The following is a 72,089-nucleotide window of genomic DNA, read 5'->3' as shown; positions in this document are numbered from 1 at the left end:
TATTCTGATCTTGTACCTTGCTATTCTGATACTCTGTTGCCGAACACCGGCTCGTCCTTAGACTCTGCTTCTGCCTCTTGATCTTGTACCTCGATATTTCTGATACCCTGTTGCCGAACTCTGCCTGTACCTAGACTCCGCCTCTGCCTTCTGAATCTGTACTTTATCTGTCCGTGTGTTACGATCTGGCTTGTCTGACCTCGAGTACCAACCTCACTATTGGAGCCGGTCCCCTGTCCTGTTAGTGACACTTTCTCCTGAGTGTCACTTTCAGACTTACCTTCCTACTCGCAGCCTGACTCCTCCCGCCTTGGAGAGTTCAGGTCTTCAGAAGGAAGCCGTGCAGTACTCCCCACTGCACTGAGGCTCAGTCCTCTTAGTGTTACTGTTACACCAAACACTACTCCTAAAATTGCGGAAGTCAGATCTGTGGCCAGAGAACCGTTCTGGAACGGGCATGCGTATGTCTGCGCTGGCAGGGTATGTCGGTCATTTGGGTGGTAGTCGACCGCTTCAGTAAAATGGCCCATTTTGTGCCCTTGAAAGGACTCCCCTCGGCCCAGGAATTGGCCGACTTGTTTATCACACATATTTTCCGGCTACACGGCATTCCGGAAAACATAGTGTCGGATCGGGGAGTCCAGTTCGTTTCTAGATTTTGGAGGGCATTTTGCCAACAAATGGGCATGAAGCTGTCGTTTTCATCGGGCTACCACCCACAGACCAATGGTCAAATGGAGAGAACCAATCAGTCTTTAGAGCAATTTTTGAGGTGCTATGTTGCAGAGGCGCAGAACGACTGGGTCAAATTTCTGCCTTTCGCGGAGTTCGCGCAAAATAATTTGAGAAGTTCTTCCACCGGATTTTCTCCGTTCCAGGTAGTGTCTGGAAGATTGCCCAAATTTTCACCATTGCCAGTGGCCTCCACCCCGTTTCCAGCTCTGGAGGCCTGGCAAAAGTCTTTTAAAAACATTTGGCGCACGGTGAGAGATAGTTTGCAAAAGGCGTTTTTGAATCAGAAGGGTCAAGCTGATAAAAGACGTTCGGTGGAGTGGAGCTTCCAGCCAGGAGACTTGGTGTGGGTATCCACACGTCATTTGACCCTGAAACAGCCCTCAGACAAATTGGGCCCCAAGTTTGTCGGTCCGTTTCCGATAGTGAAAAAGATTAACAACGTTACCTATACCGTTGATCTTCCCGCCAGCATGCGTGGGGTAAGATCATTTCACGTATCCCTGCTCAAACCTGCAGTCCATATGGGCCCTACTCCTCCTCCTCCTCCTGTCCTGGTAGATTGTCAACCTGAGTTCGAAATTGAGAAAATTTTGGACTCACGCATTGTCCAGAACTCGGTACAGTATCTGGTACACTGGAAGGGGTATGGCATTGAGGAGAGACAATGGGTACCGGGGACTCGCATGCATGCGGATGAATTGAGGAAAGAGTTTCATGCCTTACACCCCGAGAAACCTGGTAGGAGTTGTCCGGAGTCCACTCCTCGGGGGGGGTGTACTGTGATGAAACACGGAAAAGCCGCTGCCTCTCAAGGTGAGGCGGCTGTTTCCGCGTCCAGCATGGCGTCACAACGCGGAAAAAACGCCGCATGCCGCATAGGCAGAGCGGCGGAATCCGCATTGGTAACGGCGGAATCCGCATTGGAGGCGGCTCCCGCACTCGGTTCACTGGATACATTGCAAAACAGTACTGGTGTGGCTGGGACTGATAGTCCACCTAGATTCAGAGTGACGCGCGCGCGCACAGAGGCAGAGCTTAAATAACAGCGTGAAGGGAGTCAGCTGACCAGGCGGGTCAGCTGACAATTTCCACTACTCTCATTGGTCCAGCAATTAGGGAGGTCCTGGAGAGGTCCTTGTGTATATATACTGCTGGCTGTTCACTTGCTCTTTGTCTGGCGTTGCGAACACATACGTGGGAGCACTCAGACCCGTAGTCAGATCCTTAAGTGTGCCGGGACCAGCTGGAGCTGTAATCCTACACTTAGCTAGATTCTGTTGATAGCTTAAAGTACTAGTTTGATTGTGATTATCTGTTATGACCTTCTGCCTGCCTGACCATCCTCTTGTATTCTGATCTTGTACCTTGCTATTCTGATACTCTGTTGCCGAACACCGGCTCGTCCTTAGACTCTGATTCTGCCTCTTGATCTTGTACCTCGATATTTCTGATACCCTGTTGCCGAACTCTGCCTGTACCTAGACTCCGCCTCTGCCTTCTGAATCTGTACTTTATCTGTCCGTGTGTTACGATCTGGCTTGTCTGACCTCGAGAACCAACCTCACTATTGGAGGCGGTTCCCCGTCCTGTTAGTGACACTTTCTCCTGAGTGTCACTCTCAGACTTACCTTCCTACTCGCAGCCTGACTTCTCCCGCCTTGGAGAGTTCAGGTCTTTGGAAGGAAGCCGTGCAGTACTCCCCACTGCACTGAGGCTCAGTCCTCTTAGTGTTACTGATACACCAAACACTACACTCTACTCAAGTACAGAGGTTAGCTGGTATATCGAATTATCGGTGATACTGCAGATCACTTATAATCTGGTATACATCTGTATTCCCAGTGATACTGCAGATCACCGGTAATCAGATCCTCTCTGTGCTCCACTGTTCGTTACACCTGTTATGTTTCATGAGGGGCTAGAATTCCAGGATAGTGTAAATACCCCCCAAATGACCCCATTTTGGAAAGAAGACATCCCAAATTATTCACTCAGAGGCATAGTGAGTTCATAGAAGATATTATTTTTTGTCACAAGTTAGCGGAAAATGACAGTTTGTGACAAGAAAAAAAAAAAAAAAAGTTTCCATTTCTGCTAACTTGTGACAAAAAAAAAATGAAATCTGCCACGGACTCACCATGCCCCTCTCTGAATACCTTGAAGTGTCTACTTTCCAAAATGGGGTCATTTGTGGGGTGTGTTTACTTTCCTCGCATTTTGGGGGGTGCTAATTTGTAAGCACCCCTGTAAAGCCTAAAGGTGCTCATTGGACTTTGGGCCCCTTAGCGCAGTTAGGCTGCAAAAAAGTGCCACACTTGTGATATTGCCGTACTCAGGAGAAGTAGTATAATGTGTTTTGGGGTGTATTTTTACACATACCCATGCTGGGTGGGAGAAATATCTCTGTAAATGACAATTGTTTGATTTTTTTTTTTTACACACAATTGTCCATTTACAGAGAGATTTCTCCCACCTAGCATGGGTATGTGTAAAAATACACCCCAAAACACATTATACTACTTCTCCTGAGTACGGCGATACCACATGTGTGACACTTTTTTGCAGCCTAGGTGCGCTAAGGGGCCCAACGTCCTATTCACAGGTCATTTTGAGGCATTTGTTTTCTAGACTACTCCTCACGGTTTAGGGCCCCTAAAATGCCAGGGCAGTATAGGAACCCTACAAGTGACCCCATTTTAGAAAGAAGACACCCCAAGGTATTCCGTTAGGTGTATGGTGAGTTCATAGAAGATTTTATTTTTTGTCACAAGTTAGTGAAAAATGACACTTTGTGAAAAAAAAAAAAATCAATTTCCGCTTACTTTTGACAAAAAATAAAATCTTCTATGAACTCGTCATACACCTAACAGAATACCTTGGGGTGTCTTTTTTCTAAAATGGGGTCACTTGTGGGGTTCCTATACCGCCCTGGCATTTTACGGGCCCAAAACCGTGAGTAGTCTGGAAACCAAATGTCTCAAAATGACTGTTCAGGGGTATAAGCATCTGCAAATTTTGATGACATGTGGTCTATGAGGGGGCGAATTTTGTGGAACCGGTCATAAGCAGGGTGGCCTTTTAGATGACAGGTTGTATTGGGCCTGATCTGATGGATAGGAGTGCTAGGGGGGGTGACAGGAGGTGATTGATGGGTGTCTCAGGGGGTGGTTAGAGGGGAAAACAGATGCAATCAATGCACTGGGGAGGTGATCGGAAGTGGGTCTGAGGGGGATCTGAGGGTTTGGCCGAGTGAGCTCACATGGGGCAAATTAGGGCCTGATCTGATGGGTAGGTGTGCTAGGGGGTGACAGGAGGTGATTGATGGGTGTCTCAAGGTGTGATTAGAGGGGGGAATAGATGCAAGCACTGCACTGGCGAGGTGATCAGGGCTGGGGTCTGAGGGCGTTCTGAGGGTGTGGGCGGGTGATTGAGTGCCCTAGGGGCAGATAGGGGTCTAATCTGATGGGTAGCAGTGACAGGGGGTGATTGATGGGTAATTAGTGGGTGTTTACATCTGTTCTCTACCCTAAACAATGCACTTGGGAGGTGATCTGACGTCGGATCTGCGGGCGATCTATTGGTGTGGGTGGGTGATCAGATTGCCCGCAAGGGGCAGGTTAGGGGCTGATTGATGGGTGGCAGTGACAGGGGGTGATTGATGGGTGGCAGTGACAGGGGGCGATTGATGCGTGATTGACAGGTGATCAGTGGGTTATTACAGGGAAGAACAGATGTAAATAATGCACTGGTGAATTGATAAGGGGGGGTCTGAGGGCAATCTGAGCGTGTAGGTGGGTGATTTGGTGCCTGCAAGGGGCAGATTAGGGTCTGATCTGATGGGTAACAGTGACAGGTGGTGATAGGGGGTAATTGATGGGTGATTGATGGGTAATTAGTGGGTGTTTAGGGTAGAGAACAGATGTAAACAATGCACTTGGGAGGTGATCTGTGGTCAGATCTGCGGGCGATCTATTGGTGTGGATGGGTGATCAGATTGCCTGCAAGGGGCAGGTTAGGGGCTGATTAATGGGTGGCAGTGACAGGGGGTGATTGATGGGTGATTGACAGGTGATCAGTGGGTTATTACAGGGGGGATAGAGGCATACAGTACACAGGGGGGGGGGGGTCTGGGGAGAATCTGAGGGGTGGGGGGTGATCAGGAGGGAGCAGGGGGCAGTTTAGGGAATAAAAAGAAAGTGTCGACAAATAGTGACAGGGAGTGATTGATGGGTGATTAGGGGGGTGATTGGGTGCAAACAGGGGTCTGGGGGGGTGGGCAGGGGGGGGTCTGAGGGGTGCTGTGGGCGATCAGGGGGCAGGGGGGGGGGAATCAGTGTGCTTGGGTGCAGACTAGGGTGGCTGCAGCCTGCCCTGGTGGTCCTTTGGACACTGGGACCACCAGGGCAGGAGGCAGCCTGTATAATAGGCTTTGTATACATTACAAAGCCTATTATACGCATGGATCGGCGGAGATTTGTATTCCTCCGCCCGCCGCCGCTGCTAAGTGGCCGGCGAGCTGGAGGCTAAATCCCCGGCCATCGATCCCCGGCGGAGGATCGCGTCACGGATGACACGATCGCTCCGCCCATGCCCGTACAAGGACCGCCGCCTCTGTGCATGCGGCGGTCCTTGCGGGATCCACTTTCCGGCCGCCCCCCCCTTTGCAGTGGGCGGTCGGCAAGTGGTTAACATTCACACTGCAGGTGGAAAAGGTATGTGAACCCCTAGACTAATGACATCTACAAAAGCTAATTGAAGTGAGGTGCAGTCCAATCAATTAAATGACATTGGAGGTGTTTGTTACATCTGCCCTGCCCTATAAAAAAACACTAGTTTTGGGTTTGCTTTTCTCAAGAAGTATTGCCTGATGTGAATGATGCCTCGCACAAAAGAGCTCTCAGAAGACCTACGATTAAAGAGACTCTGAAGTCTCCTGAAAATGAGGTTTTTACTTTAAAAACCTCATTAACATTATTGCCCCTCTTAAAACGCCGCAGAACCGCGGCTGAAAACCCCTTCAATCACCCCAAACTCACGGGGGTATATCGCGGGCTCCTTCCGCATAGAGGCAGCGCAGCTCTGCCTCTATGCGCGTCAATCAGCCCGGATCGCCGCCTCCCTCCCGATAAATAGCGATAAGCGTATCTTTTTACTGCGGCGCCATTTTATGCATAGGCGCCATTCACTGAACCGGCCGACGCTGCTGTTTGATTGCCTGCACACGTGGAATGCCGTCCTGATTGGCTGTTAGGCGGAATCAGCCTGTGGAACTTTTACTTGCTGGACAAGGGATTACTTGTGACATGCAAACCGGACTTTGCCTGTTCTCCACCAGGCACAATCAGCTGCGAAGGGTAGTAGCAGCATCAATGGATATCTCCGTGCTGGAGCGATGTGGGTGAGAGCTTTCCTGCATGACCTTTATGTCCCAACAATTGCTCAGCTTGTCAGCTTCCCCCGCTCCTTACTCTGGACCAATGTGCTTACTATTAAGCGTTACAGCTCTGCCTGTGAACATGATCTGCTCAGTGTGATCCTAGTAACCTCTGTCTCTCATCTACTCTGACCATGCAGACTTTATATTTTTGGTTCCCTAAGGAAACAATAAGGAATCTGTGAAGACCTTTTTTGCTCCGCTTTTTCCTGATATGACCCCCTTTTTTTCCGGCTCAAGTGCAGTATGTGACAACAGTGTGGTCTGGGTGATTACAGTGGCCACTGTACTTTACTATAGCAGCCATTATTATGTCAGCAGCATTGATAGGCTGACGCTTTTGCACACTGCTTTTATTGCATTTTTTGCACTAATTTTGCATGCATAGAAATTACATTTTATCTCACCATTATTCCCGAGTTTTGTACTAATAAAGTTATTGACTATATACAGTGCTTTAAACCATTGTGGTTTCTCTTTTTTTATATGCTTTACCTGCAGTTGCACGGTTTCCTCAATTTAGGACTCTAGCTTGGCTACTTTCTAATTGGAAATCAGTGTCGGGATAATTTCATAGGCTGGTTCTCTTTTTTTGTTGATGCAATATTGTCATATATGTAGGAAATCACCTGTAATAATGGAACGTCTGTTTTGGAGTTGCCGATAGAGAGGCTTTGGTCGGGAGTTATAAAGATTATTAAAAAACAAAACACAGGCTCACTTATTGAAGAAACAATCCATAATAAGCACAAGCAACTACTAATACTTATGCTACTATGCAAGAAGGGAAATAGCACTGAAATGGAGAGCTAACACCTCTCCAGGGCTGTTTCTTGGGCAAATCAGCAAGTAGAAGAAGGAGGGCCCAGGCAGAAGGACATAACCACTAGGGAGCTGGTGACGTGCGGTGCAGCCAAATGGAAGAAAAAAAAAGAAGATTACCAATGTGATCACCTTCCTTGACTCCTCCTGGTCTGGCTGCATCAGACATCAAGTCATCATCCCGTCACCACCGTGTGATGACACCTGATGTCCTGTAGTGGTCCTGCAGACAGTGCGCGGCGCCCATGGAGGAGGTAGCTTTTTGGCTCTCTTCACCTGTGTTTTTTCCTGGTCCCTGCTTCCTCCTGGATGAGTGGCTGGTCACTAGTAAGTAGGCACATCTTCTTGTGACCTATGGCTGTGTGACTGTCCCTAAAGAGTAAGGGTTTGTGAGTTCATGGGGGTGGGGAGGAGGGGGCACAGTTTTTACTGCCCTCGCCCTGAGTGCAATTTATCCTAGAAACTGCCTTGCACCTCTCCTTCCCTTAATACTTGGAAAGAGACAGTAAATCAGGCACTACCCATGTATAAGATCACCTATGCTAATATAAAATATTGGCATTGTGGATTTCAGACAAAACACAGCTGCATTGCTGCAATGAAACACAAGTGGAGTGTTGGACAGGGAGGTCAGACTGAACCACCCATCTGCCCTCCTTTTCTTTATGCTCTTCCTCTATACTACCCCTTTACTTTGTTTATTAGGTACTGGACACCCATATACATGGTGAAACTCAGGCAATATAAGGATGTGATACGGATCTGCTTATATTTGTTGTAAGATTCCATAAAGTATGTTTAACAGAGGATGTCCAATATTTTAGTACACCTACTTCTCAGTGCCAAGTGTAGCGGTGTAACCAGTTATTGTATATACCGTATTTGCCACTGTATAGGACACTTTTTCTCCCCCAAAAATGGGGAGCAAAAGTCCCTGCATCTTATACGGCAAAAGCAGAGAATCCCGACTTATGAACACCTGTTGATACGACCCACCGCCACATCGAGAACTCCCTGCATTGTCCCCCCTTCTGTCCCGTGTGTCAGCTTTCCCATATCTCTGTGCCCCCCCTCCCCCCCTCTGTGTCTCTTGCTCCCCCTGTATAGTGAAGTGTAGCAGCAGCTAATCCTGCAGCTCCCATGGGGATTGCTGCCCTTTTCTCTTCCCCTAGTGAACGGCTTCTGCTGAAGACACGACCAGCACAAGCCATTCACTAGAGGGAGAAGAAAAAGAGGTGATCATTACCTGTGGGAGCTGCTGGATTACACTTCACTACTTCTACAGGGAGAGCAGGAGACACGGGGGGAGGGATGCGGAGACACAGGGAGCGGGGACAAAGCGGACACACAGCAGACAGAAGCAGCGTCGGACTGACCCACCGAACTACCGACGTAAAATTCGGTAGGCCCCCTTTAAGTGCTGTGACGTCATTAGTCACATGACCAGAGGGCCCCCCTCTCTCCTATCCCGGCAGCTGGGCCTGCACCAGTGAGATTACAGCCAGGCAAATTGACAAGCCAGCTGTTGTGCTTGGAAAACGAACGCACCTCTCTGCATGGAAACTCGGAGTGCAAGTATTCAGCCTGTCCCTCTCCTGTTACCCTGAGCGCTGATTGGCTGAGAGTGCCCCCCTGACACACGCTCCGCCCACCCTCTGTGCTCTCTCGTTTCCATAGTTGAGGCGGCAGATTTGAGCTGCGGTTATCATCAATCTCAGGTTAGCTGTTCATGTGAAACATCCCCCTCCTCTCAAACAGCACACTGGTGTCTTCAGCCTGGTCAGACAGCTTATCTCCTGCATTCCATCTTCTCTCCTGGTAAGGGGGGGGGGGGGGGGGGAGCTGAGGGGGCAGGGGCCCTTCATGTTCAATTTCTTCAGGGGCCCATTAAGAATGGTGATTAGTACTAGTAAGAAGGTGACACGGGAGGAAACATATTGGGGAAGAACATCTACAAGACGCTCCTGGAACAGACAGTGTATACATTTTTTCCCCCCTGGTATTTGCCCTCTAAACCTAGGTGCATCTTATATTCTGGAGCCTCTTTTGTGGCAGAAAATACGGTACCTATTTGTATTGTTTGAACTGCTCTTAAATTCATTTCTTAAAAATGATGTGACTTAGGCAAAAATGATACCAAAAATAGCACAGTAGACTGGCAATTTACATTTTTAAAATGTGATAGCAATATAGCATTCTCCATATTCCTCTACATCACACAATTTTTCATCAGTGATTTAAACACTTTTATGAATTCTCTTTTATGACTATAGGTACCATACGCTCTCAGCCAATAAACATATAAATAGCAGTACAACTACCCTTATCGAAATCTAAAAGCAAAATAAAAAATGTATCAAAAAAATGAAATATTTGACATCTCAGAACTCCCAAACTGCTTATTTCCTGTAATAAAGCAAGGCTATGGCCTAGAGACAACAGCGACCTTTAATAAACTGCAATGAAATGACTTGCTGTCTGAACTAGTGGATAAATGTTACAGCTAAACTGATTAAATGCATTTTATATTTGCCCAGTTTACAAAGAGCATTGGATTGGACTGGATTAATTGTATTTTTTATATGTTCCCAGTAAGAGCATTTCATCCTGTATGCATATCAGCTTGCACATGAACCCTTCACAGCACCTGAGGCTGGCGGAGGGATGGATGTGCAAAGTGAACCTGTCAGGCTCCTAAGAAGGGAGTTTAGTCAACCAGGAGGAGCTTGCTTACAGGTAGAGAATACTGGATAATCAGCTATATTGTAGAAGCAGGCCTTCTGTATGTTCAGTAATAGGAAGGCTAAGGGAGCCAAAGCAGGTAATTTGGGTGCTGGCAGCACTTTGCCAGTCTATGGGGTACCCATTTTACCAATGTTATCTGTGGCTAGGACAGCGGCCAGGTGGTAATTTTGTCACCACTGGCCCCCCGATAATCATAGTAATTAGGCAATGGGGATATCAGTAAAAGCAGGGGCGTTGCTAGGATCTTAAAGGATCTGGGGCAGAGAGAGAGAGACAGACTTTTTTTGCACCAGTGGGTATTTTGCTGGGTTTAGGGCTTGCAACACTTGTACAGTCAATCTAAGCCCAACTATGCTAGAGCCAAATTTATCGTGAGAGCATTTGTATGAACGCTGCTGAGAGTCATGCTGGGATGAGTGTTTACTGGCTACTGTGTAATATAGTGTGCATTGGAATGTAATGATGGAGGTGAAGATACACTATGTGTAATTAATTTCTTCCTCCAGTCAGCCACTAAAATTGAAAAATCCATAAAATTAGGTGATACTAAGCACTTATCTCATTACAACAAAAAGCTTGTGTTACCATTTACTAGTTATTATTATTATTTGATTTATATAGCGCCAACATATTACGCAGCACTGTACAATAAATAGGATTACAGACAATGATAACAGGGGTGACAGAACAATACAGGTAACAGAGCATAGATACAACAATACAGGTAATAGCAATAAGATACACAACACAATGCAGATAGGAGTACAATGCCAGATCATAAACTGGAGTAGTAGTGGTAAAAAATTACCAGTTCCAAATTCTGGGTACAGTGCACACAGTCAAGTGTGATACACAAGGGGAGAGGGCCCTGCCAAAGGCTTATAACCTAGAGGGAGGGGTTGGTGACACAAAAGGAGGGGGTGCAGCAAGAAGTTATTGGCAGAAAGGATTAGGGTAGTGTTGAGTTGATGTAGGCCTCCTTGAAGAAGTGAGTTTTGAGTGCTTTTTTTTAAGGTGTTGAAGGTGGGAGCGAGCCTGATGGGCAGTGGGAGAGAGTTCCACAGGATAGGGGCAGCTCTAGTGAAGTCCTGCAGTCTGGCATGGGAGTGTACCACATCAACAGAATTGATACTTAGAATAAGCATCTAATTGAACATCTCTACTCTTTAGTGCTCTCTGACTTGCATGCAAATTTTGTGCAAACTGTATGCCGTCTGGAATTAATCCAATAAAATGCATTGTTGATTTTGATTTGATCAGTTTCAAGCGGCCTACATTTTGCATTTAACCTGTTTGTTGTATGTAGAATTTACGTCTAAAAATGCCATTTTCTTTCCTTTCGGTTAAGTTTCAACCCCTACTTAGTCTATTAACCCATTTTAAACCCCTGTAATACCTGCACGTATATATACAACTTTTATAATTGCCACCTGTAGCGATCTGTTGGCTGACAGTTTGGGGCTCCAATGCTCTATGGATGCATTGCTTTGTCGTTGCTTAGTGATGCATCTGCTGCCCCCAAACTGTCGCCCTAGCAATCGCACCCGACCAGCAGGCTGGGGATAATGGTCTGCCACAAGCCCGGCTAGTACGAAAATAAGGCATATGTGGTATAATTTTTATCGGGAAGGGCTAAAGAATATATTTGTGTGGATTTTATAACTGTGAGAGCTGCCATGTGAAAATTAGGAATGGTGAAAACTGAAGGAAAAGTGTATTTTCTGCATTTACAGTGGTTTGCAAAAGTATTCGGCCCCATTGAAGTTTTCCACATTTTGTCATATTACTGCCACAAACATGAATCAATTTTATTGGAATTCGACGTGAAAGACCAATACAAAGTGGTGTACATGTGAGAAGTGGATCGAAAAATATACATCATTCCAAACATTTAAAAAAAAATAACTGCAAAGTGGGGTGTGCGTAATTATTCGGCCCCCTGAGTCAATACTTTGTAGAACCACCTTTTGCTGCAATTACAGCTGCCAGTCTTTTAGGGTATGTCTCTACCAGCATTGCATCTAGAGACGGAAATCCTTGCCCATTTGCAAAACAGCTTCAGCTCAGTCAGATTAGATGGCAGTTTGGCAGCAGTTTTCAGATCTTGCCACAGATTTTCGTTTGGATTTATTTATTTATTTATTGTATTTATAAAGCGCCAACATATTACGCAGCGCTTTGACTGGGCCATTCTAACACACGGATATGTTTTGTTTTAAACCATTCCATTGTTGTCCTGGCTTTATGTTTAGGGTCGTTGAGACTGGGGCGGAGGTTCACCTTCCAGCAGGACAAGTCTTTTGCAGACTCCAAGAGGTTTTCTTCCAAGATTGCCCTGTATTTGGCTCCATCCATCTTCCCATAAACTCTGACCAGCTTCCCTGTCCCTGCTGAAGAGATGCACCCCCAGAGTATGATGCTGCCACCACCACCATATTTGACAGTGGGGATGGTGTGTTCAGAGTGATGTGCAGTGTTAGTTTTCCGCCACACATAGCGTTTTGCATTTTGGCCAAAAATTTCGTTCCATTTTGGTCTCATCCGGCCAGAGCACCTTCTTCCACATGTTTGCAGTTTGCCACAAGCCATGTGGGGGACACAGCAAACGGGACTTCTTATGCTTTTCTGTTAACAATGCCTTTCTTCTTGCCACTCTTCCATAAAGGCCAACTTTGTACAGTGCACGACTAATAGTTGTCCTATGGACAGATTCCCCCACCTGAGCTGTAATTCTTTGCAGCTCATCCAGAGTCACCATGGGCAACTTGACTGCATTTCTGATCAGCGCTCTCCTTGTTTGGCCTGTGAGTTTAGGTGGACGGCCTTGTCTTGGTAGGTTTACAGTTGTGCCATACTCCTTCCATTTCTGAATGATCGCTTGAACAGTGCTCCGTGGGACGTTCAAGGCTTTGGAAATCTTTTTGTAGCCTAAGCCTGCTTTAAATTTCTCAATAACTTTATCCCTGACTTGTCTGGTGTGTTCTTAGACAACCTCTGAGGCCATCACAGAGCAGCTGTATTTGTACTGACATTAGATTACACACAGGTGCACTCTATTTAGTCATTAGCACTCATCAGGCAATGTCTATGGGCAACTGACTGCACTCAGACCAAAGGGGGCTGAATAATTACGCATACCCCACTTTGCAGTTATTTATTTGTAAAAAAAAATGTTTGGCAGCATGTATGATTTTCGTTCCACTTCTCACATGTACACCACTTTGTATTAGTCTTTCATGTGGAATTCCAATAAAATTGATTCATGTTTGTGGCAGTAATATGACAAAATGTGGAAAACTTTAAGGGGGCCGAATACGTTTGCAAACCACTGTATATCCAATTTTTTCTTACAAAATGTCTATAAAAATGATTGAAAAAGATAACACCCATAGAAAGCCAAGATTGTCCTGAAAAATAAAAACCTTAAAATTATTAGGTAATTATAAGTCATGAAAAAAATCATAACTCTTTTAAGGACTTTTACCTCCTGGACGTAATAGCTACGTCCAGGAGGCCATGTGCGCTCCTGCATGCTCCCGGCCGCAGATCGTTAGCCCAGGAATCAATGAATCGGGCCATGGTGCCCGAACACTGATTCCTCTCCCCCGCAGAAAAAGTGACAGCTTCTCTCAGAAGCCTTGCTTTTTCTGCCTCCTACATCCCCCTACGTCCCTCTAAGCGTACATGTTACGCTTAAAGAGACTCTGAAGCGAGAATAAATCTCGCTTCAGAGCTCATAGTTAGCAGGGGCATGTGTGCCCCTGCTAAAACGCCGCTATTGCGCGGCTAAACGGGGGTCCCTTACCTTCAAAATCCCCTCCGTACAGCGGGGGAGCGCTTCCGCATTGGGGCAGGGCTAACCACCGCAGCCCTGCCCCATGCGCGTCTGTCAGTGCGTATCTCCGCTTCTCCCCTGTCCCTCTCAGTCTTCCTTCACTGAGAGGGGCGGGGGAGAGGCGGCGATGCGCCGCTGATAGACGCGCTGTGAGGTAGGGCTGCAGCCGTTAGCCCTGCCTCCAGCAGCAGCAAAATCTACGACCAATTTGGTCGTTGATTTTGTGGGGGGGCTTTGGGGGTGAAGGGACCCCCGTTTAGCCGCGGGATAGCAGCATTTTAGCAGGGGCACACGTGCCCCTGCTGAATATAAGCACTGAAGCGAGATTTATTCTCGCTTCAGTGTCTCTTTAAAGTGACTTCATGTAAATAAACCTAAGGTTGCCATCATGTGGCCAAAAAGTAAAACTACATCTACATTAAAAAATAAAATAAACATATTTACATTAAAAAAAATTACTATTTACATCCCACCCTCCCAAAAATAGCCAAATAAAATCTTTAATAAAAAAAGAATTACAATAAAAAAACAAATATTTACCTAAGGGTCTAAACCTCTATGTAAAGATGAAATATTTCTATTTTTTTTTTATTATTATAAGCTTGTAAATAGTGATGGATGCAAAACGGAAAAAATGCACTTTTATTTCCAAACAAAATATTGTCGCCATACATTGTGATAGGGACATAATTTAAACAGTGTAATAACCGGGACAAATACAATATGTAATAATCCGAACATTTGTATAGCTCTTTTCTCCTGTTGGACTCAAAGCGCTCAAGAGCTGCAGCCACTGGGACGCGCTCAGGAGGCCACCCTGCAGTGTTGGTTTTAATTATAGAGGGATGTATTATTTCAAAGCTATAATGGCCAAAAACTGAGAAATAATGAATTTTTTCCATTTTTTTCTTAGTCTTACTGTTAAAATGCATTTACAGTAAGGTAGCTCTTAGCAAAATGTACCACCCAAAGAAAGCCTAATTGGTGGCGGAAAAGACAAGATGTAGATCAGTTCATTGTGATAAGTAGTGATAAAGTTATAGGCTAATGAATGGGAGGTGAACATTGCTCGGATGCATAAAATGAAAATGACTGAGGGCTGAAGTGGTTAAAGACTCAGCTGAAGTGTCAACATTGTCAGGAACATAAAAAAACCCTGAAAAGATAGCTAGTTAATGTGCATGGAAAACAGAAAAAAATACAAATTCATTGTCAAAGTGACATTCACATTTTTATAAAGTTAATATAGCTTAGTTACATTTTTTAATCTTATTTAGATTATAGACTACCTACTATTTGCAATAGCGGCTACAGGGCCCAGAAGCATTTGGGTCACAGTCCTTTCATAACATGCAGTTTTCTTGTAGTTGCAATATCGGGTACGGGCCCCAGAAGCATTTGGGTGCCCAGTCTGTCCATCACCTGCAGTTTCCTAGTAGTTGCAATTGCAGCTATGGGCCCAGAAGCTTTGTGTTCCCCAGTCTGTCCATAACCTGCAGTTTTGCTGTATCTACCCCAGCTTATGACTGCCACCAAGGCCGGATTTAGGCCAAGGCCAGCCTAGGCCATGGTCTGGGGCACCAAAGCAGCAGGCTGAACTTATGCATGTGCAAGCTTGCAAATGCTGCAACGCAGGGAGATCAGACAGGCACGCCCCTGACCGCAGAGGTGCAGCGGCCACCATGCTCTCTGTGTACGTTTGCATTGTGCCGGGCAGCTATGGACTTGGGCAGCATTGGAGATAGAGGGAAGCTTTGGCACTGGACACTAGCTGAGAAATGAGTGACACTGATAGCTGCTGCAGTGTGAAGGGCGAGCTGGCTACTTATACTGAAAGGGGAGGGGGGGGGGGGGAGTGGTCCTTTCTCCTGGGTCCACCTTTCTACGAGCTCCTCTATGCTTACACTCTTTAGTTTTGTACCTACTGTGGGATCTACTGTATGTATCGGCAGAAACTGTATGTATCTACTGTATATCTATTGTACCTACTGTATGCTAAATGTTACTGTACCATCACCGACCCTGTATGTACTTGGCGAAATAAATTCTGATTCTGATTCTGAGTGGGAAAAGAGGGATTAAGGGAGTCATCTGACTACCTATACTGGGGTGAAAGGGTGGAGGGGTCATCTGGCTACCTATACTGGAGGGGGTCATCAGATTACCTATACTAGAGGGAAGGGGGAGGAGTCATCTGGCTACCTATACTAGAGGGAAGGGGGGAGGGGTCATCTGGCTACCTATACTGAAGGGGGGGTGGCTGGTGACAGTGACCTTGGGCATTAAAAAGTACAAATCCGGCCCTGACTGCCACATCAAACAAGCACTGGAACCCAGTGAGTGGTAATGTGTTATCTTATTAATGCAGAGTCACATTTTCACACAGATAAGTATTTATGGAAATATGTGGGTATGAGAAAACTCACTTTTGCCAAATGCATTGAAGCCTATGGGCATGCGAAAACAGATTTTTGCAGATGAGAATATGTGTGAAAATATATGGATATGAATGTGAAAACACATTTTTACAAAATGCATTGACGTGAATGGGCATGAGACAACCCATTGTAAGTTCTTATTTTCTAGAAATTGTTTCTTGTGAAAATCTATAATAACTTGGCAAAAATATAGATCCAGGCAAAAAATACATTTCAAAGTGAAAATTACTAAAAATGTCGAGCTCATGCCCATCACAAGACCCTGAAGGGAAGAGATCACTACCATATTTCTAATTGTGCATTGTATGTTGTGAGTATAAACACACACACTAAGCATCTGAAAACAGAGATACAGTACTTAACTTATATTCATGAGAATTGTGCCATTGCTATAAGGTGTACAGGGCTTTGGAAGCACTTGGGGACAACTGCTTCCAGGCCTGCTGGCGAGTCCCCCAAGGCACATGTCTATTCAAACAGGGGACAGCAATGGAACAGATCTTTATTCTGAAAGATCTGACAAGTTTTGGCCTAGTCTATCTCCTCATGGGGGATTCTCAGTATTTCCTTTATTTTTACAAAAGCACTTCCTGGAAAGGTTCTATACAAAGCGGATGACCATCCTCCATACTTGCTTTCACACTATTCTGACAGTGTGACTGAGCAACTGTCAAATGAAAATAAAGAAAACCCTGAGAATCCCCCATGAAGAGATGGACTAGTCTAAACCCTGCCAGATCTGTGAAGCTGTGAGATCTCTGCGAGCTACTGTAAGTGACACTTAACCAGATAAACTTATATGGGAATACATGGTGACATTTGTAATGTTTTATTTATTTGGTCTTGTACTTCAAAATATTTTTTTTTTATGATTAAGACTTCAAATGCCATATAATGCTTTTTAATTTGTGACATCACAGCTTGTAATTGCTTGCGCAGTCATAAAGGCAGCACACTGCAAACACGGTATAAGAGCCTCTTACAACATTGTGCCCTATATATACACTGCTATACAGTCTTCTACAGTGCAGTCAGGCAAGGCAAGAATGACTCTCACACAATGCCACAGGGCATAAATCCGCCCCTTTTCCTAACCGATTGCAGTGTTGTGTTATATCTAGCCCTGTGCCTAGATGATCTCTGTTGTATCAGTCATGGAAACAAATGTCTTGTTGCTGCCTGAGGCTGAACACACTACTCATGCCTCAGCTCCAGATCTAAAAAAAAAAAAAAAAAAAGTATGGTAGTTTATTTCTACATACTGATACAAGCAATGCCATAGCGAAGCCCATCTTAAATTGAACCAGAGACGAAGTACCCTCATGTTTTTTTTACCATATATATCAGTGGGAACATTAGAGAAAACATCTACCCTGCTCTCGGTTTCATTCTTCACTGCTCAGCCTGCTTGTTATCAGCCCTGATATAATCCCCGGACTGAGCATTCAGTCTGGCTTTGCTCAGGAATCATTATAGCCGAGTCATTATAGCAGAGCCAGAAGGGGGCAGGCTTGGGCTTGAAAAGACATCAGAGAAGACAGACTCAGCTATAATGATTCCTGAGCAAAGCCAGACTGAATGCTCAGTCAGGGATTTTATCAGGGCTGATAAACAGGCTGAGCAGTAAAGGATGAAAGCCATTTATGGGCAATCACATCATAAGCAAGCCAAGCAGTTGGGCCATCATCACCTGGTAGTGAGGGCTTTAACCACTTAAGGACCAGGGGATTTTTGGCAGATCTGTGCTGCGTGGGCTCTCCACGTTTGAGGCAGGGTGATCAGACGTCCCCCTTTTTTCCCCACTATCAGGATGTCCTGCTGGGGGGTCTGATCGCCGCCGGCTATGTGTGACAAGCGGGGGGGGGGGGGCTCCTCAAAGCCCCCCTCCGCAGCGCTATTCACCCCTCCCTCTCCTTCCTTCGCTCTCCTCCTCAGTGTGGGCGGCACAGGACGGCAATCCACCCTGTACCACCTCTAATAGGCTTTAGCCTATCAGGCGGCGGTCCCCGGCCAATCAGAGGCCGGGGATCGCCGATCTCCTTTACGGCACTGCTGTGACAGCAGCACCGTATGATGTAAACACAGGGGATTTCTTCCCCGCGTGTTTACATTTTGCCTGCAAGCCACGATCGGAGGCTCGCAGGCTGTTCACGGAGACACCCTCCGTGAACTGACATGGAAAATCCATGGAAACACCACTTCGACCTGCCGATGTCTATCGGCGTTAGGCGGTCATTAAGTGGTTTAAATAGCTGGCCTTGGTGTGGCATTCTCATGTGTTTAACCTTTTGGCAGCCCCGCCCAAGTTATCTCACATCGGGTAACTCAGGGCAATGTTGCCGCGGCTCGGTATTCTTGTGCTGCATTCCCAGTGTGCCAGCCAAAATGCAGCGTAGTGAGGAAGTGCTTTAATATTCACCTGATCCGGATACAGGATCAGGTTCCCTCTTCCACCATGGAGTGGCGCTGTATGTCAACATCATCCTCCTGGTTCACGTCACAGCACATGATCCGATCCGATCAGGACCTGAAGGAGGATGTCTGCATAAAAGGCAACTCCATGGTGAAAGAGGTGAATCAAATCAGGGTCCTGATCAGGTAAATATCAAAGCTCTCCCTGCTGAATTTAGGCTGGGAGTGGCAGCACTGCAGCATACTTTAAAAACAAAACAAAAAAACGGAAAAAGTGAAAGTACCACCATTTCCAAAAAATTGTTGAGCTAGAAACAAGTCATACATAGAGATGCCCCCGGCTCTCCACTCCCTGCGGTGGCAAGGACTGCAGGGGTAACTCTTATACCCATGTATGCCACTTTAAATGTGTTCTACATTTCGATGGAGTGAGCAGCACCAAAATGGTAATAAAAGGAATTTGGAGTTTCATTTAGCATTTCATAGGTGCCTGTGTTTCCTCTGGGTAGATTTTCCTTCAAGTCTTATCCTTAGTATTTATAAAGTCATAGAAGTTCTATCAAACCTGTTGGTTCTAGACACAGGCAAAACGCAATTGCCCAGAGGCGGCTGTCTGACCACCCAGGTCTGCTACCAAGTGAACAGTGGTGCTTGCAGAGTGTTTGAAGAGCGTCCTGGCCGGACAGATAAATTTGCTTCGCTGCAGTCTGTGCGCTTCCTCCTTCATCCTCACGGGCACCACTCCTCCCTTCATGACCCAGCAGCATGTTACGAGAGTACATACATGCCATAAACACAATAAGATCAATAGTTTTGTTCCACCCCACAATATAGCTATACAGCATTTTCCACCACACAAAAAGCACGGGGATTTATATGAACAAATTCTCTGTTTATTCTTCAGTCGGTAATGTCTTCAGAGTTGCGGACTGTGCGTATGGACATTAATACAGGATTCCAAATCGCATAAAAGACTGACACGCGCTTCACATATTCTGTATACAGGGAAAAAGAAATGATGATGATATCCTCTCAGGTGTGCCACAACACCTACATAGACTTTATACTAGTAAAAAGGATATATGTAGCAAAAGACTGAAGAAACTTGAAGAGTGTATATGCAAAAATACAAAAAAATTTTATTGAAGACAACACTTGTGCAAAAATATGTATAAAAAGTATCCATCAGGGAACATTTTCCATAGCAGAGAATGGCAAAAATGCATCAGTTGTTAACATCAAGATTAGTGCAGTTGTGCAAATTGAGGCGACAACGTCGACTTGTTTCGGGATAGACCCTTCATCAGGCCTCCAAAAATAGAGACAAATCTGTATAGTTAACACATGTTCTTAATAAACATCTGGACAACATCAAGCCAGGATTAACCACTCATCCAATTTTCAGACACAGGAACCGCACAAGGCAGGAGCTGGAGAGGAATGGCCTCTCCAGCTCCTGCCTTGTGCGGTTCCTGTGTCTGAAAATTGGATGAGAAGGTTAATCCTGGCTTGATGTTGTCCAGATGTTTATTAAGAACATGTGTTAACTATACAGATTTGTCTCTATTTTTGGAGGCCTGATGAAGGGTCTATCCCGAAACAAGTCGACGTTGTCGCCTCAATTTGCACAACTGCACTAATCTTGATGTTAACAACTGATGCATTTTTGCCATTCTCTGCTATGGAAAATGTTCCCTGATGGATACTTTTTATACATATTTTTGACACGCGCTTCACAGCCAAAGAGACGCTTCCTCAGAGGCACACTGTATACAAACATCAGTTGTAGATAACATGCAATATATAACTGCAATCTGGGCTCAGAAAAGAGTAGACAATCAACGCCGATCCCATGTGCGGTATGTGCGTCCATGGACTGAAAGGTTCCTTTCAGTCCATGGACGGGCACACCGCACATGGAATCGGTGTTGATTGTCTACTCTTTTCTGAGTTGCATATGAACTACAACTAATGTTTGTATACAGTGTGCCTCTGAGGAAGCGGCTCCTTGCCCGTGAAACACGTGTCAGGCAGTCTTTTATATGATTTGGAATCCTGTATTGATGTCCATACGGACAGTCCGCAACTCTGAAGACATTACTGATTGAAGAATAAACAGAGAATGTGTTCATATAAAACCCCGTGCTTTTTGTGTGGTGGAAATTGCAGTACATTCATGTCGCTGAGTCACTGAGTAAAGGTGCCCTCAGAAGGATGAAAACAGAAGCAATGATTAAAGGTGTGCTGGTCAAACAGCTGTGTCTGATGCCAAATGCTAGTCAGGGGCCCCGGGGGACTACCATTTACTTGAGGTAGACCTGGAGGGGTAATCAGCCAGCTCTAGTGCCCCTTGTGCCCTTGTAATTCTTGCCCAGGTCCCCATTTTGGTTACAACCAGCCCTGCCCTGCAATTATGGTTCCTGGCTGTATCACTCTTCGAGAGATCTAGCCACAACCTCAGAGGACTGGAAGCCAGATACGTTTTTCCAGATAGGCCTTCAAACAGTCATAAATGGCCACCAAAAAGATTCCATAGTAAGCAAAAATATTTTTCCCCTGAGGTTACGTTTTAAATAGGTTTTGCAGTGAATATTAGTTTTCATAGTCTTACTCTTTTTTTTTTTTTTTTTAAATTAAAAACACACTGCAAGAAAAGTCTTGTTTAGTAAATATAGAATGTGTATTTTTCTCCAGTACATATTTTATTGGCTTTCTCCAACTCCCTTGGTCTCTTATTCCTGCCATAGGCTCTAAATTCCATCTGCTAAGAATTTTCAGGGGTGTAAATGGCTTGGCTCAGCCTGTGTGAGGAAGGAACAATGAGAGGTGACAACAATGGCACGAGTAGGCTGAATATAGTATGTGCAATTCTTGCTCTTGGCTTCAGAAGTCTCAGCTGCTGTCAGCATGCTCTAAAAGCACATGGTCTCCTGTAGTGACACAAACAGTCTAATTAACCATAGGCAGCGCTCTATCGATACGGTATCATCACCATACATACGCTGTGCGCCTACATGTTTCCACAGAATGCTGGGTAATTTAGTCAAGCTGTATGAGGCATTCCAGCTAATGTGGTAATTAAGTGAATGCAGCATATTGAATTCACTGCTAGCTTATACAGCCCGGTTCATTTCATTAGTGTCAGTGATGCCAAGACACATGAAAATAGCAGAAAAACAAGATTCATGCTGGCTGTATTAAATGGATACAATTTATCTCTGGTACTGTATAAGACTGAAAAAAGCAGGTATATATAATACAAGGGCTCTAGACTTTGTTTTATGGCTACTATTCATTTATTGAGAGTATTATTTGGTGGGCTGCAGATTATCCTATCAGGTGACAGATGTCAAGGTCGCTGAAGATCCGGCCAAGCCCTGGAGAGCTGGAAGGTAAATCACGCAGGGAGTTGTATTGTCTGTTTTTGTTAGATGTGTCACATTCTATGCGCCTGCAAAATATCATGCAGATCTTCCAAACTGGAGGCTTTCGTATGTCAATAACGTATTAGGAAAACTTACAGCTCTACAATTTTCAGAGCAGTGTGACCTTTTATGATCAGAGTCAAGTCACCAAGGAAATGCTGCAACCAGCATGAGTTCTGTTTGTAGCAATCTGGCTGAATATACTACTACTGTATATTATATAGTACTATGTATGGCAAATATTGTACTGTGTAGCACCATCTACCTTCAGTATCTTTAATATGGTGGTACGAATGTTAAGATAGCAAGTGCTCACTGTATGTAAGGCCAGACATATGTTCTCTTCACTGTGAGGGCCCTTTCACACTGAGGCAGTGCGCAGTAGCATAACAATTGGGGGTGCAGAGGTTGCAACCGCACCGGGGCCCTTGTGCCAGAGGGGCGCCGAAGGGCCCTCCCTCAACTGCAGTATTAGCGCTTTATTGGTCATGTGCTGGTAATGATCACTTCTATAGATACTTTGAACAGTAGGGATCATTAACAAACTGTTCCCCATCCCCTGCTTGCACCTCTGACACTGGGGTTGTTCTTGGCAGGATTTGGTATGCTGCATACAGTGGTGCAGCTAAGGAGCTGTGGGCCCCGTTGCAAGGTACGGCACACCAAAACCTGCCAATGGCAACTACAGTGTCAGAGGTGCAAGAAGGGGATGGGGAACAGTTTGTTAATGATTACCACTATTCAAAGTATCTGTAGAAGTCATTATTATGAGCACAGGACCAATAGAGAGCTAATACTATAGTTGAGGGAGGGCCCCTCTGGCCCAAGGCCCCCGATGCAGTCGCAACCTCTGCAACCCCTATTGCTACGCCCCTGGCAGCATAAATTATGTATAGAATGTATAGAATGATTAGGGGGGCCCATAGCTCCTTAGCTATGCCACTGGTAAATTTACCGCACCCCACCACAGATGCTAATCTATGGGGGAGTTCACACTCCCCACGTTGCGGTATGCTGCACCGGAAGTGCCCTGACGCGCTTCAATACCTATGTTACCATGCGGCTCCTGCAGCAATCTGCGTTGGGCCGTAAATCATGTAAGTCTATGGTAACGTACAAACCTGCTGCAATTATCTGCATTGTGCATGCGCGGAAGTGTATTTTACAAATACGCTTCAGAGCACATCATTGATTGCTGAATAAGAAGTGATAGTCACTTCGTGCTTGGCCAGATGCCAGACGGGGAATACCGCATAGTAACGCAGTATTCCCTGAAGGCCGGTTTCTGGCAGTGCGGCTGCCCCACCGCCAATGTGCAGTGTGAATTTTCTGAAGTCCACAAACAATGGAAAATGCTGGAAAAGGTAAGTGAGAACCTGGACCAGATTTCTTTAAAGAGAACCCGAGGTGGGATTTAATTATGTTACTGGGGCACAGAGGCTGGTTGTGCACACTAAGACCAGCCTCCATTGCCCCATGGTGTGCATCCAGGACCCCCCTGCGCACCGCTATACCCCCCGCAGTGCTGGCGACACGCAGCGTGTCGCCAGCACAATGTTTACCTATGCGCTGTCTGTCAGTGCCGCTCCCCCGCCTCCCTCGCATCGGCGCTACCCGCCCGTGTCCCTTCCCTCTCGCTGATAGGAGGAAAGTGACGCGGGCGGGTTGCACCGATGCGGAGAAGGCGGGGGAGCGGCGCTGACAGACAGTGCATAGGTAAACATTGTGCTGGCGACGCGCTGCGTGTTGCCAGCACTGCAGGGGGTATAGCGGCGCGCAGGGGGGTCCTGGAGGCACACCATGGGGCAACGGAGGCTGGTCTTAGTGTGCACAACCAGCTTCTGTGCCCCAGTAACATAATTAAATCCCACCTCGGGTTCTCTTTAAAGGAATATTATTAAAGTATCTCAAATTTCTGGAAGCAGCATTAATCAATATGGCAATATGAGTCAGAACGAACACAGCATATGCTTCTGCTGTGCAGTGTGTCTTTTTTTAATATACCTTGCAGACAGCGTCCCCTGAACAAACTGACGGCGACGGGTTATTGGGGCAGACCATTATGCTAGAGGTGATGCCTCTTGCCGAGTGCAGCTGTGGACTATACTGTTTTATGCTCCCCAACATCAGTGCAAGTTATCCAGCATGTTACTATGAGGAGGGAGAGACAACAGCTCTCCCTCCCTCTCACTCCAAGTCTGCCCGGCCAATAACACCATGCTTACTTGTCCCCTTCTGCTTGCGTGTGAAGAGAATCTTCAGAAGTTTCCCTTCACACTAGTGAAGCCCGGTTCATGAGGGATTGGCTCATTTGAGCCGGTTCTTTCCAGTGAGTCGAGTGATCCGACTCATCACACTGAACCGAATCAGTTCAGTGAATGAGAAAGACACTGAACCGAATCAGTCCAGTGGATGAGAAAGGATTCCTTTCTCATCCACTGGACTGATTCGGTTCAGTGTCTTTCTCATTCACTGAACTGATTCGGTTCAGTGTGATGAGTCGGATCACTCGACTCACAGGAAAGAACCGGCTCAAATGAGCCAATCCCTCATGAACCGGGCTTCACTAGTGTGAAGGGAAACTTCTGACGATTCTCTTCACACGCAAGCAGAAGGGGACAAGTAAGCATGGTGTTATTGGCCGGGCAGACTTGGAGTGAGAGGGAGGGAGAGCTGTTGTCTCTCCCTCCTCATAGTAACATGCTGGATAACTTGCACTGATGTTGGGGAGCATAAAACAGTATAGTCCACAGCTGCACTCGGCAAGAGGCATCACCTCTAGCATAATGGTCTGCCCCAATAACCCGTCGCCGTCAGTTTGTTCAGGGGACGCTGTCTGCAAGGTATATTAAAAAAAGACACACTGCACAGCAGAAGCATATGCTGTGTTCGTTCTGACTCATATTGCCATATTGATTAATGCTGCTTCCAGAAATTTGAGATACTTAAATAGTATTCCTTTAACCAGTTCAGGATCACAGGTTTTTTCGCCTTCAGGACCAGAGCAATTTCATTCGACAATAACTTTATTGCTACTTATCACACTGACATGATCTATATATTATTTTTTGCAGGACAAACTAGGCTTTCTCTGGGCAGTACTTTTTGCTAACCAATAATTTATTTATATGTATTTTGCAAGGAAGAAGTAGAAAAAAAAAGAAAAAAAAATCACCATTCTCAGCTTTCAGCCATTGTAGTTTAAAAATAAATGTGCTATTGATGATGAAACAGACACATTTTATTTGCTAATTTGTCCCGGTTATTACAACGTTTAAATTGTGTCCTTAGTACAAAGTATGGCGATAATATTTTATTTGGAAATAAAGGTGTCTATTTTTCTGTTTAGTGTTTTTTATATTATAATAATTATTCCAAGACTTTAATTACAAAATCCACAGTAATGACATACATATTAAATTCCCTAAGGTAACCATTTATATATATATATATATATATATATATATATATATATATATATATATATATATATATATATATATATATATATATATATATATATATATATATATATATATATATATATATATTTTTTTTTTTTTTTTTTTTTTTTAATGGTGTATTTTTTTTTTTTTACAAGTGTTTTATTTTGGTAACTATGGGGTGGGGAGGAAGAGGTTAAAATATATTTAAAAAAACCTATTTAATCACCCTATGGGTTAGTGTATTAGACTGTTTTTGGATGTATTTTTACTTTTTGGCCACAAGATGGCGCTATGGAGTTCTTTCTTCTGTAAATCTAACACGGAACGGAATTTTGTTTCTTGGGGGGATTTTTGTTAAACAACACTGTGAGTCATCGCAGACTCAGTGATCGGGGATGGAAGCATTCCCCGATCATGGAGGGAGAGGACAGCGGCGATTGCGGACGGGAGTAGTGCGGCGATCGTGGCGGCGACGGTAAACAAACATACTGCAGACGCTTATCTACTGCAGGGGCGTAGATAAGCGTCTGCAGAATCCGGAAGTGGATAAAGGTGGCCATTTACTGGTTGATATTTTCCATCAGTATACTGCCAATTCGATCATATGATCTAATCTACTAGAAATCTATGACGCCAATCGAATCTGGCTAAAATCAAATTGTTCAATCGTGCTGGAAGTAAATGTATTGTTCGATCGGCGGTATGTCGGGAGGACATCACTGGTGGCATCCGGTTTTGGCATGACTGATGCATTATCAGAGCTTACACTCACCCGTCCACCGTCACTTTCACCTGTGTCCTATCTCAACTGCTGGCACTTAACCAGGGGCATAACTAGAAATCACTGGGCCCCCCTTGCAAAACTTTGGGTGGGCCCCCCCACCCCCCAGCTGTCGTTGCTGGAGGGGGGGAGCGCTGATGGTAGTGGGGGTGGAGTCTTTCCTCCCTCACCGCTGCTTTTTGTGCCTGCTATTCCCACTTCCTGCACTGTTCCCGCTACTGCCCCTAAAAATGGCCCTGAAGGGCTCCAGAGCCAGGCCCTGCCTTTAGGCTTCTCCCCCTAGGGGCCCCCCTGCAGCTGAATCCCTTGCAGGGGCTATTGTTACGCCCCTGTACTTAACCCTGCTGCTTCTCTCCTGGGGCGCCTGAGTTACGTGACAAAAACTAGAGGCCGAATAGAGTCCTCAGGGGTGGGCAAACTTTTTGACTCCAGGGCCACATGGGGTTCTCAAGTTTTACTGTGGGGTCCAGACCAGAACAGGAGTGCGGCGCGCAAAGAAATGACTGTGGCCATGACAGGATGTGGGCAGAGCGACTGTAATGTACTAGTGTAACACAGACAGTGGGCCCAAGTTTTTTCCCAAACCACAGGCAAAGTGACCCTAAAGGTAATTAGACAATGCCCCCCACCCATAAACAGCAGATGGCAGCAGCCAGACTTCTTTGGCATCAAACAATAAACGCCTAGGGACAACAAGCAGGCAGACTCCCTCAGACAACAGCACATAATGCTGGTTTACCAGAAAATACACAATGCGTCAGCATTTCACCAGAAAGTACATGTAATGTTGCAGCATTTTCCCAGAAAATACACATAATGAGCCAATATCTTACCAGAAAATACACGTAATGCACATTTTACAAAAATATACATAATAGGACAACGTTTACCAGAAAATACAAATTGTGCAGCATTTCCCCAGAAAATACATGCAATGTGGCAGCGTTAACCCAAAAATACACACATTTTGCAGCATTTCCCTGAAAATACATATAATGTGGTTGTGTTTCACCAAAATACACACAATTCCCCCCCCCCTTATAAAAGGCAGGATTCCTCTTTTATGCCCCCCCCACCCCCATTAGTACCTTCAGAACTCCCGCGCTGACATGAAGAATAGGGCTATGGGAAAATGGTGCCCGAAACCCAGCACTGGAAACACAAATAGACTAGAGTGCAGGGGTTTGGATGCCATTTTCCCGTAGCCCCGCTCTGCCTGCTGGAACAGGACTCCCCTGGAACTGGTGGGCCAGTTCACCTCTTGGGGGGGGGGGGGGAGAACACCATCGGGCCCTGCATCAGAGGTCCGAATGAAATGGCCACGAGGGCCGTAGTTTGCCCACCCCTGCTCTACCTAAATAGGGCCTGATGCACTAAGTAGTGATATTATTGCCATGCAGAGGCAGCCCACGGCAATATAACTGGTACTACCGCAGCAGTGTACCACGCCTTCTGCTGTTAGCACCACCTGCTATTTCTGCACGCAGCATTATTACCACTTGTTAGTGCATCAGGCCCATAGTTACATAGGTTTAAAAAAAATACACGCATCCATTGAGTTAAACCATAAAAGAGGTACAACACTAGTCTGCACTGTCACATTTCTAAGTTTGATCCAGAGGTGTTTGGCCCGCAGCATTTAGTCATGGGACAGGCGCCCTGGGAGAGAAGAGACAGGAAAAAGTGCCAATGGGGACGAGAAGATGAAAGAGGAAGTGCCAGCAGACAGGTGAGGGCACCTACACTTTGCACGACTCGGGGAGGGAGGGAGGGGGGGGGGGGGCTGGACCTAGATGGTTACACCCAACAGGCATTTACTCAAATTTCATGCTAAAATTTGTGTACAGTATGTGGAGGGATTTGATCAGCTCCCTCTCTGATCAGATAATGATCTGAAAGGGACCAGTGTCTGGCCACCTTACGTGTTCATTATATGGTGACAAAAAAAAGGCTGAACCTATTGCCTGGGTTATATCAGAATATAGCAAGAATTGCTGAAAGTTTATTAGATTTTTGGCCATGTCACATAGGCAAATTAATCAGCTCTGCAACTGGCATCATAGTAAGACGTTATTGTAAGCATTTACTAGTGTGTAATGGCACCCCTCCATTAGCTGAGATCTGCACAAGATTCTGTCACTTTACTCAATCTTCCAGAGATCAGTTGACTCTAGAAGCCAGTCAGTAGGTACCCAATCAATTTCAAAAATGTGATTGGATAAGGGGCGGCCATACAGATAAGTTTTTTTCCATCAATACCATCGATTTGATAACTATGACTGATTGGCCGCATGCTGTATTGGTTTCTGGCAGATTTGATCAATCGATCCTGATGGAAGATATTGACGACAGCGGGTCAAGAGCCACAGCAGATCGACAGCCAATAGTGTTGCACTGGGTCATTTGTTGCAATGCTGCAGTTCAATAGATTTAAGACTATTTTTTTTTTTTTATAGATTTCTTACTGAAATCAATCAATTAAAAGTGTTCCTAATGTGTGTCTCAGACCAGATAAATCCCTGCCAGATTTGATGCGACAAGGCTCTATCTGATGGTAGAATCTGGTGACCATCTATATGTGTATGGCCACCTTTAGGAGATCGGGCCATTCGAAGTCTCAAGGCACAGCCAAAATCAATGCAAGCTCCTGATCCCTCAGGCAATATTGCAGAACTGAGGCTGACAGATACGTTCCTAGCAATCGGGCTAACGACTGTTGCTATGCGGGGAGTTGGAGGGACTATGGAGCGGCGTGGGAGTGGCGGCGGTGTAAGTGGGGAATAATCCTTTCGGCCGTGGCTCTGCCAGGTCATATTGCTGGCCGAGTGGATCGAGAGGGGCATGCAGATGTTGGATTCTCGGTAGAGGCAGTCGTTATCAGACACGTTTCATCTGCAGTGTGTATGGAACTTGAAGGTACCCATACACACATAGATTTCTGCACAATGTAGCAAACAGATCAATCCCTCTGATCTGAAGGACAGGGATCGATTCCATCCATACACTGCACACATATCTTCAATAGACTTCACTATTAACCTCCTCAGCAGTAAGCCCGAGCTCGGGCTAAGCCGCCGCGGTGAATAGCTCAGGCCCTGGTGGGCCGATTTGCTCACTTTTTACTTTGTGCTAGCTGCGTGTTTGTTCTGATCGCCACCGCTCCACACCGATTCGCCTCTACACGCCGCGTTAGAGGGCCCCCCTCAGACCCCTTGCACAGCCTGGCCAATCACCGCCAGGCTGCTCTATGGGGTGGATCAGGACTCCCTCTGACGCCATGACGTGGATGATGTCATCCTGATCATTGCCATGGCGACGGGGAAAGCCAAACAGGAAATCCCGTTCTGAACGTGATTTCCTGTTTGCTCTGATCGCCGGAGGTGTGGGGAGATGCCGCTGCACAGCGGCTATCATGTAGCTAGCGCTAGGCTGCTGCTGCCCCCTGGCAGTTTTAATAGACTGCCAGGGAGGTTAAACTTATTGAAAATCTATCGAATTGCAGTGTTGCACAATCGGCCACTGACCTACTGCCACTCTCCTACCACGTCCAACTGACTGAAAATTACGATTGGATAGAAAATCTCAATACATTTTTGGTCCAAAATCAATTGAAATTACAATCAAATGTGACAGGTTATAGATTTCCGGAACATTTGACCAGAGTAATATGGGAGCCCGGATCTGCCAGGAAAAATTGTTGTATGTATGGCCTGCTTAAATGGTGCCTACAAAAGGGAAAAAAATAAGATTTGGTTTGAGCTAGCGACTAGATTATTCTGTCTCTGGTCAAACTAATAACTGAAGTTTCTTATTCTTTTCCCATATATTACCTTTTAAACTTGAAACTTTACACAGTAATTCAGATTAGTCAATTTTCTTTATAATATCGGTTATATTCCTGTGATCAGTCTTATTTAATGTCCCATTTTATAAGGAAACGTGGCACTTCTTTCCCAGAAATGTTATTATGAAGTGACTTTGGATGTGTGCTTCATGATGACATGATTGGACGTGCTGATTTGTTCAGTGTAGCGGTAAATGTCCATACGATAAAGTCTCCGGGGAGTGGCTGGACCTGCTGTCCACAGCCTGATGGTGCAATATGGCTGCTCCAGCTGGAGCCACACAAGAAAAGAAGAGATGTAACTACTACTATGACTGTGTTATGATGCAGATAACTTATCTCACAAAAGAAAATACAAAAAAACATTTACAATAATGTTAGAGGTGTACTCAATTCTATCTTTTCATGGGGCAACACTGTAGATATGACAATTTGATGCAATGTAAAGTAGGCAGTGTACGGTGTGTATAACAGTGTAGATTTGCTGTACCACCAAAATAACAAAACACAGCCGTTAATGTCTAAACCACTGGCAAGAAAAGTGAGTACGCCCCTCAGAATGTCAAGATCAAGTGTCAATATTTTGTGTCCAGAATTAATTTTCCTGCCCTGCCTTAGGCCCAGTTTCCACTACTAAAGTGATGCGAATGCGGCAACCTAGCTGCATCGCATCACTTCCGCCGCCGCCCGCGTCACTTCCGCATCTCCCGATGCAGAAGTGAATTGAAGAGATAGATCAGTAGATACAGAAAGCGCTGGGCACCAGGACGTCTGCTACCAGTGAAAATTTATTGGACAGATACAGGTACAGGATTGTGCAAAGGGAGGGGTAGGTCTAACAGCCGTTTCACAGATAACCCGCTTCTTCAGATCTATCTGATATATCTATCTATCTATCAAGTTTGTCACCAGGGGCGTCGCTAGCCCTATTTTGGGGGGGGGCACGTGCCCCCAATCTGTCCTGGGGTGCCACGGATCTCCTCCCCAGGGGTGCCTGGCACTGCCCACTGTCCACTCCTGGCCGCCGCTGTCCCCTCCTGGCCGCCGCTGCCTCCCCGGCCGCCGCTGCCTAACACCCCCCCCCCCCCCCCCGGCTGACCCCGCAGCCAGAGCTTCAGACCTCGATCAGCGGGCGCTAGGACCTAGCGTACACCGCTGATGTGCGGAAGTGACATCACTTCCGCATATACAGCGTGGTGCGTCCGGCGCCCGCCCTATCTGGTCGGGTCGACCGCGGCGCTGATCGAGGTCTGCTGGCTGTGAGGTAAGGGGGGGGGGGCGCCTGTCACTCACTACCTAACGGGGCTCCCTGTCACTCACTAGCTATCGGGGGTCCCTGTCACTCACTATCGAGGGTCCCTGTCACTCACTAGCTAACGGGAGTCTCTGTCACTCACTAACTGGGGTCCCTGTCACTATCTATCAGGGGTCCCTGTCACTCACTAGCTATCGGGGGTCCCTGTCACTCACTAGCTAACAGGGGTCTCTGTCACTAACTGGGGTCCCTGTCGCTATCTATCAGGGGTCCCTGTCACTCACTAGCTATCGGGGGTCTCTGTCACTCACTAGTTATCGGGGGTCCCTGTCACTCACTAGCTAACGGGGGTCCCTGTCACTCACTATCGGAGGTCCCTGTTACTCACTATCGGGGGTCCCTGTCACTCACTAGCTAACGGGGGTCCCTGTCACTATCGGGGGTCCCTGTTACTCACTAGCTAATGGGGTCTCTGTCACTCACTAACTGAGGTCCCTGTCACTATCTATCAGGGGTCCCTGTCACCATCTATCAGGAGTCCCTGTCACTATCTATCGGTGGTCCCTGTCACTCACTATCGGGGGTCCCTGTCACTCACTATCGGGGGTCCCTGTCACTCACTATCAGGGGTCCCTGTCACTCACTAACTGGGGTCCCTGTCACTAGCTATCGGGGGTCCCTTTTACTCACTATCGGGGGTCCCTGTTACTCACTATCGGGGGTCCCTGTCACTCACTAGCTAAGGGGGGGGGGTCTCTGTCACTCACTAACTGGGGTTCCTGTCACTATCTATCAGGGGTCCCTGTCACTCACTAGCTAACGGGGGTCTCTGTCACTCACTAACTGGGGTCCCTGTCACTATCTATCAGGGGTCCCTGTCACTCCCTAGTTATCTGGGGTCCCTGTCACTCACTAGCTAACGGGGGTCTCTGTCACTAACTGCGGTCCCTGTCACTATCTATCAGGGGTCCCTGTCACTCACTAGCTATCCGGGGTCCTTGTCACTCACTAGTTTTTCGGGGGTCCCAGTCACTCACTAGCTAACGGGGGTCCCTGTCACTCACTATCGGGGGTCCCTGTCACTCACTAGCTAACGGGGGTCCCTTTCACTCACTATCGGGATTCCCTGTCACTCACTAGCTAATGGGGGTCTCTGTCACTCACTAACTGGGGTCCCTGTCACTATCTATCAGGGGTCCCTGTCACTCACTATCGGGGGTCCCTGTCAATCACTATCGGGGATCCCTGTCACTATCAGGGGTCCCTGTCACTCATTAACTGGGGTCCCTGTCACTCACTATCGGGGGTCCCTGTCACTCACTAGCTAACTGGGGTCCCTGTCACTATCTAACTGGGGTCCCTGTCACTCACTACCTAACTGGAGGCGCCTGTCACTTACTAGCTAACCTGGGGGTCGCTGTCACTCACTACCTAACTTGGGGGGCTACCATATTAAGGGGGCATTTTGCCTATTTATGTGAAATGCTGTCCATTTATGTGCATCATGACTGCTGAATTTGTCTTGTTGGGGGCCTCATGATTTGTTAGAGGCCTCATGATTGCTGAATTTGTCTTGTTGGGGGCCTCATGATTTGTTGGGGGCGTCAAGATTGCTGAATTTGTCATGTCGGGGGCGTCACGATTGCTGAATTTGTCATGTCGGGGGCGTCACGATTGCTGAATTTGTCATGTCGGGGCGTCACGATTGCTGAATTTGTCATGTCGGGGGCGTCACGATTGCTGAATTTGTCATGTAGGGGGCGTCACGATTGCTGAATTTGTCATGTCGGGGGCCTCACGATTTCTGAATTTGTCATGTCGGGGGCCTCATGATTGCTGAATTTGTCTTGTCGGGGGCCTCATGATTGCTGAATTTGTCTTGTTGGGGGTCACATGATTGCTGAATTTGTCTTGTTGGGGGTCACATGATTGCTAACTGCGAGACTATGGGAAAAGCTGAATCCTTATCATATGAGACAATAGCATTAAACCTACTTTTTTAGCTCTTTAAAACAGAAAATAAAACTGGAAGGTTCTAAAAAATTGAATACATTTTTCAGGAGTAGGATGGATGAAATTTTTTATCTTCACAGTTTATTTTCAACTTGGATTTTCCAAAATGTTCATGTATGAGTTAAAACGTTTGTACAGTATTTAGTTTAAATTGCTGTTGCCACTTTGCGATAGATAAGTGACTTTTGGGTTGCAGTTTGGGCACTCAGCCTCCAAAAGGTTCGCCACCACTGTCCTAATCTAATGTCCCACCATTGCTAGGTTCATGTAAATTTGTCTCCACCCGTTACCACACCTACATTCTGGCCCATGGCCCACCCATTTTTCGGGGGGCGCGATAAGCGCACCGCACAACGTGATCCTCATATTTTTGGCACGCTAGCTGCAGTGTGCTGAATTCTGCTGCCTACAGTATGTACAGTATACGCTGTTCTCTAGTGCCTGCACTGTGTGCTAATCTACCTCCAGTGTGTACAGTGTACGGTGTTACTCTGTGCCTTTATCTAAATAAAGGACAGGGGGCTCCATCCAATATTTCGATGGGCAGGCCCGGTATCTGTAGCTTACACCGCTGCTAAGTTCATGTACATTTGGCCTCACCCATGGCCACGCCCACTCACCTCATGGCCACGCCCATTTTTGCTGCTGCGCGCCCCGCATATACCTCCCCACCTGGTGCCCACAAGTGCCCCCGATCTCCAAGGACCCTAGAAACGCCCCTGTTTGTCACTGTTGGAGCACATCACGATCCCAGGGGACAGATTATTGAATGGTAGCCAGCATTGTGTGCCAGCCATCCTTTTTTCTACTACTATAATTATGAATTGAAGAGATGGGACGCGGCTGCAGGCGGATGCGGCCGTGCAAGAATATGCAGCATGCTGCAGATTCTCGGATCGCTCCGCTCCGCACAACATGCACGCAGTGGAAACTCTTCCATTCCAGTAACCTTCACCCTCAGAGCTGGCTCATACTTGGATCGTAACTTTGCAGCACAAAACGTATTAGATTTTTCAGCGATTTCCTATTCCCATTCAAGACTAGAGAAGAAGAATCACATCCAGGTCACCCCCAAAATGATGCATGTAATGCGTTTTACAGCATTTGTGATTTGCATAAATTGCAGCGGGTCTGATCCCATAGAGATACATTTGTCAAATTGCTTTGCTGATCGCTAGTGATCTGCAAAGCATTGAAAAGCTCCCACAAGCGCCCAGTGTGAACTAACCATCAGTTTCTTTAGCAAAGCTTAACAAACTGGGGGTTTGGGGTCTTCATGTTGCAATACTGCCCTGTGGCCCAGCTCTGCTTCAGTAAGTTACAGTACATGTTGGTATTCATGGTTCCCTGAATCAACTGTAGCTCTCTAGTGTTGGTAGCATTCATGCAGCCACAAACCATGACACCCCCACCACCATGCTTGACTGTCAGCTCTTTGTACTCCTCACCTTGTTGCTGCCGCAGATGTTTGACACCATCTTAACCAATACATTTTGGTCTCATCAGACAGGGTTCCATGCAGAGCCAGATCATCCACAAGGCAATTCTGGTCAGTTGCTTAGGGCCTGAAAAGAGTAGAGGCCTAGTGGCTTATAGCCCCCACCAAATCTTACTAAAAAAAAACAAAAAAAATGACCATCAGCAGTGAGCAAAAACTGCTATCTTGCCCAGGGCCCCGTGACTCTGTAACAAAATTTTCAGCCTTATTTCTTCTATCCTATAAGTTCCTATACTATACCTGTACTAATGTGCTCTGGATTACTGCAGCCTTTTCTAGTTGCACTGTCTCTGTAATATAACTAATCTTCTTTCCTTTGCCAGGCTTTGTTGACACAGAGAGGAATCCTGCCTCTGCGAATGCTTAGGGCATGCATAACGTCTCCCTATCACAGCACTCTTGATACCTTAGAACCCCGTGGCATGAATCGTGAATATGATTTATTCCCACTTATATAATGTGCATTAACAACATTTCATGTTTGTGTGTCTGTGAATGCCAGTTTCTTTTTTTTTATTTTTATCCTTTTTTTTCCTCCACTTTTATCATTTTTATTATTTTCCATTTTGCTCTCTCATCCTTATAATTTTTATTTGTATTCCCATTTTATTTTTTCATGTTGTGCCTCCTATTGACTATAAGAAGGTGACAAGTGTATGGAATACTTTGCCTGTGGCTCCTTGATGCAGCGGGACCTTCCTGCTGTCCCCTCATGTGCCCGCCTTCATATTTCCACACGGACAGTGTCCTCACAGTCTCAATCGTCATGACAACGCGGCTTGCCCGATGCCGATGCTGTTATACAGGGAGACGGAGGGCCGGCTGATTGGTGGAATTCTCCACGTGGTCAGCTGGCATGAGGCGGTGACGCTTGCGCCCTGCCTTTAGGAGGCGGGCAGATGTTCTCCGCCCGTGTCCACACATCTCCCTGGTAACGTTTTGTGATGTTACACTGCTGCCCGCCTCACAGTTTCTCATCAGGTCCGACTAACCCATGGGAGGTTCCAGCGACGTGTATGCTGGGTATAGGGGCTGTCTTCGGCACTTGGTGCGGTTATGGAGGCGGACACTGCAAGGGTCACAGCAGTCGCACTGGCAACCGGGCCCACAATCACTTTCTATTAAATGAATACATTTTTTAACATTTAAAATTAGCTGTTTACCTCCCACATTAAAAAATACCCAAATAAAATTTTTAATAAAAAAAAAATTTTTTTTTACAATAATAAAAAAACCCAAATAGTTACCTAAAGGTCTGAACTTTTTAAATATGCATGTCAAAGGAGTATATCAATATAATGTATTAACCATTTACCGCCATCCTAACGTATTAAAACGTCATGCTTACCGCTATTAACAGCAACATGACGTTTTAATACGTCGCGCATTCCCGCCGCTGCTACCGCCGTGTGTCCGCCGCTACCGCCGCCATTACCGTCGGGATCCCGTGCTGGGCGATTGGGGAAGAGGACCGAACAGTCCTCTACCCAATCGCAGTGCCTGGAGTGAATGGACGTGACCGTGAACAGCGGCTACGTCCATTCACATAAACAGGAAATGTAACAGTTTAATAAAGTGTAAAAAAAAAAAAAAAAAAAAAGTTAACACGTCCTATGAGTGTTCACTAGCGCCATCTTGTGGCCAAAAAGTATATTACACCTACAAAATACATACATTTTCAAGTATATACACATCATTAATAAAATTACACTTCCAACCCTCCCCCCAAAAAAAACCACTTGTAACAAAAAAAAAATCAGCTTAAAAAAAATAAATAAATAGTTGCCTTAGGGACTCAGCTTTTTTTATTCTATATTTTATGGGGGAAAATTAATTTAAATTTATTACATAGGGGCTTGTAATTATGGCCAGAACAAACAGAAAAATAACCACTTATATTTCAAAATAATATACTGTCGCCATACATTGTGGTAGGGACATCATCTAAACGGTTTAATTATCGGGACCACTGGGCAAATAAAACGTGTTTGTTTTATCCACAGGAGAATGTTTAATTTTAAAACTATAAAGGCTGAACACTGAGAAATAATGATTTTTTTTATTTTTTTTCTGTTTTTCTCATTAAAATGCATTTAGAATAAAAATTTTTTTAGTAAAATGTACTATCCACAGAAAGCCTAATTGGTGGCGAAAAAAACGAGGTATAGATCATTTTCTTGTGACAAGTAGTAATAAAGTTATTAGGGAATAAAAGGGAGGAGCGCTAACAACTGAAAATTGCTCTGGTCCGTTAGGATAAAAACCCTTGGGGGTGAACTGGTTAAATGATGGGCTTTTAAATAGTGATGGACGCAAATTGAAAAAAATGCACCTTTATTTCCATTGTGACAGGGACAGAATTTAAATGGTGTAATAAGCGGGACAAATGGGCAAATAAAGTACATGGGTTTTAATTATGGTAGCATGTATTACTTTTAAACTATAATGGCCAAAAGCTGCGAAATAATGATTTTTTTTCCATTTCTTTCTTAATATTCCTGTTAAAATGGATTTAGAATCATTTCATTCTCAGCATGTATCACCCAAAGAAAGCCTAATTGGTGGCTGAAAAAAACAAGATATAGATCATTCATTGTGATCAGTAGTAATAAAGTTATTGGCAAATTAATGGGAGGTGAAAGTTGCTCAGATGCAAAAAAAAAAATCTCAACCCTGTGGGGTTAAGTGGTTAATTGTAAACAAGATGACTGAAATGATCAAAATCAATGTCAAACTGGCCAAAACACTCAATTTCAGTGGGGGTTGAATAATTTTGAACACAACTGTATACACATGCAACATCAAAAGGGCATACATAGATTTTTTGTAAGCATAAATACACATCATTAAAATGCCTTGAAGTAAACCTGAACTCTTCTTGCACAGGACATAAGGAAAACAAAGAAATGCACCTTGTATGTATTTGGAGTATTTAGGGCTCATTCACACTAGAATTCACTAAACGCAAGCGCTGAGCGATTTTCTGGAGTTTTCCAGCATTTTCTCCTAGACATTTTCCAGCAATTTTTCACTGTTCAGAAAGCGGTTTTTTTTCAGCGATTAGAGTTTTGCGATTTCTAGCTGTGTCTGTCTTCCATAAACAGGAAATTACATCTGCACCGGAAAAAGAGGTGTTTTGTGGATAATCTGCAAGGTTTGATGGGTAAAATCGCTGATAGAAATTCTGTTAATTGTGAACAGGCCAGTGCTTCCAGAGTGAGTAACCAACGCTCCTAGACTTAACACTGAAACGCTAATTGCTCAGAAAATGCTGCAGGCAACACGTTTGCACTTCAGCAAATCGCAAATCACTTAGATGAGAACACTTCCATATACTTTTCATTGTACAAAAGTTTTTCAAAACGCTAGCAATTTTCAGCGATGCTGCACTCGCTTGTAAAGCGCACAAGTGTGAATGGGTTAGCCTGTTTAACCACTTGAGGACCACAGTGGTAAACCCCCCTAAAGACCAGGACAATTTTAACTAAAATGGCCACCACAGCTTTAAGGCCAAGCTGCAGGGATGCACAAACAGCACACAAGTGATTCCCCCCCCCCCCCCCCCCCCCACCGGGTCTGATCGCCCCCAAGGTGTTTTTTTTTTTTTTTATAAATATTTATCTGTCACTTTTTTAATCAAACTATACCTTTTTTTTTCCCTTCTACTTCTTCTCATATTCCCCTCCCTCACTGCGGCCAGCCAATCCTGCAATCGGCTGTCATAGGCTTCTGCCTATGAGAGCCGATCGCTCTCTTGTCCCTCAGGGGGACAGCCGTGTCACACGGCTGTCCCCAGTACAACGCTGCTGCTGATCATAGCGCTGTACTATGTGTTTCGCCGTGTAACAGTCTTCTGAGACTGAAGAGGGGGCGGAGCTACGCCCCGAGCAGGAGATGCGCGCGCAGCCTGTGCGCGAACTCCTGCAAAACAGAGCCCCAGGACTTGACACCAGTTGGAGTTAGGCAGCTCTGGGGCTGCCGCCGCGGCCACGCCCATTGACGTTAGCAGGTCGGCAACAAGTTTATTCCCCTTCATTTGTGTCTAATCACAAGTTGTAATTTGATCTCTCAATTTGATCTCCTGTGTAACATGACTGCCACGGCAGATAAGCTCATTTGAAAGCACAGGATGTTAACAATATGTCTGGTTCCATGAATCAGGAAGTAGAAACAGTGCAGCTTTATTGCAGGATTTATATCAGCTGTAACAAAGAAATGTTTTTTTGTTTAAAAGTTACTATGCTGTTGCGTATCTTTTAGAGCAGAGAGGAAGTTCTGAGTTCAGGTCCGCTTTAAGTGAAACAGAACATCTAAATGGGCTGAGAAGTTGTTTGCCGAGATAAGACCCCTTGTTTACACAATAGTCACAGAATTGGGACTCGGACTATCACAGAGAGATCATAAATTCAGAGTTCACAAGTTTAGAGAGTAATATGTAGAAACACCTAGAGCAGGGGTAGGGAACCTATGGCTCGGGAGCCAGATGTGGCTCTTTTGATGGCTACATCTGGCTCACAGACAAATCAGTAGGGGTTGATTCACTAAGCTACACTGCTTAGGCAGCACAGCTCAGTGTGGCAGCGCACGTAACATTTTCAAAGTAGGCCCGCTACTGCTGTAGCATGCACTACTAACTTACTCGTGCTACCCCAAAACTAAGGGCTGCTTCAATTGTCCCACCCTGGACCTTGTCAGATCCAGGGACTTTGTAGGCCGAGATCCCTGCACTTTGATTGGCCCAATAGGCAGCCTGTCACATGACAGGCAGCCTACTAGGACCTTGTCCTACAAAGTGAATCAACCCTCAAGTCAGTTAGCTAATTTTACAAGCTATTAGTCGGTATTTCTCCTGTCTGGCTCTAGGGAAAATTGCTGATGTTGCTGAAAACCAAAAGAAGCTGAAGACCTGTCTGACACTTCCACTGCCCAGAGGATCAACTGTATACACATCACCATGGCAACAGGGACATGAGCCCTCTGCTGCGCATTCGCACTGGCCCAGTTTGAAACATATTGTATGGCTCTTACGGAAATACATTTTAAAATTTGTGGAGTTTATGGCTCTCTCAGCCAAAAAGGTTCCTGACCCCTGACCTAGAGGATAATCCAGCCCTGACTGTGGTGCAGCTGCATGGGCCCTAGGGGACATGTGCTCCACTACGAATATGAGGAAACACATCCATTTACTGATTATTGCATGCTTTTTTGACACTATGCAGCAAATTATATAATATGGATACATTTACTTCATTTACCACCTGTCATATTTTTTATTACAGAAACAGCTGGAAACCAATCAGTCCATTCTCATTAGGATGCCTACCCTGGCATGTGCAGATGTATACTGTCGATATTTGGCCAATATGTGGCCAAACTGCTCACTGAACTGTGTCATTCACTAGCATGAGCCCCTCTGCAACATGTGCAAGTGGGATCACTATAGAGCGCCTTCCAGCAATCAGTTCATTGTTCTATCCAGGAAGCATGTAAATGAAAACCAAAGCAAAGATCAGCATGATACAAATTGTAAACGAGGATCCCAGTTAACTAATATATTCTAAAAAGCTACATCATTTAAATTGGGCAATGATAAGGCATGCCTGGAAATGCAGTTTGAGTAATTTATTTACCCATGTGTGAAGTTGCCCTTTCCAACTATAAAGCATTAGCAGTATGACAATGGCTGTGACACTTTGGTGCCACCTACTTGTGCCTCTTATCTTCTACATGCAGCAGCGCTATAGACTGATAAGGCTTCCTCAATCCCGCCTGCCTTTAATGCCACTCCAAAACAATCCCGAATCCACGAGCGAGAGATCAGACGCTGCCTCCGCTGCTCAGTAAATTCAGACACTTCAGATACAGCAGCTCACAGCAGAACACTTAGGGAAATGTGAAGAGTTTATGCGGAGAAACACAGAGGTTAATGGAAGCTGAAAATAGCAAATATATTTCTGTGCATTAAATGATTAAAAAATATACCTCCTTTTTCAGCACTGACATTTGTACACAAGTCAAAAATCAATGACAGATATTACACCTAACTTGTGGTTTCAGCATGTTTGTACAGTTATTGTGACACCTATGGGGCATGTACTGGTACAGCAGACCTGGGAAGGCTGGAATTCGTTTTCCAGTATCTTTCTATCATAGACTTAAAGTGGACCCGAGGTGAGAGTCATATGGATGCTGCCATATTTGTTTCCTTTTAAACAATACCAGTTGCCTGCCAGCCCGGCTGATCCATTTGGCTGCAGTAGTGTCTGACGAACAACAGAAACAAGCATGCAGCTAATCTTATCAGTTCCGACAATATTGTCAGAAACACCTGATCTGCATGCTTGTTTAGGGGTCTATGGCTGTAAATATTAGAGGCAGAAGACCAGCAGGACAGCCAGGTATTGCTTAACCTCCCTGACGGTCTATTAAAACCGCCAGGTTGTCGGCGCAGCACTTTAAAAAAAAAAATAATAATTTAACATCACGTAGCTAGCCTAGCGCTAGCTACATAATAGCCGCTGTGCAGCAGCATCCCCCCACCCCTTCCAATCGCCTCCGGCGATCAGAGCAAACAGGAAATCCCCTACAGAACGAGATTTCCTGTTTGTCTTCCCCCGCCGTCATGGCGACCATCGGGATGACGTAATTGACATCATCCACGTCATGGCGTCTGGGGGAGTCCCGATCCACCTCTTAGCGCAGCCTGGCGGTGATTGGCCAGGCTGCGCAAGGGGTCTGGGGGGGCTCTACCGCGTTGGGTAGCAGCGAATCGGCGGTGATCGGCTTGTACACGCAGCTAGCAAAGTGCTAGCTACATGTAAAAGCAAAAAGTGTGCAAATCGGTACACCAGGGGCTGAGAAATCCTCCGCGGCGGCTTACCCCGTGCTCAGCTAGGGGTTACCGCTAAGGAGGTTAAAGGACTTCCGATGCAAATATGAGTAAAAAGATTTTACTCACCTGGGGCTTCTTCCAGCCCCTAGCAGGAGTTTCAGTCCCTCGCCACAGCCCTAGTAGTCTGTGTTTTCCTGCTGGTAAAAACCGCGACCCTGCAGGCGGGTCGGCTCTTCTGCATTTGCGTGGGCATTCGTGCATCCACGTCATCTGGCGCATACTGTGCATGCGCAGTAGTTGTGCGCAGGCGCAAAAAATATTGGGAGTTAGTTTTTAGTAGGGAGGGGTCTTTAGTGTTCGGAGTGTATGGGGGGGCCTTAGGGGTTAAGGTTAAGCACCACAGGGGTAAGGGTTAGGCATTGGCAAAGGGAGGGTTCTGTGTGAGAGTAGAGCTAGGTTAGGTCATAGCAAAATATTGGTAAAGATCACTGTTATTTTACTATCCAAACAAAGTAGTAGAATATCAGTAAGTTTACCAATATTCTACAAGCAGCCATCTCCAGTGCTCCTTATGCATGTATTCCACAATGTAACCCTGCAGCACCATCAAGTTCACCAAAAATGGTTTCTTCCACACGTGTGTGTGCGTGTGTGCATGTGTGTGCGTGTGCGTGTGTGTGTGTGTGTTTTTTAACATACATATACACATTCTACTTCCTGCACACTGTACAGGCTCGGACGACATGTGGGGGCTTGGCTGTGGGTCGCTGATGGTTGTGTGTGAACGGGTGTGCGCTTTGGGGACGCTTGGAATACAGGAGCGCGTGATATTATATTATGTGTGTATGTGATCTAACATACATCTCAGACTATGTCCAGTTATTCTGTTTGTCTACTAGCAACCAATAGAGAGAATATTGAATTCCAATATGATTCAGCTCAGCACCTGTTTGTCCCCTGGAGGGGACCATAAAAAGCAGTATAAACAATTTCCTGTAAAAACAGCCATCTAGCAAATGATAGAGCCAGAAAGCCTTCCCCAATGAAGACAATTTATAAAAGAAGGCATCACACCAGGCTAATGGTTTATGTAGTTATGGTCCTCTAATTTTATTTCCCAAAGGAGAATGGCCGGCAGCAGCTCCAAAATGCCCATAAAACAAATTCACTATGGTGAATAACTCACGAAAAAGGCCAAAGGCAAAACACTGGAAGATAACGTTATGTACTTACTATCAGGAATCCATCCACCTCTTCTTCTGCCATGTGATAGGTTTATATATGTATAGTCCATACAGGATTTCTGCTAAAGATACATTTGTGAAAACTATGTAGGAGAGTGAACAATTATGAATCGTATTGGATGGAGCAATAAGTACTGTACGTGTACTGTATACGAGGTAATGTGTACAGAAATGTGACTGCAGGAGGCCAGGGTTTAATTGTGTTAGAGATTGTTCTAGACCAGTGGAATGACAGGTGATTCAAGGTAGTGGTTATATTTCTAAGGTATGCATTAAACGTGGGAATTACAATTATGACCACTTCAGGATAAGCATCCACTTTTTGAAAAATAAATATAATATATACTGCACAGGGCAGTTTCTAGGCTAAATTGCACCCAATACAATACAATAACATTTGTAAAGCGCTTTTCTCCCATAGGACTCAAAGCGCAGGGTGAGGGTGTAAAAATCCAGTGGAGCCAGGTATAGGTGCTCGCAATATAGGTTAGCCAGGACTAGTTGCACCCAGTATAGGTACTTTCAGGCACACAGTAGACGCATCCCACCTCCAGAGATCCCTCCTGCTGATGGTCAGACCTATTTGTGCAAACTCAGTGCACCAAAAAAATAAAAATAAAGAGGGATGTTCTCAGTGGATGAAATCAGGAACCAACTTTATTTCATAAAAAGCAACTGTCAGTGTACAGCAAATCCTACTTACATCCGGAGGGTCCTATCCCAACTAGGACCCTCACTGGTATATGCGGTTACCACCCTTTTGGTACTAAGTAGAATGCTTGCGTTATCTGCACAGCTATGCCCGCTCTCGTCCCGACTAAAGCCAAAACTATAAATATGGCCACTTCCATATCCCTCTTGCTTTAGTTGTCCTTTTAAGGGTCTATGACTTAAAGGACAACTGTAATGAGAGGGATATGGAGGCTGCCATATTTATTTCCTTTTAAGCAATACCAGTTGCCTGGCTAACCTGCTAATCCTCCTCTGCCTCTAATACTTTTAGCCATAGACCCAAACAAACATATGCAAATCAGGTGTTTCTGACGTTATCGATTGTTTAAGAGAAAATAAATATGGCAGCCTCCTTATTCTTCTCACTTCAGTTGTCCTTTAACAGCTAGAAATATTTTTGCATCATTACTTTCTTCTACGTAGAGCATTTATTTTATGCAGGTTGGACTGTTTACAGCTAGCGAGATATAAAATGCCAAATCTCTAAACACATTATAGCTGTGCCTAATGCTTGACTTTTTTGTAGTAAATGTTTGCTCATTGTAAAATAGTACCGCACCCTGATTTACATAATTTATTAGCGATGCTATACTCTTTAGGCCTAGTCCACACTGGAGATTGCAAAAACCCTCACAAAGTCACTACAATTTTGCAAAGGGATTTTTTTGGGGGGGTACTATTTTGCGTATTTTCACCGTTCATTTCTATGATTTTTGAGCGATCGCAATTAGCTATTTTTTAACAGTTGAACCGCCATCGCTCCAAAATTGTGGAAAAGTGCTGCATACACCTCGTTTTCATTTTACCCAAATGCCGGCGATGGCTGCAGTAAGATCACTGCCATATACTATTAATCACAATGGCGCTTTTTAAAGCACTAGTATTTATTAGCAATTTGGAATCAGCGGAAAACGCCCCCAAATCACCCCAGTGTGAATGGGCCCTAATTACTCCTGGTGAATCATTATGCAATGTCGATTTTCCTTTGCAGGGAGCAGGTTCAGAACATCACATGATCTCCCAGAGTGCTCTAAGGGAGAAGCCTGCACGACATCATAACCTAGGCAAAGCATCACTGGGAGGGTGGGGAAGGGTGGGTTCTAGCAACAACAGGACTCTAGGCAAAACTAACTTGTGGCACCCCTAACAACTCCACCTTCCCTTAATCAGCCCCCAATCTAGATGCTGGCAAACCCCCCCCCCCCCCCCCCCAACTTTATTGTGCTCCCCAGTGCCCTGAAGAGTTTTCAGCAGTGGAACAAACTCACCTGTTCTGGCTGATGCACTCCTCCTTCAGTCCATGCGCTCCCATTCTCATCCTCAAAGAGACATCTTCTCGGTAAGATTGTCTGTCCACTGCCCATCTGAAAGATGCTGCAGAGACATTGTGCAATGGCGGCGTTTATATGCAAATTAACACAAAGTAATCAAGCTAAATTAAGTCCATTAGGGATGATCAACAAGAGGAAAAGAATTCTGAGTTGATGCAGGATTGTGTAAATCTTGTATGCAAATTGATGCCGCTTGAAAATGGACCACCCAAGTCCCACCAAGGTTTAGGCCTGGAACCCACTAGGAGCACTTTTCTGAGCACTTTGTGATTTGAAAAGCTCTTGCTAATGTAATGCTATGGGTGTGATCTCACTTAAGCGATGTGATTTTATAAAAATCCCCCATTGCATTATCAAGAGCTTTTTTTCAAATCACTAGGGCTTAAGCTATGTACACACTTGAAAGATTAATGAAACGCCAAAGACCAATTTTACCCCCTTCCATGTATTAAGAGAGCACACTTTACACAGTCTGTTCTATTGAGCTGAACTCCCCTTCAGATAAAAATCTTTGCAAGATGGTGTACACAAGGATGCTGTACACATGCAAAAGATCAGTATCTGCAAAAGATCAGTTCCTGCAAAAGATCAGTTCCTGCAAAAGATCCATAGATGATTGTCAGATCTGCAGATGAATGTCTGTTAAAAAAGGTGTGTATGAGATCTGCAGATATCATAGACTAGGAATGCATTTTGCAGAAACGGATCTTTTGCAGATACCGATCTTTTGAATGTGGACAGAATCTTGCAAAGATTTCTATCTGATGGGGAATTCAGCTCAATAGAATAGACTGTAGGTATGGCTCTCATACTACATGGAAGGGGCTAAAATTGGTCTGTGATCTTTCATTAATCTTTCAAGTGTGTACTTCGCTTTAGAAAAGGCTGCTAGTCGGTTTGAGCCCTTAAAGGGGAACTGTCATCAAGTTACATTAGTTATGTTAATTAGAATAGATAGGCAATATAATCTCTTACCCACCCTGTTTTAAAAGAACAGGCAAATGTTTGTGATTCATGGGGGCTGCCATCTTTGTCATGGGGGCAGCCATCTTTTTGGTTGAAAGGAGTTGACAAGGAGCAGGAGACACATTTCCAACTGTCCTGTGTCCTGATTACCCCTCCCAGCTGCACACGCTAGGCTTCAAATGTCAAATTCAAAATGTAAAAAAAAAAAAAAAATTGCACCAAAACAGCAGAACAAGAACAACAACATCAGAAATCCCATCATGCTTTGCACAGCATCAGGGGAAAAAAGCCCGGGCAGTTTTCTTCTGTGCAGCTAAAAATGAGGCTTGTATAAGAGAAACAAAGTTCTGATGCTGTGAAACTGTTAAAGAAACACCAAGCCTTTTCAGTGCTGCTGAGTCGATTTTTAGTCCGGAGGTTCAGTTTAATTTGATTCGACCATTTTTATGTGCTATATATTTTGCATTCAGAATTTGCTTAATCCTGCATCAAGTCACAATTGTTTGTATTTCATTAACCATCCCTAATGTTCACCATTCATTCTTGTAAGCCATAGAATATCCAGCTGGAGTGCAGCGAGGGAGGGGGGCGCAGTGATGAAGGGGGGAGCCGCAGCCACACTCTGACCCAGCCGTGAGTATGGGGGGCCCTGACTTCTCCCTCCCTGTCCCCAGGGCCCCCCTCCAGTGCAGAATTGCCCCATAACAGCTTCCTGGTCAACATACTGTTTAACTGTAATATCGCCCACTTGAGCCATAGGGAAACATGGACATTACCTTGCTCATCAGTTGTTTCAGCTATAACTGACAGAAACTGATAGAACTGAAATATATCAGTTGCTGTCAGTTAGTTTACAAAATCTTGTCAGAACTGAAAGGAATAGTAAGAAGAAAATGGTGAGCTTCTGGGAGGAACTGATGGCGAGGTAAGCATGTAATATTAATTTGCAGGTACATCATTTTCAAAATGGAGGATGGAGAATTCCATCGAGCACAGTGGACAAACAGGACACAGGAGAGGAGAAAGAGAATGAGGAGTAGACTATATGGGAAGTAAGTATGACATGTATATGCTTATTTTTACTTTTCAGTTTCAGTTCAGGAAGTTTGCTTCAAGGGTCCTTTTACACTATATCAGTTACTGCCAGTTGTAACTGAAACAAATGACGTACAGTCCGGTGTCCATGATTTGTTATGGCCTCTATCACACTATATGCTGAAAAACTGAAGCTTTTTTACAATGCTCTGCTACGGAGAAAGAAAATGCATTAAAATGCAACGCAACACATTAAAATGCATGAAGTGTAAAAGGGCTCTTAGAGAAGTTCCTTTTTTTTTTATTGATTATTGCTTTAAAAAACACAAGTATATATAGTATTAAGTGCAGAGAGACACATCAGCAGCACACAGCTCCTCAGTTATTGGCAGCATAATTGTCTTTGGATAAAACCTTATAACGAGAATAGCTTTCCCTGACAGCAGCAATGATGGTCTAAGCTTCATGGCTGATGCTCAGTATCCCCAGAATAGCATTCATTAACTGGTGGGTATGTAAAGTCTATTGGCATGTTCATATAGAATGATAAATCAATGCAGTTCAGCCAGCATGGCCAGTTACTCTGTATGAGAAATTAGCAAATGAGACCTTTATTTATAGCCCAGTTTGCTAATATTGAAACACAAGGAAATCATTACATGACAATTATCAAAGAAGATTGTACCAGGCTCCCTGCTGCTTCCTAATTCCCAGTCAATAGATGATCAATGTGCAAGACAGTACTGCTCATTTACCAGTGATTTATAGTGCAAGGCAATTATCCAACAGGGGAGCAGATACTGTAATGCGGGGGGGGCGGGGGATGCACACACAAACACCTACGAAGAAAAGTTTCCCTGGTTTCAAAATTACATTTACTAAAGTTTAGGAGAACAAAATGGGATACTCAAGCAAAATCCTGTAACTCCATGATCTCCAACCCATTCCACCACCAGTACATGTTTTCTGTATGTAGACATCCACAGAGGGAGTTAATCTGCACTACTGAGAAACTACACCACCAGTGAATGTTTGTGGGCCTTGACGAAAGGGTCGAGATGAAGGAACTCTGCTGTAGAGGATCATGTCTCAGCTAAGTGGTGATAAAGCTAAATACTTTGGGGAACTTGCCTTTAGTGACAGCAGTCTACAGTGCTGAGGAATAGGGCTCGATGGGCTGCAGCCTTACCACTAGATGGGTATGCAACACTCATTACAGGGTCACTACATGATTTCTTTTAGCGCTTCATAATAACGGAAAATTGTATACTTACCTGCAGGTAATTTTCCTTTCCGAATGCCGAATAGCCATGGCAGCATACTATGGGTTAACCCCGTCCACTAACCAATCTGGACTAGTAACTATAAATCTTTCCCACCCCCTTGTCTCCGTGCTTTTGTAACTATGTCTCTATAAAGGCTGTTTTGTAGGGTGGGTCTCCCGTATGCTGCCATGGCTATTCGACAGGAAGGGAAAATTACCGGCAGGTAAGTATATAATTTTCCGTTTTCCTGTCAAATCCATGACAGCATACTGTGGGATCTAACTATCCAACAAATAAGAGACCAGGGAGGGCTAGAATAATGCTTGGAATTATATATTTTAATTAATTGAATATGCAAGAATAAACAATCTTACATTTGAAAAGGCACACACTGCAAACCTATTTACATTTTATTTGCCCTTATTGCCGATGCAATCACACTTTTGCCAAACTGTACTGTTGAAGTGGCGGCCGGATCCACCCTATAGTGATTTACAAATGTATTCGTTGATGCCCAATTAGCCTCCCTGCATATCACGTCTGCTGACACCCCTGCTTGAGCAGCCCATGATGTCGAGATTGCCCTGGTTGAGTGTGCTGTCACATCAACTGGAGCCGTACAGTTCATAATCTCATAAGTTATAAGAATTGTTTTGACTAACCAAGTGGCTATCGTCCTTGTGGAAGCAGTCTGTCCCTTCCGGTATCCTTCTGGAATCACAAAGAGTCTGTCGGATTTTCTAATCGGTTTGGTAACATCCACATAGTGTTTTAGTATCTTTGGTATATTCCAGGCTCAAGGTGCTTTTGAATCTTGATCAATAAACTCAGGTAAATTCCACTCCTGTGCAAAATGAAAGTTTGTGGCAACCTTTGGTATAAACTGTGCCATCGGCTTTAACACAACTGTATCCGGATAGAATTGTAGATAAGGCGGTAAACAGCTAAGTCCTTGTATCTCCGACACACGTCTTGCTGATGCTATGGCCACCAAGAATACTGTCTTCAGCGTTAAATTGGGTAATGTAACTATGGGTAGATCCCACTGTGGGTATAAGTTTTGTTTTGCTGGCCTTATCTTATTTACCGCCTTTGTAAACTGCAATATTAATGGGTCGATAGCTAAACTGATATCCAACAATGCAGATAGAGCTGAAATATGAACTTTAATAATTCTGGTTCCTAATCCCATGTCTACTCCCTTTTGTAGAAATTTGAGAATGGTAGGTATATCTGGTTTACCTGGATGTACTGTTTTGTCTTTTATGAACTGTGTAAACTTATCCCATATGCGATGATAAGTCCTATTTGTAGAACTTTTTCTCGCCTTTAGTAGAGTGGCTGTCACTGATTCTGAACATCCCAAGGCTGTTAATTTCGCCCTCTCAGCTTCCAGGCCATTAAAGACAAATCCTTGGGATCCGGATGGAGACTCTTCCCTTGCGTTAATAAGTCCCTGGGACAAGGCAGTGTCCAGGGTGGTTGCAATGCTAACTCCCGCAACATTGGAAACCAAGGCCTTCTCGGCCAGTATGGCATTACTGTAATTATTGTCTTTTTCTCTCTGCCTATTCTCCTGAGCAGACGATATATAAGAGGAACTGGTGGAAATACATACGCTGTTTTGAAAGTCCACTCTGCCCGTCAGTGCATCCCAGCCTAGAGCCTGCGGGAACTTGTACCTCGACAAGAATCTCGGACACTTGGCATTGTAGGGAGCAGGGGCGGACTGACCATTCGGGCACTCGGGGGCCCGTGGTCAGGGGGGGGGGCCCGCCGCCCGGCAGAGAACCCTGAGCCGGAGCGGAGGCAGCCAGTGAAAGAGGGCGATGGGCATTGGCGGAGAAGGGCGGAAGCCTCCCCCCCCCTTGCCTCTCCTTGGGGCCCCCCTTCCTGGCTCTCCCCTCCGGAATATTGAAGTGTGGGCGGGCTCAGCGGCTGACAGCGGGCGGAGACTTACCGCTGTACAGCCGGCGGAGGAGGCACTGATCTGTGCACCGCAAGTCAGGTCTTGAGTAGACCTGACTTGTGGCGCACAGATCAGCACTCCCTCCGCCGGCTGTACAGCGGTAAGTCTCCGCCCGCTGTCAGCCGCTGCGCCCATTTACACTTCAATATTCCAGAGGGGAGAGCCAGGAAGGGGGGCCCCAAGGTGAGGGAAGGGGGGAGGCATCCCCCCTTCTCCGCCACTGCCCATCGCCCTCTTTGACTGGCTGCCTCCCCTTCTTGGGACACCGACAGACCTGGCTATACTGGGGGCACCTATACAGCTGACTACATATACTGGGGGCACCTACAGACCTGGCTATACTGGGGGCACCTATACAGCTGACTACATATACTGGGGACACCTACAGATCTTGTTATACTGGGGGCACCTATACAGCTGACTACATATACTGGGAACACCTACAGACCTGGCTATACCGGGGGACCTATAGAGCTGACTACATATACTGGAGACACCTACAGACCTGGCTATACTGGGGGACCTATACAGCTGACTACATATACTGGGGGCTCCTATACAGCTGACTACATATACTGGGGGCACCTACAGCGTGGCTGAATGGTGTAATGGTTAAGGGCTCTGCCTCTGACGCAGGAGACCAGGGTTCGAACCCCGGCTCTGCCTGTTCAGTAAGCCAGCACCTATTCAGTAGGAGACCTTTGGCAAGTCTCCCTAACACTGTACTGGTTGAACTCGATGGACGTATGTCTTTTTTTCAACCAAAATAACTATGTAACACTGCTACTGCCTATAGAGCGCGCCCTAGTGGCTGCTGCTCTGGCGCTTTGAGTCCGCCAGGAGAAAAGCGCGATATAAATGTTATTTGTCTTGTCTTGTCTTGGCTATACTGGGGGACCTATAGAGCTGACTACATATACTGGGGATGCCTACAGACCTGGCTATACTGGGGGCACCTATAGACCCGGATACCTGCACTGGTAAAACCTATAGACCTGGTTACTTCCACTGGGGATATCTTTTGACCTGGTTACCTATACTGGGGGCAGCTATTTTGGGGGAACTGCTGCCAGATTAACTATTTTTGGGGAACTGCTGCTGCCAGATTAAGTGTATTTTGGGAAGAAGCTGCCAGATTATTTGTATTTTTGGGGAACTGCTGCCAGATTGTGTGTAATGGGGGAAACACTGCTTCCAGATTATGTGTATTTTGGGGGAACCACTGCTGCCAGATTACATGTATCTTCGGTGATCCGCTGCCAGATTACGCATATTTTGGGGAGCCGCTGCCAAATTATGTGTATTTGGGAGAACCACTGCTGCCAGATTACGTCTATTTTGGGGGAACGACTGCCATATTATCTGTATTTTGGAGGAACCTCTGCCAAATTGTATGGATTTTTGGTGAAATGCTGTCAGATTACATGTATTTTGGGTGGAAACACTATGGCAGAGTTCAAACTTCCCCGGCAGACCTTTTACACCACTGCTAAGGTCATGTATATTTTGCCCTACACATGACCACGCCCACATTCTGTTGCATGACCACACCCATTTTTCGGCGAGGTTTTTATCAGTATAACATAGCTGTTGTCAGTAAATTATTATATCTTAGTCTGTAAAAAAGATAACGTAGGAAACACTGGTATGGGGGCCCCATAATCTCCTATTGCCCAGGGGCCCCATGAGTTGTCAGTCCGCCCCTGGTAGGGAGTCGCCATTAAGTCCACCTATGGCTGGCCCCACTTCTGGCAGATCTTGTTGAATATGCTCTGATTCAATTCCCACTCATTGTTGTCGAACCATTCTCTGCTGAGCTTGTCCGCTAGAGCGTTCTTCACTCCTGGTATATGAATCGCCTGTAGTAATGTCACAGTCTCCTGTGCCAGCTTCATAATTGGCGCCACTTCCCTCAATAGCGACCGACTTTGAGTATCTCCCTGGTTGTTTATGTACGCAATTGCTGTTGAGTTGGCCATCCTGAGGACAACCGGTTTGCCCTGAATGTTCTATGAGAAGTGACGAAGTGCTTTGTACGCTGATCGTATTTCTAATACATTTGCTGGGATACTGTTGACAGATTCCTACCATACTCCCTGCACATATCCCTTGTCTGTATGGGCTCCCCAATCCCAAAGACTTGCATCGGTTGTCATTTAATAGTACTCCTTCACCTGTAAATTGTGACATCTGCTCAGATTGTGTTCCAGGAGCCACCATGTCAGCTCCGTCTTCATATCTTCCTGCAGGTATATAGTTTGGTTCAAATCTTGACCATTCCACTGTTCTAGAAAGTTCTTTTGACATACTCGCATATTCCATGCCGCCCATTTTATCATGGGAATGGTCGCTGAGGAATGGTCGGTAAGGAAATGGTGTTGTTTTTGGTGTTGATCTGTGCCCCCAGGAAAATTAACATTTGTTTCGGCTCTCACTGGCTCTTCTTTAGATTTATCATCCAACCAAACTGTTGTAACGCCTGTATTAGGAGAGACCTGTGCTGCAATAGCTTGTCTTTTGAGTTTACTATTAACAATACATCGTCTAAGTAATGATGAATACGCAAATTCCTTTCTCTCAGTAATGCAATCAATGTCACCAATATCTTTGTGAATGTTCTTGGTGCCGTGCAGATTCCAAACGGCAGTACCTGAAACTGATAATGTTCTTCCTTTACCGCAAATCTTAAATATTTCTGGAAGTGGGCATGTATTGGAATGTGTAGGTACGCATCTTCGAGATCCGCTGAAAGAAACCAATCTTCCACCTGGATTGACGGAATAATGGTTTGCAGGGACTCCATCTTGAATTTTTGTTGCTGTATTTGTATATTTAATAGGCGTAAATCCAGCACCGGTCTTAAATCCCCCGATTTTTTGGTTACAAAAAAGAGTGGTGAATAGAATCCCCTGTATCTTTCTGCTTGTGGAACTTGCTTGATTGCTTTCTTCTGTACTAGGCCTTCTATATACGGTTGAAGGATAGATGCTTTTTCTACCAACTTTGGAACTCTTGTTGCCACAAAATGTTCATTTGGAGGCCTCTCTTTGAAGTGCCATGAATGACCCAATATTATAGTCTCTAACACCCAAGAGTCTTCTATTTTGTCCGCCTAAATCTGAAAGTAGTTGCGAAGACGACCCCCTACTACTTCCAGAGGGGCGGGCCTCATCTCAGAATGATTTAGTGCCTTGCGTAGTGTAAGGGGTACGGTTCTTGTTGAATTTTGCCAAGCTTGATTGCGCTCCTTGCCATTGTCTACGAAAATTTTGAGACTCTCTCTGAGCTTTGTAATTCTTATTCTTTGTCTGAATGGTCTTTTATCCATTTGCCTTCTATTAGGTCATCTGTCCTGAGGGAGAAACCCAGACTTACCGCCTGTAACTCTAGCGATCGCCAAATCCATTTTACTTCCAAAAAGGTTTTTCCTGTCAAACGGAATCTTGCACCAAGAGGATTTTGAGTTAGGTTCAGCAGACAATGGCTTTAACCACATAGCTCTCTTGGCTGTCAGGTCATACAACATACCTCTGGACGCGCATCTCAGAACATCAAACGCTGCTTCACCAATAAAATCTGATGCGATTCGAAACTCCTTTAACTCCGCAATTAGAGTTTGCTTGTCAACGTCAGCCTGGAATGCTCCCTCAAGATTATCTGACCATACTTTGATAGCTTTTGCAACAGACGTTAATGCTATAACGGGCCTACACGCCCCTCCGCTACTTGTGTACGCCTTTTTGAGGTCTAGATCCATTTTTCTGTCAAGTGCATCCTTAAACTAATCCTCCAGTAGTAGCATGATATGGCGTGCTAGCCTCATAACTGACGCATCCACTAGAGGTGCAGCCTCTATTTGTGTTGCTAGATCACCTTGAATAGGATACAATTTAGATAAGCGATTGGCCAATGCAGGTCTCTTCTCCATCCTAGACCATTCATCCTTAAACAATTCTGATACTTATTATTATTTTTTATTCCGCAGCGCTTTACAAAGCACAATAAGACGACAAGGGGAACATAGATACAACTAACAAATGTACAGGAGAGTTCCAAGCAGCACAAATATTGTTACAAAGACAGTAAACATTAGGAGGATGACCCTGCCCTTGTGAGCTTACAATCTAGTGGGTAGTGGGGGACACACTAGGTAAGGGGGTGGAGGATGGATGAGGCATTGACCCTTTGCCTCTGATTACATTGTTGGAAATGACATTACTTTTTTAAATGGGGATAATATTTCATCCTCTTTGCCTGAGGTTCCGGCGGGTCTTCCCACTGAATAGCCTCTCTGACAGATTTTTATAAAGGGATTTACATGTGCAAAATCAAACCCCATTGCTATATCCTCCTCCAGATCTCCGTCCTCAACGGTGTACTAACACCTCCCTCAGGGGGGGCGAACACCATGTGTGGAGGTTGATGCTCGTTCTTCCAGGGATTGTTGCACTATATCCCTTATTAAAGTAGGCAAGTCCTGCTGCTGGGTTTCCTCTTCCACAGAGAATGAGTAAAAACAATTTGAGCAAACTAATATCCCAGGGAGTGTTTTATCCCCACATGCCCAACAGTATATTTTATCTGGCACATCAACCGGTTTCTAAGCGCTTCTTTGGGACTCTGCCCCTTGATTAGCTCTGGAAGATGATCTATGTGTTGAAGCGGAGGATGTCGATGCTTTATCTTGAGGGCTGGGAAAAAATAATACACATGTGTATTAGTTTCACCCTGTGACCCTCTGCCTATATTAACATATCACTTCAGGATACCTACCGGTCTATGGCCTTACCTATTACCAATAGGCTGATCTTTATCCCTGGTAGAACTATCCATTCTTTCTTCAGAAATAACTGAAAGTAATGGTGCACCATGAGTACCAATGAACGACGCACTACACTATAACTCGCATACTATATATACATAGGGACTGACCTGCAATAATATTACCACCCTTAAACACTGAAGCACAAGGTATAAATGCTGTCACTTGACAATAATACTGGAATAGAAAATACAATAAACTTACCTAAATACATAATACTATACATCATACGAAGAAAGAAAGAACAAATCATGCATGACTCCCCTGTTTCCTACCTGCAAGCCACCGCACATGCAGAAGGAGATGCTGAAATATAAACCATAAAAAACCTCCTGTTAACATCATGGACTCCCTAACATCCACAAAGTCAATGCAGAGTATAACAGCGGTTACCGAGAAAAAGAAAATGCTACTTCACCTGTCAGACGACTGTACTCCTCATCTCCTACACAGCAGTGTCCTTCCCCGCTGCCATATTAAATTTATTCCCCCAGCTGCACGGGTCTGGCGTCCTAGCTCCGCCCCTTGATGACAACATCTGGCAAAGCAGGGAATTACTTCCTCCGACCACTTGCATCACATCCTGCCAGTGGAACGCATCCGCCCCCTACACTGGGAACCAACAGGACTCAAAACTAGTGCAAGTTACTACCCTCTCAGCTGTGTTGCAGCCTCAGCCAATACAATATTAATCTTACCCCAGCAGAAAGGGGGGGCTTTCTTCTTGCCACTCTTCCATAAAGGCCAACTTTGTACAGTGCACGACTAATAGTTGTCCTATGGACAGATTCCCCCACCTGAGCTGTAGATCTCTGCAGCTCGTCCAGAGTCACCATGGGCCTCTTGACTGCATTTCTGATCAGCGCTCTCCTTGTTCGGCCTGTGAGCTTAGGTGGACGGCCTTGTCTTGGTAGGTTAACAGTTGTGCCATACTCCTTCCATTTCTAAATGATCGCTTGAACAGTGCTCTGTGGGATGTTCCAAGGCTTTGGAAATCTTTTTGTAGCCTAAGCCTGCTTTACATTTCTCAAGAACTTTATCCCTGACCTGTCTGGTGTGTTCTTTGGACTTCATGGTGTTGTTGCTCCCAATTCTTTTAGACAACCTCTCAGGCTGTCACAGAGCAGCTGTATTTGTACTGACATTAGATTACACACAGGTGCACTCTATTTAGTCATTAGCACTCATCAGGCAATGTCTATGGGCAACTGACTGCACTCAGATCAAAGGGGGCCGAATAATTACGCACACCCCACTTTGCAGTTATTTATTTGTAAAAAATGTTTGGAATCATGTATGATTTTCGTTCCACTTCTCATGTGTACACCACTTTGTATTAATCTTTCATGTGGAATTCCAATAAAATTGATTTATGTTTGTGGCCGTTATATGACAAAATGTGGAAAACTTTAAGGGGGCCGAATACTTTTGCAAATCACTGTAACTGTATACTCAGCACAAAGTCTCTGTGACTGTACAGCACTCTTACATAGGCAGTCTTTAGCAATACCACTCAGGGATACAATCTGGGCCTCTCCAGGTTCTAGTTTGCCATCTTTAGCAAGTGACACTGGACACTGGCTACTAACTGTACACACTTTATGGCTTAGATGTGGCTCTCAGGCCTATACTCATCTGACTGCGCATGTCTTTAGGTAGAGGTTAGTCCAGGTCTGCGCTCTGGCTCCGGGTAGTGTCCTGGTTGACCACTGTTGTCCTTACTGTGGCCGCCGGGTCCCCTTAGCTTCCAGCTGACTGCTACGGCCTTTCTCTGCGCTGGTCTGGGCTCCTACCCTGCTCCTGTTCATGTCCTCTCGTCTCCCTCCACGCTCTCCAACTCACTCCAACTAGTTCCCGCCAGTAACTCCCTTCTAGACTCTGCTCCCTGCACCTGCGCTGTATGTTTCTGGTAGGCTGAGCAGGGCTCAGGAAAGTCCAAGAAAATTCCCCTAATTTGCATACTGGGGTCGCTTGGCAACAGTCTATGCGACCTTACCTTCGCTTACTGGCCTTCTCATGCACCGTTTTGGTTCTAGCAGCATACACTCCTGTCTGTGTATTCATATGACTGTCCAAACAGCTATTCCTGTGCCAACAGTGCAACACATGAAATCATGCAGATACAGGTCAGGAGATTTACTTAATATTCACATCATACTAATGGTTTGCATGCAAATTTGATACAAATCGTATGCAGCTTTGAGTTGTCCCAACTAAATGCACTTCCTGTCAATTTCAAACGGCTCAGTTCTAAGCTGCATACATACAGCCTGCATTACATTTGCACACATTAAATTAGCATCTCATTGATCATCTATATTGAGTATTATTGTAAATAAAACTCCTCTTCTCACAAACACCAGCTACTAAAGTTTACTCAGAATAGTCTTAACCCTCCTGGCGGTTAATTTTTTTTGCCAAAATGGCAAAAATCCTTTTTTTTTTTTTTTTTTTTTTTTGTGTTTCATGTAAAGCTACCAGAGTGGTAGCTACATGAAACACCACTAGAGGGCGCATGTGTCCCTCTAGTGCGATCGTCGCCGGCATCAATAGCAAACAGGGGAACGCGTATATAACGCGCTCCCCTGTTTGGCTTCTCCTGTCGCCATGGCGACGATCGGAATGACGTCATGGACGTCAGCCGACGTCCTGACGTCAGACACCTCCGATCCAGCCCATAGCGCTGCTCGGAACTCATTGGTCCGGGCAGCGCAGGGCTCTGGCGGGGGGGGCCCCTCTTGCGCCGCTGCGTACGGGCGATCGCCGCAGAGTGGCGGCGATCAAGCTGTACGCGCGGCTAGCAAAGTGCTAGCTGCGCGTACAGCATTTTAAATGGAGCAAATCGCTCCATCAGGGGCTGAGATATCTTCCTGCGCGGCATAGCCCGAGCTCAGCTCGGGCTTACCGCCAGGAAGGTTAAAAGGAACCCAGGGTGTGAGGACTATGGAAGCTGCCATATTTATTTCCTTTTAATCAATACCAGCTGCCTGGCAGTCCTGCTTATCATTCTGGTCAGTAGGGTCTAAATCACACACCTGAAACAAGCATGCAGCTAATATTGTCTTGTTTAGGGTCTATGGCTAAACGTATTAGAGGCAGAGGATCAGCAGGACAGCCAGGCAATGTGCATTATTTAAAGTGGACCTGAACTCTTGCACAGGACAGAGGGAAAACGTAGAGAAATGAACCCTGAATGTATTTAGTGAGTTTAGCCAGTTTAATTCCCCCTCCCTTATTTGTGACTAATCACAAGTTGTAATTTGATCCTCCCCTGTGTCACAATCACTGCCTATGGCAGATAAGCCCATTTGAAAGCCCAGGCTGTAAACAATGTGTCTGCTTCCATGATTTAGGAAATAGAAACTGCAAATTTATTTTAGGATTTGTATCGGCTGTAACAAATACATGTTTTTTTGTTTAAAGGTTATTATGCTGTTGTGTATTTTTTAGAGCAGAGAGGAGTTCTGAGTTCAAGTCCACTTTAAAAGGAAATAAACATGTCAGCATCCATATCCCTCTCACCTCGGGTTCGCTTTAAAAAGAAATTAAATTATCAAGCAGAAGTTCTGACAAAAGTGAGCAGGAGGCAGCATAAAACCCTGTTGATAGCATAATTGCTAGTCTAGCGCAGGGGAATTCAATAATGGCATCAGGGTATTCAATGCTATCTGAGGGGGTTTCCAAGTTTTTTTATTTGAAGTTTTAAAAAAACACCTAAGCAGGGGAGATTTCAGACCTATATGAAGGATTTTCGAGGAGCCTGGAGTTCTTCCTCAAGTTTTCTATGCTAATTTTTTTTTTTCTGTACCAGAAAATAAAACTTAATGATACACACTGCTGGTACAGCTGTCCCTTTAAATTGTCTAATGTTTTGTCAGAACAGTGGATTAGTATTGGCCAGAATCAATACGCCAATAATGTGTAACACCACCATTATCTCTAGAAAATAACTCCAAGGCAAGCCACTGTTTGAGAGGGGCTTTATTTCTAGGATGCCAAACTGTTTGTGGCTTGCCAGGATGAATAGCACAGATCAGCTCTGCTCAGAGGATGACATGCTATTTTGGTGACTGACAATATATAGCACTAATGTTAAAAACAGAAAATAGAAAGGGATTTCCCTGGCTTGGTATCCTAGCAACCGCAACCCAGGATTCCTATTTAGGGCACATAATAGAATTACAACTGGAATTGCTCAATTATAGTCAATCACAATGCATTGGTATTACATTTCATATAGCATTACAAGGTGCAGGTTTTTTGCAAATAATGCTTCTAACTTAGAATAGAAATGATGTTCTCACGTACAGAGTAATTTATAAAGGCATGCAAGGAGATTGACGAAAAGCACTTACATCAATTGTTTCTTAAAAGTTTCTTATACAAGTAATATAAAAAGTGTGAATGTAAATCAGATAATTAAATACAATACTGTGCTCATGTAATGGCATGGATTTATTATTATTATAATTATTTAGTATTTATACAGCACCGACATCTTCCAGAGCGCTGTACAGAGTGTATTGTCACTAACTGCCCCTCTCTCCCTCTAATCCTTACCAGTCATATGTATGTATTAAGTAATGTATGTATCAGTCTAGGGCCAATTTAGGGGGATGCCAATTAACTTATCTGCAGGTTTTTGGGATGTGGGAGGAAACCAGAGTGTCGGTAGGAAAACCACGCAGACGCCTTTTTTTCTCCCTCCAGTCTTGTGAATAGGAAGATTGTCGCAGGCTCCAATAACAGGATATATATAGGAACAGCCTGGGTCCTTAAAAGGACACTTAAGTCAAACAAAAAAAATGAGTTTTACTCACCTGGGGCTTCCAATAGCCCGCTGCAGCTGTCCGGTGCCCCTCGCCGTCTCCCTCCGATCCTCCTGGCCCCGCCAGAACAATATTCTGCCTTTAAAGGGACACTTAAGTCAAACAAAAAAAATGAGTTTTACTCACCTGGGGCTTCCAATAGCCCCCTGCAGCTGTCCGGTGCCCTCGCCATCTCCCTCCGATCCTCCTGGCCCCGCCGGCAGCCACTTCCTGTTTCGGTGACAGGAGCTGACAGGCTGGGGACGCGAGTGATTCTTCGCGTTCCTGGCCACAATAGCGCCATCTATGCTGCTATAGCATATATCATATACCATATAGCAGCATAGAGGGTGCTAATGTGTCTGGGAACGCGAAGAATCACTCGCGTCCCCAGCCTGTCAGCTCCTGTCACCGAAACAGGAAGTGGCTGCCGGCGGGGCCAGGAGGATCGGAGGGAGATGGCGAGGGCACCGGACAGCTGCAGGGGGCTATTGGAAGCCCCAGGTGAGTAAAACTCATTTTTTTTGTTTGACTTAAGTGTCCCTTTAAAGGCAGAATATTGTTCTGGAAATCCACAAGACTTTCAACAATCAATACAGAACAGATCTAAAAAAATTATAGCTTAATTAGCACATTATTAGAAACTGCCATTTCGTTTTTCTTCTATTTAAGCCTCCATTTTTGTGCCATTTAGCAGTGCCCATTAAGTTGTTAAAATGACCATACACCCCTTTATTGAACCATTAATAAAGTACAGTATAATTAGAATAACACTGAGCCCAAACCACTTAACGACCGCCTAACGCTGATAGGTGTCGACAGGTCTTAAGTGGTTTTCCATGGCCTTTCCATGTCAGTTCACGGAGGGTGTCTCCATGAACAGCCGGAGAGCCGCCGATCGTGGCTCGCCGGCAAAATGTTAACACGCGGGGAAGAAATCCCTGCTGTTTACATCATACGGCGCTGCTGCGCAGCAGCGCCGTAAGGCAGATCGGCGATCCCCGGCCTCTGATTGGCCGGGGATCACTGGCATACGATAGGCTGAAGCCCATCCTTCAATGCGCAGGACGGATATCCGTCCTGCGCAGCCCATGGAGGGAAAGAGAGGGACGGGAAGGCAGGGAGCACCGAAAACGATGCGGAGGAGGCTTTGAAGAGCCCCCCCGCAAAGTGCAGCAAGCCGGCGGTGATCAGACCCCCCCCCCAGCAGGACATCCCCCTAGTGGGGAAAAAGTAAGTCTGATCGCCCTGGCATAATCCTGATCTGTGCTGCGGGTTGGAGAGCCCACGCAGCACAGATCCTGCAAAACACCCCTGGTCCTTAAAAGTCTTGCTCCACACAAAAAGGAGCAGAGGATTTCCATCCTCTCCTGAGAGCATATAACGTTTCCTTCTTAGGGCCCTTTTCCACTAGCAATCACAATTACAAATCACCAACGCCAGCGATTGCGCAGCTCAATTTTAGTTTGTGTTCAGTGATCAGGCCTGTTCTGCCCATGATGCCAAGCAAGGCGACTTCCTCAGGCAGCAAAAGTCTGGGGGCAGCAACAGGCAGAAACGAAGTGAAGAAAGTGCCTGGCCATCCTATACTGGGAGCAACTGTACCTAGCTAACCTATACTGGGGGCAAGTGTACCTAGCTACCAATACTGGGGGCACCTATACCTGGCTACACTGGCTGTATAAATATTTTTAATCAACAAATATTGATTGATTTTGTAGGAAATTTGTTCAACGTTTTTAACAAAACAAAAAACATTGCACTGTGTATTGCCACCTTTATGGTACCCACAGACTGGATATTTTGGTTTTCAGAACTGGCAATCTGGGTCAATCATCTGGTGCCCCAAACTATTACTAGTGTTACCCTTTCCACTCAGAACAGCTCTAATTAGTAACCTGCACACTTATTGGAATTGGATTTGTAACCTTCAGCACATAGATGTGTGTATAACCTGTTATTTTCCTTGTGCTTTTATCTAGACTGAAATTCTCCTTGAAGACGGCCTGTGATTACATACAGCAGAGCTGCGTTCACATCTCACATTTACAGGGAAACAGACTAGCCTGGCCTAATGGCGCTATCTGCCATCAATACTCTGTTTCTTTCCATGAGGCAAGTCACATCCAGTCAGCCTCTTCTGTGCCAGGGAACGTAATGGCAGCTATAAAGTATGATTGGTGAATAGCAGTATGGGTAAGTGAGGGCAGAAGGCATGGCAGCTGCCTCACAAGATAAATGAATTACACAGCGCGTTAATCTACAACATGTGTTGTGTTAAACTATTTTATTTATTCCAGGATCCACCTGAGAGCCATTCCTCATATTTTCTTTAATGAATAGAGCTTTACCCAGAGCAGGGTGAAGCCATGTGTGCTACTGACATTTCCATTTGCATATTCCGCTTCATTTACTGATAAATGCCTACAATTATGCCATGCCGGAAACATGGCACCCGTTTCGGTTTTATTATGATTTTTTTCATTTGCTGGGTTTAAAAGATGTTGAGGTTTATGTTGTTTGTTTTTAATTAGGCGTTTTCTTAACAGTATTTGCAGGTTAATTAAAAGCCATCAATGCGCTACGTCAGATTATACCTCAACTAACACGTTGTGGCAGGTAAGGTATTGCAAACATACAAAATGGAGATTTCACACATAAGTGGTGTATAAAAAAATAAATAAATAAAATGATACTCTGTTGTGTGTGATGATGGCAAATGATTTGAAGCGGACCAAAGATAAAAGAGAATTTATTCGGTCAACCAGTCAGTGCTGACTTACACCTACAGTGCAGAACAAGCTGAATATATGACTAGTTCTCTACTAAATTTTCTCCTGTTTTTATAAATTTAGTGTGGTTATAAAAAGAATTCAACCAGGCAGCAATGTTACCGGCCTGTACTAAAGTGTACCAGAGATGGTACACTGACACCGATACTTACCTGTGGCTTCCTCCAGCCCTGTGAATGCCGTGGCTTTCTTGTCCCATCCGCTCTGGTGATACGACTGCCGGTAATCCAGTCAGTAGCTACCAGTCGAAGTCTCATGTGAATGCGTGGCTTGGTTGCGTGTTCCCGCCACGCTTCCATCTCGGGAGCCTTCCAGAGGATGGGAGCGCAAACAGGGGTACCCGCGTGGCTGCACTGTGCATGCGCAGAAGGCCACGACTGCCCGGATTACCAGGAGTCATAGTGGCTTAACGGAGGGGCTGAGGATGATGGCGAGGGAGGCCACAATGCTCATGAGGCTGGAAGAAGCCCCAGGTAAGTATAAATTAGCACTAGTGAACCATCTCAGGTTCACTTAAATAGTAATGCTCATTGCACTAATAGCACAATAGTAGAGTTACCATAGCAAGGCATGTAAACAGTGTACCACGCGTTAGGAAGTAGCATAGCACTAGCTGCATGTATACACACCTTGCTATGCTATCTGCACAATGAGCATTACTATTTTGGAGTACAGGTCAGTAACGTTGCACCCGGTGGCCGGGCAAGGTTACCGTTCTTTTGTCAATCAACCCCTTTGGCCCTTATTAAATTCTCTTTTATCGTAGGTTTTCTCCTAGGGGAAAGCCTATGATTTGAATTACAATTAAAATGGCTTTCCAGCACTCTGCAATTGAAAAAAAGAACCAAAAAGTAGGTGAAAAGTACTGTCAAAAAGATGGAGTATTTTATTGCTAGCTGTCGGTGGCTTAAAAAGCATGTTCTTGATAAGGTGTAAAATTATCACCTAGGAGAAAACATAGGAAAAATAGTGAAATGAAGGGCTTTTATCTCTGATAACTTGAGGAATTGGTCACTTTAAATAGTACATTTATACTGTATATATTTATCATGAAGCTATTCTAACTTTGTAATATTCTATTTTCAGAGTCAGTTATTCCCTGTATATTTAATAATGTAATGGAATGGTTTGTTTGGACATACATCAAACCCAAGTGGGTTTAAATCACTATGTAATTATTTGACAACATTTTGTGCCAACAAAAGCTGACTAAGACTAAAGAAACAAATGAAGGATTAGCAATGTCCAACTTAAAGCAAGTGTTTGTAGGTGTGTGCAGCCAAGTACGGGCTGAAATTAGCTTGCTCGGCCTGGAGGCATTTTTTAATAAATGGCAGGTAGTGTTAGGAGATACAGTGCAGCCCAGTGCAGTGGCGTAGCTAAGGAGCTGTGGGCCCCGGTGAAAGTTTTACAATGGGGCCCCCCAAGCACACTATACGTAACAATTGATACGGCGCACCAAAACCTGCTAATGGCAACTACAGAGTCAGAGGTGCAAGAAGGAGATGGGGAACAGCTTGTTAATGATCACTGCTATTCAAAGTATCTATAGAAGTGATTATTTTGAGCATAGGACCAATAGAGAGCTAAAACTGTAGTTGAGGAAGGGCCCTTCGGGGCCCCTCTGACCCAAGGGCCCCGATGCGGTCGCTACCTCTGCACCCCCTATTGCTACGCCCCTGGCCCAGTGTTCATGCCAGAGAACACAATACCTGAAAATTCTGTGAATGCTCAAAAAAATCTCCAGTAAAATGTTACATAGTTACATAGTTATTTGAGTTGAAAAAAGACATACATCCATCGAGTTCAACCAGAGAACAAAGTACAACACGAGCCTGCTCCCTCACATATCCCTGTTGATCCAGAGGAAGGTGGATAATGTGAAATATTTATCTGCTATACATGTGTTTAATTATTAAACCGTTATTCTACTTTGTTTTGATAGTAACACAATATAAATGTAAAGGTTGTTTGAAGGAAAACTACACATGCATCAATGGTACTCTATAGAATAAATATAGCCAAGTTCCTGGAACCCAGAATCCTTTGCAGATCACAAGAGGAGGGAGAATAGTGTCTGTGAAGTCCCCATATCACTCCACGCTAAAATGTCTTGTTAATTTCAACATTTACAGCATATACTGAACAGCACAACAAAATAGCTGGCATCATGTGCAAGAACATCTGCAGATGCAAACAGTCTACAAATAAGTGTGGAACTACTAGCTGGAGGTGGCTAAACACTATAGAACAATTAAAAACTGTTTAAAAGAGAAGGCAGGTGTTGGTTTACCTTCTAAGTTTCCGTGGAGCACCATTAATCATATAACTGGTAAACCTGTGAGTATGCCAGTAGGGGAATTCGACAACCCTTATCCATATGTCCAGTGAATAGCAACTCTAACCAGGTAATTACCAAATCACCATAAATGGCATTGCAGACTTAACGTTCATAGTACAGAATCACAGACAAAATGGCATCCACGGAAGATCATCAAAAGTAACAAGGCTGAAGTCCAGTGGGACTACCATTTCTAGATGAACAGACAGGTGCTGGCCAATCATGGTTGTAGACAAGGACCAGAAGACAACACCAGGGGCAAACACAGGATGTTTAAGGGGGGGGGGGGGGATTCCTGAAAGGTCCAGAGGCACTTATCCCCAAGTGCTTCCGAAGACAGGTGGCTCCATACTGCCCATGCACAAAAGTGTACTGGCGTATTATGGAACTGCCTTTCTTTCGAAGTACTCAAGGACACAAATGTTTCTGAGGCTTCTGGGAGCAGCAAATTTGACCGGGGGACAGCGCTGGAACAACTCCCCAACAGAGGATCGGGAGATAGACTTAGTTTAGACAATTCAGTGGAATATGCCACATAGTGTCACATAGCGCAAGTGATAGCCATATGATGCAGGGATATATGCATCTACAGAAGATGTCGGCGCTAAATAAATACAAAATAATAATAACATTAGCATCTGTAAATAAGCTACATATCAATTCAGAGGATAGAAACAAATTTCAAGTCTCACAAACCAATTCCAGTAGAAGGGTACATATATTGTCAGTATATAGATCAGTACATCAGTCCCAAGGCTTGAAAAGGGACAAAAGAATTTGGCACAAAAAGGCCTGTTCCTCTGTATCACTTTAAAAGTTTTGTAAAAACTGGTTACAAGCTGTTCCTTTTACAAAGGGCTCATCCACACTAGGAAACACATGCACGAACGCAATTTCATACATGTATTGCAATGTGCTAAATCACATAAGTCGGCAGCTTCTATTCTATTAAAAAAAAAATGCATGACAATGCATACGTCGTGTGCGATGATGTTCCTGGCTAAGTTACAGCGCAGCACATGGGAACGCAAACTGTAGTGTGAATGGTAACATACAAGTCTATAGAATTTCATGCTACCTGCATTGCAGGCATTATGTGTGGTGTTGTCTGTTATGACTCACTGCACATAGTGTGAATGAGCCCTAAAGCAATACCAATACCAACTGTCATCTAAATAGTATCTTCAGCAATGAATAGACAAACAAACCCTTGCAGGTGTGCTGGGCATTTTAACCACTTGAGGACTGCAGGTGTGCTGGGCATTTTAACCACTTGAGGACTGCAGTGCTCAACCCCCCTAGTGACCAGGCCATTTTTAGTAATATGTGCCACTGCAGCTTCAAGACTAAGCTGCAGATCCGCACAACACAGCACACAAGTGATTCCCCCCCCCCCCCCCCTTTTCTCACCACCAACAGAGCTCTCTGTTGGTGGGGTCTGATCGCTCCCCCCATGTTTATTTATTTTTAAATAAATATTATTGTTATTGCTATTATTTTAAAAAAACTGTTTCTTTAATTTTCATCCCTCTCTCCCTCCCTCCCTCCCTACAGCCAGCCAATTATGGCGATCGGCTGTCATAGGCTTCTGCCTATGAGAGCCGATCGCTCTCTTGTTCCCAGTGCAGCGCTGCTGCTGATCGCAGTGCTGCACAGAGTAAATAGATGGCGTGATCGCCGTCTAACAGTCTCCCGAGCGGCAATCGCCGCTTGGAGACTGAAGAGGGGGTGGAGCTCCGCCCCCCAAGCAGGAGATGCGCGCGCATCCTGCGCGAGATCTCCTGCAAAACAGAGCCCCAGGACTTTACGCCGATCGGCGTTAGGCGGTCCTGGGGCTGCCACGCCCATCGGCGTGACGCGGTCGGCAGAAGGTTAACACCTAACTTTACAACACAGCATAGAAAGCAAACATATCTCCACATGTAATGTTCATATCAGAAGACACACTTTTTGTCACAAAGGTGCAATTCATGGCAGCACGGACACATCCAGCCAGCACTAGGGGAAGGGGGAAAACAAGAGTGAATGAGGGAGAGAGGAGTGGAGAGACTGAGATAGAGCAGAGAGCGTATCTGTATTGCAGTCCCACATCACACAGAGGCTACTTTCCTGTAATGTGTCTCCTGTCCCTGCCAGCCTCTCACACAAGCTGCAGGCAGCCCTCCTTAAGTTTAGAGACTGTCAAAAACTTTTCAACCTGTGAAATACCTTATGCAGCTGTCCACATGCAGTCTTTACAATGTTGAGAGAGCTGAGTTTTTCCCACAGACCCCGCAGGAGGCAAGCCTCTGTATATTTACCAGCTTGCCTGCTTCAGTGATTTCAGGGAATTTTTTTTTAAAGGTACAGGAGTCTCAAGGGGGTATTCCAGACATCAGTAACCCCCGGCTGAATGCGCCAGTGACCAATGATGGGATGTATAAGTACAAAGTCGTTGGCAACATCAGGACGAAGCAATATGAAAAGCTGAAGAATTACTAGCCAAAGAAGATATGGAAATTGAACATACACACACCTACGTAGTGAGTGCTCAAGTCTTTTGGGGATCTAAACTCCTCTTTTCCCAACGTCAAGCCATACTGTATAATGACTATTTTGTATGATTTATATGCTACCAAACACCGCAGTATAAGTCATGAAGCATAAATAGAACAAAATTTGAATTGATAATGTAGCATCTAAACATGCTCTAAAAATATTATGGTAGGTATAGAACCACGCTTTCTTCACTGTGCATAGGATCCAATTAGGAGACAAAGTTGAAACTAACAAACCTGAAGGACAAACTCGAAGGGAGGTGCCATAGACTAGGAAAGCCAATGGCTGCCCCTAAAGGGTCCACGAACAAACAAACAAAAAGTGACGGCATGGAAAGACAGGCAATATCAGAAGGCATGACTTGACTTACATTTCATTGAGTTCAGCTTTAAAACCAAATTTGAGGGGAAAAAAACGGGTAGTGTGGTAAGGGGTCAGAATCTTCGGCTGCCAAAGAAAGCAAAAAAAGCATTTTTTCCTAGTGGGGAAAGGTTAGAATCTCTTACTAGTTTTTATTGCTATCCCTCATTTCCTGCTCCCAAGACTACAAATTGTCATATGCTGTAAACGACACAAAGTTCCAAGGTGGTCTCAGGGAGAGGAAATGATGGATAAATATTTGGTATAATGGTGTCAGCATATGATAACCTTCCCCAATAGTGTTCAGCCCCTTTCCTCACTGTTCAGTATTTAAAAAAAATGAACTGGTGTTTAAAATCCACATTTATCTATTTGTAGGGATGGGTTAGAGCTTCAGGAATCTTTTTCTACCTCTTCCCTATTGGAGTTATTTTCTGTCACAGAGAAATGTATTGCCAGGGCAGGAAACGAGGAGATATCTTACCAATGGGGACACATTTTTGCTGTATGGGAGATTTTCTCAGACTTCTTGCTTAGTGACAGGTGTCGGAAGCAGGACATAAAAGCAAATCTCTACGACAGACATAAAATAACTACCCGACAATGGTTCTCACCTTTCACCACCTTATCCGAAGCTAAAAGTGAACAATACTGACCTTCTTCCTATAAGAGTTAGACTTAGTACAGCTCTTATCGAACTACAGAGTTTGGCCATTTTTGAGTAATAAATTGCTAAAGAAATTGGAAGCAGTCAGCTATATTTCATGAGGTCACATTTATGTGAGGCAGGAGAGGGGTCAATTTGCTCAGTTTATCAAACCATAGGCAGGATTTCTGCAGATACATTTTGATCAATTGCCTCCTGGTGCCTTCCATCCCTCATAGCAGACAGGCGTGGGGAACAGATGGATGAGCCGTTTCAGCTAAACACATCCAAATGCTGCAAAATCAAATGACATGCAGCATTTCCATTCTACTAATCACACAGGGATCATGCGTGGATTACTCCACAGGCACCGAGGCTCATCTTCCCTTCTTTTAATTGTAACGAGGGACGCTAATAAATTATTTTGTGTATGGCACCACGCAGGGTGCTGACTTTTGATTGGATCATAATGAATAATGACAAAAATCAATGAGCTTCTTTGAACTAAATTATTTATTAGAAAGAAGAGGAGATCTGGGATACAATATTAATAAATACATTTAAAGGGTTAAGCTAGGTTTAATTTCAGGGTCCCGATCTCTATTCTGTATGTTTAATGGTAGATATGAACTGTTCTTCTATAGGATGAATGTCTTAAGATACATATTTTATCAAGAGAATATGGAAATAAGATAATTCTAGAAACCTGAACACCATATTTTTCAGAATAGAAATCACTCCAGACTATAAAACACACCAAAATTTAGAGGGCAAAAATCAGAAAAAAAAAATACTAAACCTGGAAAGTCTATAGTGAAGGGGCATCTTATAGACCCCCCTCCAATCTGTCTCTAAGCTACACTACACTAACACTAGTTACACTGCACTACACTACACTAACCCCTGCTGCCCCACCAGCTAAGCTACACTCAGGGATGGGCTTTTGAGTACTGAAGTACTCGAATTCGAAATTCTAATGAAGATTAATTGAACGCAGGATGGGGGGGTTAACTTATCCAGAAGTACGGGGATCCTATGTGCTGTAATCTGTGACCTATGGGACGCATTCCACCACTCACTACTGCACGTTCACGTCTTCCTTCCAGCGGAAGTGCGAAGTGCGGTACTGAGTGATGGAACACGCTCCATAGGTCGCGTATTACATCGGTGACACATATAGGTTCCACGGGCTTCTGGGTAAGCTAACCCCCCATCCCTCAGTCACAGGTGCATTAATTAATCTTCATTAGAATTACGAATTCCAGTACTTGAGTACTCAAAAGCCAGTCCTTGGCTACACTACACTACCCCCTGCTGCCACACTAACTAAGCTACACTACACTACACTTTAGTATACTCTGATCGCACCTGATCCTGCCGCTGTGCTCTTACTGATAGACTGGCTCCTCTTCTCCTTCTGCAGCCATGGATATAGTTGTACACTGTGGCCGCCTGCCTCTATATAGATCCAGGTCCTCTGTACTTCCATATTGGTCCTGTTAGGCCGGTTCACATTAGCGCTAAAAAACTGCCTATTCCCGGATAAAAAGGGAACAAATGCGAATGGATCCAATGTCAACCTACGGATCCATTCTCTACTGTCCATTCTGCAAGATCCTCTAAACGGATCACAAGTGCAGCGGAAGAGACCGGGAGCCATCGGAGTTGCGGCAAGGGCACAGGACGGCTGCCACGGGCTGGAGGAAGCCCCAGGTAAGTACATTTTTTTTTGCTTGGACATATCCTTTAAGTTGGCCTGTGGGGAGTCAAAAAAAGAAAAAAAAGTATAATTTTATTTTTGTTCAAAAGAATGATGAAACATTGCAACGTTTCAATAATGCCACACTGGTGGTACGGCTATAGGCTACCCTGTACCGGGGCACAAAGCGAGATTATTCCTATAAGTAGACAGTGTGGATGGGTGCATAAGACCTGGGCTAAATGAAGGAGATTAATAGCATGAAAAAAAAAATATTTCACTCCTTGCAGGCATTTTCTTCTTATGCGTTACACAGATTTTAAGTTGGACCTTTGACAATAAAAAGAGTTAATGCTTTTTGTCTTAAAGAGACTATTCAGTCATAATTATACATTCCATAGACCTGTTTCTTCCAACTCACTCCCTGAGCCGGTATTCGCTGGCTTCCGACACGTAACCCCGCCCTCTTTCAGGAAAGGGATGGGACGTTTCTGTTGCACTTTATCTTGGATAGAGGAGTACCATGGTACTCTTTTTTGCAAGGGAGCGGGGCTACACACCAGAAGTCAGCAGACACGAGGCTTGAGGATTGAGCTGGAAAAAAGAGAGACCTTGCAGGTAGTTCCAACTATAGAATGTGTAATTATTTATGACTGAATAGGCTCTTTAAGTGATTAACCTTGCTTGTGCATTCCAGGCCTGAGACCTAACATAGCCTTACTGGATTTTGATATCAAATCCATCAACTCAAATCTCTCTATATAAAATTGTGTGCTGTGCGTGCGTCACTCGAAAATGTCTTGACCAATTTTAATGAAACTTAGTATACAGATTACTTACTACCTGGCGCAGTGGCGAAGCGAAGAAGCTGTGGGCCCCAGTGCAAGTTTTACATTGGGGCCCCCTAAAAACATACATAACAATTGATACGACACACCAAAACCAATAAAAGACAACCACAGTGTCAGAGGTGCAAGAAAGGGATGGGAAAAAGTGTATTACTGATCACTAATATTCAAAACACTTATAGAAGTGAATATTATCAGCACAGAACCCATAAAGAGCTAATACTGTGGTTGAGGGTGGGCCCTCTTGGGGCCCCTCTGGCCCAGGGACCCTGATGCAGTCGCAACCTCTGCAACTACTATTACTACGCCACAGCTACCTGGGATGGTATGTTCTGGGGGTCTCACACCACCCCCCACCCCCTCCCGCCCTCTGCACACCTGCAACCACAAACAGTCAATCAGATTTCACACATTCACTCCAAAGGGAAACATTTTAAAGGCTGCAATTCTTACAGTAATAAAGCCAGTGTCCCCAAACTTGGCACAACTGGTCACTTGGTGACTGAAGTGAAAAACTCAGGGAAAGTGGGTGGAGCATAAAACAGTTAAATTACATGGCAAAATGTAATCTGTAGCCATTCACTAGTAATGGCAGGGCTGTCAAACTTGGCACACTTGCTCACTGAGCGACTGGGATTAATATTCAGGAAAGTGGGTGGAGCATACAACAGCCAATCAAAATTCACTTATTTGTTTTGAAGGGGAATATTTCAATTACTGCCATTCTTACACTGCTAATGGCAGAGGCCTCAAACCTGCTACAGTCGGTCATTGGGTGACTGGGGTCCAAATTCACTAAGGAGGGCAAAGCCACAAACAGCAAATCATTTGAGTGATAAACTGCTTCCATTATCACATTATTGATGCAAAGGACCCCAAAGCTCACAAACTTCGTCATTGAGTGACTATGAGTCAAGGATAGGAAAAGTGGGTGGGACCAATAAAAACAAAACGGGAAACTGTTACAGGGACAAACAGCCAATCAAATTGTTTGCTTGATTTCAATGGGAATATTTAAACTGCTTTCATTCTCACATTGATGCCAAGGACCCCAAAAGCTCACAAACCTGGTCACGGAGTTACTGTGTGTTAAGGTTAGAAAAAGAAGTTGGACCCAACAACCACCACATACATACCCGGGCAACGCCAAGTCTTCAGCTAGTGATATATATTTATAC

The sequence above is a fragment of the Hyperolius riggenbachi genome, chromosome 3, assembly GCF_040937935.1.
Source record: "Hyperolius riggenbachi isolate aHypRig1 chromosome 3, aHypRig1.pri, whole genome shotgun sequence".
NCBI lineage: Eukaryota > Metazoa > Chordata > Amphibia > Anura > Hyperoliidae > Hyperolius > Hyperolius riggenbachi.
This window is presented reverse-complemented; position numbering follows the sequence as displayed.